Source organism: Pseudophryne corroboree, chromosome 9, assembly GCF_028390025.1.
Source record: "Pseudophryne corroboree isolate aPseCor3 chromosome 9, aPseCor3.hap2, whole genome shotgun sequence".
In the NCBI taxonomy this organism is placed as follows: Eukaryota; Metazoa; Chordata; class Amphibia; order Anura; family Myobatrachidae; genus Pseudophryne; species Pseudophryne corroboree.
In genome coordinates this window covers 289,711,044-289,783,132 of record NC_086452.1, presented here as the reverse complement: position 1 = coordinate 289,783,132, position 72,089 = coordinate 289,711,044, and the positions used below count along the sequence as shown (strand labels likewise).

Here is a 72,089-nt window from a genome sequence, read left to right as displayed (position 1 = left end):
GTACATCCCCATGGTACTAATATGGACCCCAACATCCTCTAGGACGTAAGAGAAAATAGGATTCTCTCTAACGTCCTAGTGGATGCTGGGGACTCCGTAAGGACCATGGGGAATAGCGGGCTCCGCAGGAGACTGGGCACTCTAAAGAAAGATTTAGTACTATCTGGTGTGCACTGGCTCCTCCCTCTATGCCCCTCCTCCAGACCTCAGTTAGAATCTGTGCCCGGCCGAGCTGGGTGCTCCTAGTGGGCTCTCCTGAGCTTGCTAGAAAAGAAAGTATTTTGTTAGGTTTTTTATTTTCAGAGAGCTTCTGCTGGCAACAGACTCTCTGCTACGAGGGACTGAGGGGAGAGAAGCAAACCTACTCACGGCAGCTAGGTAGCGCTTCTTAGGCTACTGGACACCATTAGCTCCAGAGGGATCGAACACAGGTACCTAACCTTGATCGTCCGTTCCCGGAGCCGCGCCGCCGTCCCCCTCGCAGAGCCAGAAGAACAGAAGCAGCAGAAGCAAGAAGACATCGAAATCGGCGGCTGAAGACTCCTGTCTTCACTTAAGGTAGCGCACAGCACTGCAGCTGTGCACCATTGCTCCCACAGCACACCGCACACTCCGGTCACTGTAGGGTGCAGGGCGGGGCGCCCTGGGCAGCAATTAAGTACCTTTTTGGCAAAAAGAGGCATATATACAGTCTGGGACTGTATATATGCCCGAGCCCCCGCCATTTTTTACACATTAAAGCGGGACAGAAGCCCGCCGCTGAGGGGGCGGGGCCTTCTTCCTCAGCACACCAGCGCCATTTTCTCTTCACAGCTCCGCTGGAAGGACGCTCCCCAGGCTCTCCCCTGCAGTTTACAGGTGCATTAAAGGGTAAAAAAGAGAGGGGGGGCACATAAATTTAGGCGCAATATATATATATTAACAGCAGCTACAGGGTAAACACTAAGGTACAGTGTAATCCCTGGGTTATATAGCGCTGGGGTGTGTGCTGGCATACTCTCTGTCTCCCCAAAAGCCTTTGTGGGGTCCTGTCCTCAGTCAGAGCATTCCCTGTGTGTGTGCTGTGTGTCGGTACGCCTGTGTTGACATGTTTGATGAGGAAGGATACGTGGAGGCAGAACAAGTGCAGCTGAGTGTGGTGTCGCCACCGACGGTGCCGACACCTGATTGGATGGATATGTGGAAGGTGTTAAACGATAATGTAAACTCCTTGCATAACAGATTGGATAAAACTGTAACCGGGGGACAGTCAGGGTCTCAACCCATGCCTGATCCTACAGCGCAGAGTCCGTCAGGGTCTCAAAAGCGCACACTATCCCAGATAGTTGACACAGATGTCGACACGGAATCTGACTCCAGTGTCGATGACGATGAGGCGAAGTTGCAGCCTAAAATGACTAAAGCCATCCGCTGCATGATTGTAGCAATGAAGGATGTATTACACATTTCTGAGGAAAATCCTGTCCCTGACAAGAGGATTTATATGTATGGGGGGAAAAAGCATGAAGTGACTTTTCCCCCTTCACATGAATTAAATGAATTATGTGAAAAAGCGTGGGATTCCCCTGACAGGAAGGTGATTTCCAAGAGATTACTTATGGCGTATCCTTTCCCGCCAACGGACAGGTTACGCTGGGAATCCTCCCCTAGGGTAGACAAGGCGTTGACACGCTTGTCCAAGAAGGTGGCCCTGCCGTCTCCGGATACGGCCGCCCTAAAGGATCCTGCGGATAGAAAGCAGGAAGCTATCCTGAAGTCTGTTTATACACATTCTGGCACACTGCTGAGTCCAGCAACTGCTTCGGCCTGGATGTGTAGTGCGGTAGCTGCATGGACGGATTCTCTGTCTGAGGAGTTAGATACCCTGGACAGGGACACTGTTCTACTGACCCTGGCGCATATCAAGGACGCGGTCCTATATATGCGGGATACCCAGAGGGACATTTGCCTGCTGGGCTCTAGAGTTAACGCAATGTCCATTTCTGCCAGAAGGGTCTTATGGACTCGGCAATGGACAGGGGATACCGACTCTAAAAAACACATGGAGGTTTTACCTTATAAGGGTGAGGAATTGTTTGGGGACGGTCTCTCGGACCTAGTTTCCACAGCTACGGCTGGGAAGTCAAATTTCTTGCCTTATGTCCCTCCACAACCTAAGACAGCACCGTATTACCAAACGCAGTCCTTTCGTTCTCAGAGGAGCAAGAAGGTCAGAGGTGCGTCCTTTCTTGCCAGAGGCAGGGGTAGAGGAAAAAAGCTGCACCATGCAGTTAGTTCCCAGGAACAAAAGTCCTCCCCGGCTTCCACTAAATCCACCGCATGACGCTGGGGCTCCACAGGCGGAGCCAGGAGCCGTGGGGGCGCGTCTCCGACTTTTCAGCCACCAGTGGGTTCGCTCACAGGTGGATCCTTGGGCTATACAAATTGTGTCTCAGGGATACAAGCTGGAATTCGAGGTGATGCCCCCTCACCGTTACCTAAAATCGGCCTTACCAACTTCCCCCATGGAAAGGGAGATAGTGTTGGAGGCAATTCACAAACTTTTTCTCCAGCAGGTGGTGGTAGAGGTCCCCCCCCTTCAACGGGGAAGGGGCTACTATTCCACTATGTTTGTGGTACCGAAACCGGACGGTTCGGTCAGACCCATTTTAAATTTAAAATCCCTGAACATTTATCTGAAGAAATTCAAGTTCAAAATGGAATCGCTCAGAGCGGTCATTGCAAGCCTGGAGGAAGGGGATTTTATGGTGTCTCTGGACATCAAGGATGCTTACTTGCACGTCCCCATTTATCCGCCTCATCAGGAGTACCTCAGGTTTGTGGTACGGGACTGTCATTACCAATTCCAGACGTTGCCGTTTGGCCTGTCCACGGCACCGAGAGTTTTTACCAAAGTGATGGCGGAAATGATGGTGCTCCTTTGGAAGCAAGGAGTTACAATTATCCAATACTTGGACGATCTCCTCATAAAGGCGAGGTCCAGGGAGCAGTTGCTGATCAGCGTAGCACACTCTCAGGAAGTGTTGCGTCAGCACGGCTGGATTCTGAACATTCCAAAGTCGCAGCTGATTCCTGCGACGCGTCTGCCCTTCCTGGGCATGATTCTGGACACAGACCAGAAGAAGGTGTTTCTCCCGGAGGAGAAGGCTCAGGAGCTTGTGACTCTGGTCAGAGACCTCCTAAAGCCAAAACAGGTGTCGGTGCATCGCTGCACGCGAGTCCTGGGAAAGATGGTGGCGTCATACGAAGCCATTCCCTTCGGCAGGTTCCATGCGAGGATCTTTCAGTGGGATCTGCTGGACAAGTGGTCCGGATCGCATCTTCAGATGCATCGGATGATCACCCTGTCCCCAAGGGCCAGGGTGTCTCTTCTGTGGTGGCTACAAGGTGCTCACCTCCTCGAGGGCCGCAGATTCGGCATACAGGACTGGGTCCTGGTGACCACGGATGCAAGCCACCGAGGGTGGGGGGCAGTCACTCAAGGAAGAAACTTCCAAGGGTTGTGGTCAAGTCAGGAGACTTGTCTGCACATCAATATCCTGGAACTAAGGGCCATATACAACGCCCTGAGTCAAGCGGAGCCTCTGCTTCGAAACCAACCAGTGCTGATTCAGTCAGACAACATCCCCGCAGTGGCCCATGTAAACCGCCAGGGCGGCACAAGAAGCAGGGTGGCAATGGCAGAAGCCACCAGGATTCTTCGGTGGGCGGAGAATCACGTACTAGCACTGTCAGCAGTGTTCATTCCGGGAGTGGACAACTGGGAAGCAGACTTCCTCAGCAGACACGACCTCCACCCGGGAGAGTGGGGACTTCATCAAGAAGTCTTCACGCAGATTGCAAATCGATGGGAACTGCCACAGGTGGACATGATGGCGTCCCGTCTCAACAAAAAGCTAAAATGATATTTCGCCAGGTCAAGGGACCCTCAGGCGATAGCTGTGGACGCACTAGTAACACCGTGGGTGTTCCAGTCGGTCTACGTGTTTCCTCCTCTTCCTCTCATACCAAAGGTGCTGAGAATTGTAAGGAAAAGAGGAGTGAGAACAATACTCATTGTTCCGGATTGGCCAAGAAGGACTTGGTACCCGGAATTGCAAGAAATGCTCACAGAGGACCCATGGCCTCTGCCTCTCAGACAGGACCTGTTGCAACAAGGGCCCTGTCTGTTCCAAGACTTACCGCGGCTGCGTTTGACGGCATGGCGGTTGAACACCGGATCCTAGCAGAAAAGGGCATTCCGGAAGCAGTTATTCCTACGCTGATAAAGGCTAGGAAGGACGTGACAGCAAAACATTATCACCGTATATGGCGAAAATATGTTGCTTGGTGTGAGGCCAGGAAGGCCCCTACAGAGGAATTCCAGCTGGGTCGATTCCTGCACTTCCTACAGTCAGGTGTGACTATGGGCCTAAAATTAGGGTCCATAAAGGTCCAGATTTCGGCCCTATCCATTTTCTTTCAAAAAGAACTGACTTCACTGCCTGAGGTTCAGACGTTTGTTAAGGGAGTGCTGCATATTCAGCCTCCTTTTGTGCCACCAGTGGCACCTTGAGATCTTAACGTGGTCTTGGCTTTCCTGAAATCCCACTGGTTTGAGCCACTTAAGACGGTGGAGCTGAAGTTTCTCACGTGGAAAGTGGTCATGCTGTTGGCCCTAGCCTCAGCTAGGCGTGTGTCAGAATTGGCGGCTTTGTCATGTAAAAGCCCCTATCTGGTTTTCCATATGGACAGGGCAGAATTGCGAACTCGTCCGCAGTTTCTGCCAAAGGTGGTGTCATCTTTTCATCTGAACCAACCCATTGTGGTGCCTGCGGCTACTCGTGACTTGGAGGATTCCAAGTTGCTTGATGTAGTCAGGGCTTTGAAGATCTATGTTGCCAGGATGGCTGGAGTCAGGAAGACTGACTCGCTGTTTATCCTGTATGCATCCAACAAGCTGGGTGCTCCTGCTTCAAAGCAAACCATTGCTCGCTGGATCTGTAACACGATTCAGCAGGCTCCTTCTGCGGCTGGATTGCCGCATCCAAAATCAGTAAAAGCCCATTCCACAAGGAAGGTGGGCTCTTCTTGGGCGGCTGCCCGAGGGGTCTCGGCATTACAGCTTTGCCGAGCTGCTACTTGGTCGGGTTCAAATACATTTGCAAAGTTCTACAAGTTTGATACCCTGGCTGAGGAGGACTTGGTGTTTGCCCATTCGGTGCTGCAGAGTCATCCGCACTCTCCCGCCCGTTTGGTAGCTTTGGTATAATCCCCATGGTCCTTACGGAGTCCCCAGCATCCACTAGGACGTTAGAGAAAATAAGAATTTACTTACCGGTAATTCTATTTCTCGTAGTCCGTAGTGGATGCTGGGCGCCCGTCCCAAGTGCGGACTTTCTGCAATACGTGTATATAGTTATTGCTTAATAAAGGGTTATGTTATGTTTTCCTGCATTGATGTTATAGTTCAGTACTGCCTGGTTCCTAGGTAAGTTCTACGTTATTTACTGTTTCAGCTGTTGCTGAGTTTATCCGGCATGTTGGCCGGATTTGCCTGTTGTGTGAGCTGGTGTGAATCTCGCCACTTTCTGTGTATTTCCTTCTCTCGAAGTATGTCGTCCCCTCGGGCACAGTTTCTAGACTGAGTCTGGTAGGAGGGGTATAGAGGGAGGAGCCAGTCCACACTGTTAAACTCTTAAAGTGCCAATGGCTCCTGTTGGACCCGTCTATACCCCATGGTACTAATATGGACCCCAGCATCCTCTACGGACTACGAGAAAAGGATTTACCGGTAGGTAGTTAAAATCCTATTTTTACTTCATATGAGTTCTGTATTATGCAGGCAGCCACAGCAGTGATGTGATTAGAGTCTTTCCTTTATTTCGATATTCTTTATGCATTAGGTTGCTTTTTACATTTAAAAAAATTGGGAAGGGTGTCACCCTGCTAAAACAGCCTGACAGGAACACTATTAATTAGAGAATATGATCCATGTCAGAAAAGAACATCAGCAAGCTTAATGGACAGATCTTAAGAGTCTTCATGTCTGCACTGTGTATATTTGTTCTGTTTCTATGTACAAATTAATTTTTTGTATGATGTGCAATGCTTTTCCCAGGACTTCAGAATTTTAGCAACTTATAAACAGTGATGGTGATGATAGTAATAATGGAAATATAAAACTATTTTGTTTATATGAAAGAATTGGTAATAGATACTTCAGGGTCCACAGTAGTATCCTCAGGATATACATTGGGTTGTAGGTGGCATCAGATCGGATACCAAACGGTTAAAGCTTTTGGGGCTCCCAGCATGCATCTGCCCAGCCACTCTATAACCCCGCCTTCTGGACAAGGGAATTCAGTTTTTTGTTTGGTGCTGCAGGATCCGGACCACTGATGAAAACAGTGTGGCTATTTTTCAGCCGCAAGCTTGTTATTTTATATAGGGTTTTCTTTTTTTTCTCATACGTCCTAGAGGATGCTGGGGTCACTTCAAGAACCATGGGGTACAGACGGGATCCGCAGGAGACATGGGCACTTTAAGACTTTCAAATGGTGTGACCTGGCTCCTCCCTCTATGCCCCTCCTCCAGACTCCAGTTTAGATCTGTGCCCAGGCAGACTGGATGCACTCTGAGGAGCTCTACTGAGTTTCTCTGAAAATACTTGATTGTTAGGTTTTTTATTTTCAGGGGGGCTGCTGGCAACAGTCTCCCTGCTTCGTGGGACTTAGGGGAGAGAAATCAGACCTACTTCTAGTGAGTTTAAAGGCTCTGCTTCTTTGGCCACAGGACACCATTAGCTCCTGAGGGTTTGGAACACTAGGTACGCCTAGGGGTTCATTCCCAGAGCCCGCCGTCACCCCCCTTGCAGAGCCAGAAGTCAGAAGACAGGTGAGTAGAAGAAGAAAAGAAGACTTCAGTGACGGCTTCTGAGGTACCGCACAGCGATCGTGCTGCGCGCCATGCTCCCACACACAGCGGCACTGTAGGGTGCAGGGGAGGGGCGTGGCTTAGCCCTCATAGCTCTCATCAGCGCCATTTTCTCTCCACAGAGTTGTAGAGACGCTGGTCCTTCCTCAAACGGGGGGGGGGGGGGGGGGGGGGCACAGTTGATTTGGTGCAATAAAAGTTAGATATAAAAGCACTACAGGTCTGATGCATTATATAAAGGTTTTCAGAACTGACATTGGGGCTAATTCTGAGTTGATTGCAGCAGGAGCTTTGTTAGCAGTTGGGCAAAACCATGTGCACTGCAGAGGAGGCAGATATAACATGGGCAGAGAGAGAGTTAGATTTGGGTGTGGTGAGTTCAATCTGCAATCTAAATTGCAGTGTAAAAATAAAGCAGCCAGTATTTACCGTGTACAGAAACAAAATAACCCACCCAAATCTAACTCTCTCTGCAAATGTTATATCTGCCCCCCCCCCCCCCCTGCAGTGCACATGGTTTTGCCCAACTGCTAAAAAAAATTCTGCTGCGATCAACTTGAAATTACCCCCATTGAGCGCTGGGTTGTGAGCTGGCAAACTATATCTGCGTCTCCCTGACAGACTTTACTGTGGGTCTGTCCCCTATATGTCCGGTGTGTCGGTGGGTGTTTGGTACACGTCTGTCGGCATGTCTGAGGCTGAGTGATCTTCCCACAAACGGCTGTGGGAGTGACCCTGTCGGCACTGCCGACTTCTGATGGGGCTTGGTACATGTGTGTCATGTCGGTGACTGAATGTTTTTTCCCAAGAGGAAAATATAGTAGGGACACAGTCGTGTGGGGGTGGCCCTGTCGGCACCACTAATATCTGACTGGGTAAAAATTGTCATGATAATGTGATGCACATCAGAAAGGATGTATGTGTGTGTATATATATATATATATATATATATATATATAGAGAGAGAGAGAGAGAGAGAAAGGTTGCAAAAATCTGTGTCCCAGACACAGACGTAGAAATATCTATGGAGGTTCATATCTATATTTCCCTCAGACCCCTGGGGGTCGCAAATAAGATTATTTTGCCCAGTTATTACTCCCTGATATTGACACGGATACTGTTTCCTATGTCGACCAAAATGTTTCCGGATTAGATCCACAAAAATAAAAAAGCATTCAGTATATGATTAGTGCAAATTAGGGACGAATTAACGCCACTGATGACCCTGCTGTTACTGACAAAATGGTCTATATGTGGGTATATATATATATATATATATATATATATATATATATATATATAACATTTATAATGAAAGCTGAGGTAACATTCCTCCTCATGTGCTGAGCGCTCTGTGTGAGAAAGTCTAGGTCAGCCCTGACAAGATGGTTTCAAATCCTCAAGTGGATTCCGATTGATTATTCTTTTCCCGCCGCGGACAGAATAAAGTGGGAGTCATCCCCTGTTCTGCACGGGGCCCTGTCACAAACAGCGGATCGTATGCAGGAAAATACATTTTCTCTGACGTCCTAGTGGATGCTGGGACTCCGTAAGGACCATGGGGATATAGCGGCTCCGCAGGAGACAGGGCACAATAATAAAAGCTTTAGGATCAGGTGGTGTGCACTGGCTCCTCCCCCTATGACCCTCCTCCAAGCCTCAGTTAGATTTTTGTGCCCGACGAGAAGGGTGCAATCTAGGTGGCTCTCCTGAGCTGCTTAAAATAAAAGTTTAAGTTAGGTTTTTTATTTTCAGTGAGTCCTGCTGGCAACAGGCTCACTGCTACGAGGGACTTAGGGGAGAGAAGTAAACTCACCTGCGTGCAGGATGGATTTGCTTCTTAGGCTACTGGACACCATTAGCTCCAGAGGGATCGAACACAGGCCCAGCCATGGAGTCCGGTCCCGGAGCCGTGCCGCCGACCCCCCTTGCAGATGCCGAAGTTGAAGAGGTTCAGAGGTCCAGAAACAGGCGGCAGAAGACTTTCAGTCTTCATAAGGTAGCGCACAGCACTGCAGCTGTGCGCCATTGTTGTCAGCACACTTCACCAACAGTCACCAACTGTCACTGAGGGTGCAGGGCGCTGGGGGGGGCGCCCTGGGCAGCAATATATAATACCTTTTTATGGCTAAAATACATCACATATAGCCCTTGAGGCTATATGGATGTATTTAACCCCTGCCAGATTTCACAAACTCCGGGAGAAGAGCCCGCCGAAAAGGGGGCGGGGCCTATTCTCCTCAGCACACGGCGCCATTTTCCTGCTCAGCTCTGCTGTGAGGAAGGCTCCCAGGCTCTCCCCTGCACTGCACTACAGAAACAGGGTTAAAACAGAGAGGGGGGGCACTTATTTGGCGATATGATTACATATATAAAAATGCTATAAGGGAAAACACTTGTATAAGGGGTTGTCCCTGTATAATTATAGCGTTTTTGGTGTGTGCTGGCAAACTCTCCCTCTGTCTCCCCAAAGGGCTAGTGGGGTCCTGTCCTCTATCAGAGCATTCCCTGTGTGTGTGCTGTGTGTCGGTACGTGTGTGTCGACATGTAGGAGGACGATGTTGGTGAGGAGGTGGAGCAAATTGCCTGTATTGGTGATGTCACTCTCTAGGGAGTCGACACTGGAATGGATGGCTTATTTAGGAATTACGTGATAATGTCAACATGCTGCAAGGTCGGTTGACGACATGAGACGGCCGGCAAACAAATTAGTACCTGTCCAGGCGTCTCAGACACCGTCAGGGGCTTGTAAAAACGCCCATTTACCTCAGTCGGTCGACACAGACACGGACACTGACTCCAGTGTCGACGGTGAAGAAACAAACGTATTTTCCTTTAGGGCCACACGTTTCATGTTAAGGGCAATGAAGGAGGTGTTACATATTTCTGATACTACAAGTACCACAAATAAGGGTATTATGTAGGGTGTGAATAAACTACTTGTAGTTTTTCCTGAATCAGATAAATTAAATGAAGTGTGTGATGATACGTGGGTTTCCTCCGATAGAAAATTATTGGCGGTATACCCTTTCCCGCCAGAAGTTAGGGCGAGTTGGGAAACACACCTTAGGGTGGATAAGGCGCTCACACGCTTATAAAAACAAGTGGCGTTACCGTCTCCAGATACGGCAGCCCTCAAGGAGCCAGCTGATAGGAAGCTGAAAAATATCCTAAAAGTATATACACACATACTGGTGTTATACTACGACCAGCAATCGCCTCAGCCTGGATGTGCAGCGCTGAGGGGGCTTGGTCGGATTTCCTGACTGAAAATATTGATACCCTTGACAGGGACAAGATTTTATTGACTATAGAGCATTTTAAGGATGCATTTCTATATATGCGAGATGCGCAGAGGGATATTTGCATTCTGGCATCAAGAGTAAATGTGATGTCCATATCTGCCAGACGAAGACACGACAGTGGTCAGGTGATGCAGATTCCAGACGGCACATGGAAGTATTGCCGTATAAAGGGGCGGTCCATCGGACCTGGTGGCCATGGCAACAGCTGAATAATCCACCTTTTGTTACCCCAAGTCACATCTCAGCAGAAAAGGACACAGTCTTTTCAGTCTCAGTTCTTTCGTCCCCATAAGGGCAGGCGGGCAAAAGGGCCAGTCATATCTGCCCAGGAGTAGAGGAAAGGGAAGAAGACTGCAGCAGGCAGCCCATTCCCAGGAACAGAAGCCCTCCACAGCTTCTGCCAAGTCCGCAGCATGACGCTGGGGCCGTACAAGCGGACTCAGGTGCGGTAGGGGGTCATCTCAAGAGTTTCAGCACGCAGTGGGCTCACTCACAAGTGGACTCCTGGATCCTACACGTAGTATCCCAGGTGTACATTGGAAATTCGAGACGTCTCCCCCTCACAAGTTCCTGAAGTCTGCTTTACCAACGTCTCCTTCCGACAGGGAGGCAGTATTGGGGAACAATTCACAGGCTGTATTCCCAGCAGGTGATAATCAAAGTACCCCTTCTACAACAAGGGAAGGGGTATTATTCCACACTATATTGTGGTACTGAAGCCAGACGGCTCGTGAGATCTGAAATATTTTGAACACTTACATACAAGCGTTCAAATCAAGATGGAGTCACTCAGAGCAGTGATAGCGAACCAGGAAGAAGGGGACGATATGGTGTCACTGGATATCAGGGACGCTTACCTACATGTCCAAATTTGCCCTTCTCACCAAGGGTACCTCAGGTTCGTGGTACAGAACTGTCACTATCAGTTCAGACGCTGCCGTTTGGATTGTCCACGGCACCCCGGGTCTTTACCAAGGTAATGGCCGAAATGATGATTCTTCTTAAAAGAAATATGGACGCTTTCCTGATAAGGGCAAGGTCCAGAGAACAGTTGGAGGTCGGAGTAGCACTATCTTAAGTAGTTCTACGACAGCACGAGTGGATTCTAAATATTCCAAAATCGCAGTTTTTTCCGACGACACGTCTACTGTTCCTAGGGATGATTCTGGACACAGTCCAGAAAAGGATGTTTTCTCCCGGAGAAGAAAGCCAGGGAGTTATCCGAGCTAGTCAGGAACCTCCTAAAACCAGGAGAAGTATCAGTGCATCATTGCACAAGGATCCTGTGAAAAATGGTGGTTTCTTACAAAGCGATCCCATTCGGTAGATTTCACGCAAGAACCTTTCCGTGGGATCTGCTGGAAAAATGGTCCGGATCGCATCTTCAGATGCATCAGCGGATAACCCTGTCTCCAAGGACAAGGGTGTTTCTTCTGCGGTGGCTGCAGAGTGCTCATCTATGAAAGGGCCGCAGATTCGGCATTCAGGACTGGGTCCTGGTGACCACGGATGCCAGCCTGAGTGGCTGGGGAGCAGTCACACAAGGAAAAAATTTCCAGAGAAGTGTGATCAAGTCTGGAGACTTCTCTCCACATAAATATACTGGAGCTAAGGGCAATTTACAATGTTCTAAGCTTAGCAAGACCTCTGCTTCAAGGTCAGCCGGTATTGATCCAGTGGGACAACATCACGGCAGTCGCCCACGTAAACAGACAGGGCGGCACAAGAAGCAGGAGGGAAATGGCAGAAACTGCAAGGATTCTTCGCTGGGCGAAAAATCATGTGATAACACTCTCAGCAGTGTTCATTCCGGGAGTGGAAAACTGGGAAGCAGACTTCCTCAGCAGGCATGACCTCCACCCGGGAGAGTGGGGACTTCATCGGGAAGTCTTCCACATGATTGTAAACCGTTGGGAAAAACCAAAGGTGGACATGATGGCGTCCCGCCTGAACAAAAAACTAGACAGATATTGGGCCAGGTCAAGGGACCCTCAGGCAATAGCGGTGGACGCTCTGGTAACACTGTGGGTGTACCAGTCAGAGTATGTGTTCCCTCCTATGCCTCTCATACCAAAAGTACTGAGAATCATAAGAGGGAGATGAGTAAGAACGATACTCGTGGTTCCGGATTGGCCAAGAAGGACTTGGTACCCGAAACTTCAAGAGATGTTCACGGAAGACCCGTAGCCTCTACCTTTAAGAAAGGACCTGCTCCAGCAGGGGCCTTGTCTGTTCCAAGACTTACCGCGGCCGCGTTTGACGGCATGGCGGTTGAACGCCGGATCCTGAAAGGGCATTCCAGATGAAGTCATCCCTACCCTGGTCGAAGACAGGAAGGATGTAACCGCAAAACATTTTCACCGCATTTGGCGAAGATATGTTGCGTGGTGTGAGGCCAAGAAGGCCCCTACAGAGGAATTCCAACTGGGTCGTTTCCTACATTTCCTGAAAACAGGACTGTCTATGGGCCTAAAATTAGGGTCCATTAAGGTTCAAATTTCGGCCCTGTCGAATTTCTTCCAGAAAGAACTGGCTTTAGTGCCTGACGTTCAGATGTTTGTAAAAGGGGTACTGCATATACAGCCTCCTTTTGTGCCCCAGTGGCACCTTGGGATCTCAATGTTGTTTTGAGTTTCCTAAAGTCACATTGGTTTGAACCACTCACCACTGTGGACTTAAAATATCTCACATGGAAGGTGACGATGCTATTAGCCCTGGCTTCAGCCAGGCGTGTGTCAGAATTGGCGGCTTTATCATATATAAAGCCCTTACTTAATTTTTCATTCTGACAGGGCAGAATTGAGGACTCGTCCTCAATTTCTCCTTAAGGTGTTTTCTGTTTTTCACATGAACCAACCTATTGTGGTACCTGCGGGTACTAGGGACTTGGAGGACTCCAAGTTACTTGACGTTGTCAGGGCCCTGAAAAATATGTTTCCAGGACGGCTGGAGTCAGAAAATCTGACTCGCTGTTTAGCCTGTATGCACCCAATAAGATGGGTGCTCCTGCTTCTAAGCAGACGATTGCTCGCTGGATTTGTAATACAATTCAGTTTACACATTCTGTGGCAGGCCTGCCACAGCCAAAATCTGTAAAAGCCCATTCCAAAAGGAAGGGGGCTCATCTTGGGCGACTGCCCGAGGGGTATCGGCTTTACAACTTTGCCGAGCAGTTACTTGGTCAGGGGCAAACACGTTTGCAAAATTCTACAAATTTGATACCCTGGCTGAGGAGGACATGGAGTTCTCTCATTCGGTGCTGCAGGGTCATCCGCACTCTCCCGCCCGTTTGGGAGCTTTGGTATAATCCCCATGGTCCTTACGGAGTCCCAGCATCCACTAGGACGTCAGAGAAAATAAGATTTTACTTACCGATAAATCTATTTCTCGTAGTCCGTAGTGGATGCTGGGCGCCCATCCCAAGTGCGGATTGTCTGCAATACTTGTACATAGTTATTGTTACAAAAATCGGGTTATTCTTGTTGTGAGCCGTCTTTTCAGAGGCTCCTTCGTTGTTATCATACTGTTAACTGGGTTCAGATCACAGGTTGTACGGTGTGATTGGTGTGGCTGGTATGAGTCTTACCCGGGATTCAATATCCTTCCTTATTATGCACGCTCGTCCGGGCACAGTATCCTAACTGAGGCTTGGAGGAGGGTCATAGGGGGAGGAGCCAGTGCACACCACCTGATCCTAAAGCTTTTATTATTGTGCCCTGTCTCCTGCGGAGCCGCTATATCCCCATGGTCCTTACGGAGTCCCAGCATCCACTACGGACTACGAGAAATAGATTTATCGGTAAGTAAAATCTTATTATTTTCTGGTTATGTGTCCACGCGTACGTTGGATAGACCTGCCATTACATGCGCATGGGGGAGTATTAGTATTCAAAAATTGGTCGGATGCCTTGTCATCCAATATAGATATCCTCCTTACGTTGGGTCATATCAAGAACACTGCAGCATACTTTCGTGCGACTGCAAGAGATATAGGTCTATTGGGTTCACAGGCCAATTCCATGGCGGTCTCGGTTAGGAGGGCGTTGTGGATTCACCAATGTAATGCTAATGCTGACTCCGAGAAGAAATAGAGTCTCTGCCCTATGAAGGTGAAGCCTGGTTTGGTGAGGGCCTAGTTAATTTGATCTCAACAGCTGCCGCTGGTAGGTCGTCTTGTCCTATGTTCCCTCACAACAGATGATGACGCATCATTGTCGGATGCAGTCATCTCGGCTCAATAGATACAGATTCCCTTTTTCTTTGCAGATAGAGGAGGGAGAATAGGGAAGAGGTCCGCAACCTCTTCATGATCACAGGAGCAGACATCATCCTCTATTCTGCCACATCCACCGCATGACGCTGGGACTCTCTTGCGGAGTCCACACCGGTGGGGCCACATCTAAAAACTCTTCAGTCAGTCCTGGAATGGACCTGGACCCGTGGGTTTTACGAATAGTGTAGGGTACATACTGGAGTTTCCAGACGTTTCCCCTCCCCAATTTTTCAAATTAAAGATTCTCCTCCGGACGGGGAGGTAGTATGCGACACAATACTAAGGTTGTATTAGGATCAGGTCATTGACCTGGTTTTCCCCTGTCACAACAGGGAGAAGGTTTTTATTCAAGCCTCTTCGTGGTCCAGACGGCTCGGTCAGACCAATCCTAAATCTGAAATCCCTCATTTTCTATTAAAGAAATTCAAATCCAAGATTGAATCTCTCAGGGCAGTGATCTCCAATCTAAAAAAAAATAAAAAATTTCCATAAAGAACCTCCGCATTAGGCTTGCCTGAGCTTTGCAATTCAGGGGTGTTATTACCAATTTCAGACGTTGCCATGGGTCTGTCCACGGCTCCAAGGATTTTCACCAGGGTGATGGTGGTAATGATGCTTCTCCGTCACTAGTAAGGAGTCACAGTTATCCCGTACTGGGACGGTCCCCTGATAACGGCGAGTTCAAGGAACCAGTTGGTGCAAAACGTTGCAGTCTCCCTAACAGTTCTTCAACAACAGGGTTAGCTCCTGAACTTGCCAGAATCACTGTTGGTCCGTACGACGCGGTTGTCTGTTTTGGGAATAAGACTAGACACAGAACTACAAGGAGTTTTGTTCTTCCAGTGGAAAAGGCTCTGGAGATCCAGAGTCTGGTCAAACAAATTCCGAGACCAGCAAGAGTGTCACTTCATCAATACATTCAGTTGCTGGAAAAGATGGTTGCGGCCTACGAGGCCACTCAATTTGGCAGGTTCAATGCCAGGGTGTTACAGAGGGACCTGTTGGACAAGGGGTCCGGTTCCCACCTACACTTACACCGGAGGATAATCCTGTCTTCCAAGACCAGAATCTCACTCCTGTGGTGGCTGCGCAGTTCTCACCTCCTAGAGGGGCGCAGGGTCGGGATCCAGGACTGGATCCTAGTGACCACGGATGCAAGCCTCCGAAGCTTGTGGGCAGTCACTCAAAAGGAAAACTTCCAAGGAAGGTGGTCAAGTTAGGAAACTGATCACCACATTAACGGTCTAGAGTTAAGGGCCGTTTACAACGATTTTCTACAATGAAAAACAGAACAGCAATGGCAGAAGCCACAAGGATTTTCTGCGGGGTGGAAAAACATACAAGCGTTTTGTCAGTAATGTTCGTTCCAGGAGTGGACGACTGGGAAGCAGACTTCCTCAGCAGACGATCTCCATCCAGGAGAGGGGATACCTCTTCCAAGTAGTCTTCGAAGACATGTCATTGGGATTTCTTCAAGTAGGAATGATGTCATCTCGTCTCAACAAGAAGCTTCAGAGTTCCAGGTCAAGGGGCCCTTAAACAGGAACAGTGAAGGCACTGGTGACACCGTGGGTGTTTTCAGTCGGTATATGTATTCCCTACGTTTTCTCTCGTTCCAAAAAGTTCTGGGTTCATAAAAAGGAAATTCGGGCGAGCCTCATGGTCCCAGACTGGCCAAGGAGAGCTTGGTATCCAGATCTCAGGAATTACTCATAGGAGATCCCTGGCCTTTTCCTTTGCGCGAGGACCTTTGGCGGCAGGGGCCATGCGTGTACTAGGACTTACCGCGGCTACGTTTGACGACATGGTGGTTGAACACCAGATCTTAGTCCGTAAGGGTAGTTCCCACACTTATTCAGATTAGAAAAGGGGTAACGTCTAAGCATTATTACCGTTTTGGGGAAAATAAGTTTCTTGGTGTGAATCCAAGAAGACGCCTACGGTAGAGTTTTCAGCAATCAAAATTGGCCTTATCGGTTTTCTTTCAGAATCAATTGGACTCCCTTTCAGAAGTTCAGACTGTCGTGAAGAGAGTGTTGCACATCCAACCTCATTTTGTGCCCCAGTGGCACCAGGGGATCTTAATGGGGTGTTGCAGTTCCTTCAATCACATTGGTTCGAACCTTTACGTAAGGCGGACTGAATCTCCTCACTGGTAAAGTGGTCATCAGGTTGGCCTTGGCATACACAAGGCGAGTGTCTGAGTTAGCGGTCTGACCTCACAAGAGACCTTATTTGATCTTCCATGAAGATAGAGCAGAGTTGGAAACTCGTCAATAATTTCTACCGAAGGTGGTTTCTTCTTTCCACATATACCAACCTATGGTGGTGCCTGTGGCTATGGACGCCTTCGCTGAATAAAGTCTCTGCATGTGGTCAGAGTTTTGAAAATTTATGGCGCCAGGACGGCTCCGTTTAGGAACACAGCCTCTGTTTGTCCTGTTTGCTCCCAGCAAGATTGGGTGTCCTGCTTCCAAGCAGACAGTTGCGCGCTGGATCTGTGGTATGATTCAGTATGCTCATCTCACGGCAGGATTGCCGTTACCGAAATAGGTGAAGGCCCATTCTACTAGAAAGGTGGGTTCGTCCGGGGCGGTTGACCGGGGAGTCTCGGCATTGCAACTTTGCCGAGCAGCTATCTAGAAAAAAAATTGGGCTATGTTTTACAGTTTTAATACCTTCGCCGAGGTTGACCTCACGTTTGGTCATTCAGGTACTGCAGAGTCGTCCGCACTCTCCCGCCCGTTCTAGCGCTTTGGTATAACCCCATGGTTCTTGAAGTGACCCCAGCATCCTCTAGGACGTATGAGAAAATAGGATTTTAATACCTACCGGTAAATCCTTTTCTCTTAGTCCGTAGAGGATGCTGGGCGCCCGTCCCAGTGCGTACTCTATCTGCAGTTATTGGTTGTGGTTACACACAGGTTGTGTTACATTTTGCATATGGCTGCAAATTCTTCATGCCGTTGGCTTGTGTTCTGTTGAATGCCACGTTCTGCGGCATGCTTGAGGTGTGAGCTGGTAAGATGCTCACCGTGGTTTAACAATAAATCCTTTCCTAGAAATGTCTGTCTCCCTGGGCACAATTCCTTAAACTGGAGTCTGGAGGAGGGGCATAGAGGGAGGAGCCAGGTCACACCATTTGAAAGTCTGAAAGTGCCCATGTCTCCTGCGGATCCCGTCTATAGCCCATGGTTCTTGAACTGACCCCAGCATCCTCTACGGACTAAGAGAAAAGGATTTACCGTTAGGTGTTAAAATCCTATTTATTTATTTTTTGTGGCTTTAATAGATATCTTAAATGCACTGACAAATTCGCTACAACAACTTCCTGCTGGTGTCGCAACAACAGTTACCTTCATGTAAACAGTGGTGTTATGGCGGGCGCCAACTGGATGTAATAGCAGATCCATACTAACAATCCACGGCTGTGGCCGGAGCATGGGGAGAAGGTAAGGCATCTGTATCCGGTTAGCGGTCGTCCACCTTGGGTGCACCAGCGCTAGACCTCAAGGATCATAGGTGCTGGGGATTAATGAGACTGCGATCCCTGGTGGGGATTTCAGCAGTAGGGAGTAAGGCGCTCCCCCAGTCACCCCTCCCCCCCAGTTCATGACCAGTTTCCCGTCATGAACTGCATTACCCGCTTCCGTCTGAGACGCATTGAGTATAAGTATAACGTGGTGCTTTTGTAGTCGCTATGCGGCTGTGTTTACTAGTGCGTCTGTTATTGATAGCCGTTTTTCAGTGGCAATATTGAATATGGAAGCCGGGTTCTAGTCTACCTGTATCCCGGTCTCCGGAGGCAGGTGATACAGCACTGATTTCCTACCTACCTCTGTGTATTGCGTAGTTGAATTACTGCCTTATGCAAATGAGAATCAGTGTACATATATTGCTGTATTATTCAATGAGCGTCTAAATACACTAGTCTCCCTGTATCCCGCTCCCTGGAGCTAGGTAATACAGTATTATGTTTCCTACCTACCTTAGGGTATTGTGTAGTTGAAAATATGCCCATTTTGCTTATATATTCTCATGCATTGTATGTGACTGTTATGCTAGTGCTGCTGTCTGACTTTAAAAACCTTTTTTTCTATCCGACTTTCTTTCTACCCTTTACTTGTTTCAGGACCCTCAATGCTGCTGCAAGCAGGGTAGGTTCTGATTGTCCTTCACTTAAAATATACATAAATGGAGGCTGTCACATTTACTGCGTATTGTTACACTGTTGTGTGAGTAATATATTTCCTCTCGAGACAAGGGTAACGATGCAATGTACGCACCCACTTTATTATCATGTCTGTCCTGTAAAGCAGGGTTAACCTCTCAGGGCTTGGTGCAGGACGGGTTGTGTGCTAACTGTTATAAGTTCATGAGTAGCCTCAAGCTTGGGAAACAGCCAGCCTTAGGCCAGGAACCTGATATAGCACAAGAACCCGGTTGGGCATCTTTTGCGCAGGTTTTAGTGAACATAGCGGATCGCTTAGCGGTTCTTGCTAGATCTCCAGGTTTGGGGTAACCACAAAACCCTTCTGAATTTATGCAACAGGCCCCATGGATGAATGTGCTGTCACACTCAGTCCAAGATTTGGCCCAGACCTCAGCTTCCTTTCAGCAATTGTTACAGGCAGACAGGCCCACGGATTTGAAACCAGACAGATGGGGGTGCCACCTTCACTAGCTACACAGTTGTCAGAATCCGAGAATACTTCAGATGAAGTTGAATCCTCTCTCCCTGAGTCTGCCTCAAGAGAAGAGGAACACCATACCTCAGTAGATATACCGGAGTTAATTTGTGCAGTAAAATCTATATTGTCAAGGGAAGATGTGGTAAAGCCTGTACTAAAGGCTAAAGCTCAAATCTTTAAACGTCCAAAAATGGTAAAAACTTAATTTCTCTGACGTCCTAGTGGATGCTGGGACTCCGTAAGGACCATGGGGATATAGCGGCTCCGCAGGAGACAGGGCACAATAATAAAAGCTTTAGGATCAGGTGGTGTGCACTGGCTCCTCCCCCTATGACCCTCCTCCAAGCCTCAGTTAGATTTTTGTGCCCGACGAGAAGGGTGCAATCTAGGTGGCTCTCCTGAGCTGCTTAGAATAAAAGTTTAAGTTAGGTTTTTTATTTTCAGTGAGTCCTGCTGGCAACAGGCTCACTGCTACGAGGGACTTAGGGGAGAGAAGTAAACTCACCTGCGTGCAGGATGGATTTGCTTCTTAGGCTACTGGACACCATTAGCTCCAGAGGGATCGAACACAGGCCCAGCCATGGAGTCCGGTCCCGGAGCCGTGCCGCCGACCCCCCTTGCAGATGCCGAAGTTGAAGAGGTCCAGAAACAGGCGGCAGAAGACTTTCAGTCTTCATAAGGTAGCGCACAGCACTGCAGCTGTGCGCCATTGTTGTCAGCACACTTCACCAACAGTCACCAACTGTCACTGAGGGTGCAGGGCGCTGGGGGGGGCGCCCTGGGCAGCAATGTATAATACCTTTTTATGGCTAAAATACATCACATATAGCCCTTGAGGCTATATGGATGTATTTAACCCCTGCCAGATCTTACAAACTCCGGGAGAAGAGCCCGCCGAAAAGGGGGCGGGGCCTATTCTCCTCAGCACACGGCGCCATTTTCCTGCTCAGCTCTGCTGTGAGGAAGGCTCCCAGGCTCTCCCCTGCACTGCACTACAGAAACAGGGCTAAAACAGAGAGGGGGGGCACTTATTTGGCGATATGATTACATATATAAAAATGCTATAAGGGAAAACACTTGTATAAGGGGTTGTCCCTGTATAATTATAGCGTTTTTGGTGTGTGCTGGCAAACTCTCCCTCTGTCTCCCCAAAGGGCTAGTGGGGTCCTGTCCTCTATCAGAGCATTCCCTGTGTGTGTGCTGTGTGTCGGTACGTGTGTGTCGACATGTAGGAGGACGATGTTGGTGAGGAGGCGGAGCAAATTGCCTGTATTGGTGATGTCACTCTCTAGGGAGTCGACACTGGAATGGATGGCTTATTTAGGAATTACGTGATAATGTCAACACGCTGCAAGGTCGGTTGACGACATGAGACGGCCGGTAAACAAATTAGTACCTGTCCAGGCGTCTCAGACACCGTCAGGGGCTTGTAAAAACGCCCATTTACCTCAGTCGGTCGACACAGACACGGACTCCAGTGTCGACGGTGAAGAAACAAACGTATTTTCCTTTAGGGCCACACGTTACATGTTAAGGGCAATGAAGGAGGTGTTACATATTTCTGATACTACAAGTACCACAAATAAGGGTATTATGTAGGGTGTGAATAAACTACCTGTAGTTTTTCCTGAATCAGATAAATTAAATGAAGTGTGTGATGATATGTGGGTTTCCTCCGATAGAAAATTATTGGCGGTATACCTTTTCCCGCCAGAAGTTAGGGCGAGTTGGGAAACACACCTTAGGGTGGATAAGGCGCTCACACGCTTATAAAAACAAGTGGCGTTACCGTCTCCAGATACGGCAGCCCTCAAGGAGCCAGCTGATAGGAAGCTGAAAAATATCCTAAAAGTATATACACACATACTGGTGTTATACTACGACAAGCAATCGCCTCAGTCTGGATGTGCAGCGCTGAGGGGGCTTGGTCGGATTTCCTGACTGAAAATATTGATACCCTTGACAGGGACAAGATTTTATTTACTATAGAGCATTTTAAGGATGCATTTCTATATATGCGAGATGCGCAGAGGGATATTTGCATTCTGGCATCAAGAGTAAATGTGATGTCCATATCTGCCAGACGAAGACACGACAGTGGTCAGGTGATGCAGATTCCAGACGGCACATGGAAGTATTGCCGTATAAAGGGGCGGTCCATCGGACCTGGTGGCCATGGCAACAGCTGAAAAATCCACCTTTTGTTACCCCAAGTCACATCTCAGCAGAAAAGGACACAGTCTTTTCAGTCTCAGTCCTTTCGTTCCCATAAGGGCAGGCGGGCAAAAGGGCCAGTCATATCTGCCCAGGGTAGAGGAAAGGGAAGAAGACTGCAGCAGGCAGCCCATTCCCAGGAACAGAAGCCCTCCACAGCTTCTGCCAAGTCCGCAGCATGACGCTGGGGCCGTACAAGCGGACTCAGGTGCGGTAGGGGGTCATCTCAAGAGTTTCAGCACGCAGTGGGCTCACTCACAAGTGGACTCCTGGATCCTACACGTAGTATCCCAGGTGTACATTGGAAATTCGAGACGTCTCCCCCTCACAAGTTCCTGAAGTCTGCTTTACCAACGTCTCCCTCCGACAGGGAGGCAGTATTGGGAACAATTCACAGGCTGTATTCCCAGCAGGTGATAATCAAAGTACCCCTTCTACAACAAGGGAAGGGGTATTATTCCACACTATATTGTGGTACTGAAGCCAGACGGCTCGGTGAGATCTGAAATATTTGAACACTTACATACAAGCGTTCAAATCAAGATGGAGTCACTCAGAGCAGTGATAGCGAACCAGGAAGAAGGGGACGATATGGTGTCACTGGATATCAGGGACGCTTACCTACATGTCCAAATTTGCCCTTCTCACCAAGGGTACCTCATGTTCGTGGTACAGAACTGTCACTATCAGTTCAGACGCTGCCGTTTGGATTGTCCACGGCACCCCGGGTCTTTACCAAGGTAATGGCCGAAATGATGATTCTTCTTAAAAGAAATATGGACGCTTTCCTGATAAGGGCAAGGTCCAGAGAACAGTTGGAGGTCGGAGTAGCACTATCTTAAGTAGTTCTACGACAGCACGAGTGGATTCTAAATATTCCAAAATCGCAGTTTTTTTCCGACGACACGTCTACTGTTCCTAGGGATGATTCTGGACACAGTCCAGAAAAGGATGTTTTCTCCCGGAGAAGAAAGCCAGGGAGTTATCCGAGCTAGTCAGGAACCTCCTAAAACCAGGAAAAGTATCAGTGCATCATTGCACAAGGATCCTGTGAAAAGTGGTGGTTTCTTACAAAGCGATCCCATTCGGTAGATTTCACGCAAGAACCTTTCCGTGGGATCTGCTGGAAAAATGGTCCGGATCGCATCTTCAGATGCATCAGCGGATAACCCTGTCTCCAAGGACAAGGGTGTTTCTTCTGCGGTGGCTGCAGAGTGCTCATCTATGAAAGGGCCGCAGATTCGGCATTCAGGACTGGGTCCTGGTGACCACGGATGCCAGCCTGAGTGGCTGGGGAGCAGTCACACAAGGAAAAAATTTCCAGAGAGTGTGATCAAGTCTGGAGACTTCTCTCCACATAAATATACTGGAGCTAAGGGCAATTTACAATGCTCTAAGCTTAGCAAGACCTCTGCTTCAAGGTCAGCCGGTATTGATCCAGTGGGACAACATCACGGCAGTCGCCCACGTAAACAGACAGGGCGGCACAAGAAGCAGGAGGGAAATGGCAGAAATTGCAAGGATTCTTCGCTGGGCGAAAAATCATGTGATAACACTCTCAGCAGTGTTCATTCCGGGAGTGGAAAACTGGGAAGCAGACTTCCTCAGCAGGCATGACCTCCACCCGGGAGAGTGGGGACTTCATCGGGAAGTCTTCCACATGATTGTAAACCGTTGGGAAAAACCAAAGGTGGACATGATGGCGTCCCGCCTGAACAAAAAACTAGACAGATATTGCGCCAGGTCAAGGGACCCTCAGGCAATAGCGGTGGACGCTCTGGTAACACTGTGGGTGTACCAGTCAGAGTATGTGTTCCCTCCTATGCCTCTCATACCAAAAGTACTGAGAATCATAAGAGGGAGATGAGTAAGAACGATACTCGTGGTTCCGGATTGGCCAAGAAGGACTTGGTACCCGAAACTTCAAGAGATGTTCACGGAAGACCCGTGGCCTCTACCTTTAAGAAAGGACCTGCTCCAGCAGGGGCCTTGTCTGTTCCAAGACTTACCGCGGCCGCGTTTGACGGCATGGCGGTTGAACGCCGGATCCTGAAAGGGCAATCCAGATGAAGTCATCCCTACCCTGGTCGAAGACAGGAAGGATGTAACCGCAAAACATTTTCACCGCATTTGGCGAAGATATGTTGCGTGGTGTGAGGCCAAGAAGGCCCCTACAGAGGAATTCCAACTGGGTCGTTTCCTACATTTCCTGAAAACAGGACTGTCTATGGGCCTAAAATTAGGGTCCATTAAGGTTCAAATTTCGGCCCTGTCGAATTTCTTCCAGAAAGAACTGGCTTTAGTGCCTGACGTTCAGATGTTTGTAAAAGGGGTACTGCATATACAGCCTCCTTTTGTGCCCCAGTGGCACCTTGGGATCTCAATGTTGTTTTGAGTTTCCTAAAGTCACATTGGTTTGAACCACTCACCACTGTGGACTTAGCATCGTCACCTTCCATGTGAGATATTTTATTAGCCCTGGCTTCAGCCAGGCGTGTGTCAGAATTGGCGGCTTTATCATATATAAAGCCCTTACTTAATTTTTCATTCTGACAGGGCAGAATTGAGGACTCGTCCTCAATTTCTCCTTAAGGTGTTTTCTGTTTTTCACATGAACCAACCTATTGTGGTACCTGCGGGTACTAGGGACTTGGAGGACTCCAAGTTACTTGACGTTGTAAGGGCCCTGAAAAATATGTTTCCAGGACGGCTGGAGTCAGAAAATCTGACTCGCTGTTTAGCCTGTATGCACCCAACAAGATGGGTGCTCCTGCTTCTAAGCAGACGATTGCTCGCGGGATTTGTAATGCAATTCAGTTTATACATTCTGTGGCAGGCCTGCCACAGCCAAAATCTGTAAAAGCCCATTCCAAAAGGAAGGGGGCTCATCTTGGGCGACTGCCCGAGGGGTCTCGGCTTTACAACTTTGCCGAGCAGTTACTTGGTCAGGGGCAAACACGTTTGCAAAATTCTACAAATTTGATACCCTGGCTGAGGAGGACATGGAGTTCTCTCATTCGGTGCTGCAGGGTCATCCGCACTCTCCCGCCCGTTTGGGAGCTTTGGTATAATCCCCATGGTCCTTACGGAGTCCCAGCATCCACTAGGACGTCAGAGAAAATAAGATTTTACTTACCGATAAATCTATTTCTCGTAGTCCGTAGTGGATGCTGGGCGCCCATCCCAAGTGCGGATTGTCTGCAATACTTGTACATAGTTATTGTTACAAAAATCGGGTTATTCTTGTTGTGAGCCGTCTTTTCAGAGGCTCCTTCGTTGTTATCATACTGTTAACTGGGTTCAGATCACAGGTTGTACGGTGTGATTGGTGTAGCTGGTATGAGTCTTACCCGGGTTTCAATATCCTTCCTTATTATGCACGCTCGTCCGGGCACAGTATCCTAACTGAGGCTTGGAGGAGGGTCATAGGGGGAGGAGCCAGTGCACACCACCTGATCCTAAAGCTTTTATTATTGTGCCCTGTCTCCTGCGGAGCCGCTATATCCCCATGGTCCTTACGGAGTCCCAGCATCCACTACGGACTACGAGAAATAGATTTATCGGTAAGTAAAATCTTATTTTATCAACACGGATCAGCTGACGGAAATTATACAAGAGGCATACACCCAGTAAGAAGTTTAAAATACCAAAGAAATTGTTTTTTTACTATCCTCACCGACCTGTGGACTATGTTAAAAGGGAAGTCCCTCCCAAGGTAGATGCTCGCATAGTGCGACTGGTGCGCAAATCTACACTACCTCTCTGCCTTCAACATCGTTAAATTATACGATTGACAGATTGATAGTTCTCTTAAGACGGTATTCTCCCTAACAGTGGCAAGTACAAGACCAGTAATCGCCACAGCATGGGTGGCAAAACCTGTAATAGGCTGGGCAGAAGCCCTGGAAAGTGATATCTCTATGCATGGAACGAGAGAACAGTTATCCCATATAGCTAATAATAAGCATGCAGCTGCATAGATGGAAGAAACAGCCCTAGACATGGGTAAGTTAGCTTCTCAAGCTTCAGCTTCCCCAGTAGCAGCTCGTAGAGCAGTATGGCTACTTTCGTGGAAGGCTGATACGGAATCCAAATAGGTATTGGAGTCCTTACCTTTGGAAATATTCTGTTTTGAACAGTGTTGGACAATATCCTAATGTCTGAAACAAACGCAAAAAAACTGGGTTTCCATCGACATCTAAAATCAAAACCTAAATTTCCTGCTTTTTGGACCTTTCTGCCACAAGGTAAAGCAAAAGGAAAGGCATATATCAAAGAGTCTCAAACAAGTAAAGCTGTCAAGTCCAGAGCCAAACAGGCTTGGTAGGCTAGGCGCCCGACTTCGAAACCAGAAGACAAGTCTTCTCCCTGACGGCACGGGCCTCCACCCGGGGAATCCTAGGGTGGGAGTCCGACTTCTTCTTCTTTAATTTGGACAGGTCTGGCAGCAGTCCACCACAAATACCTGGGTGCAAGATGCAGTGTATCACGGGTACGCTTTTTCCTTCAAAAAACGCCCCCCCCCCCAAAAAAAAACAAAAACAAAACACAATTATTTTGTACCAGTCCACCGCCAGGTACAACAAAGACAACAAAGGACAGGGCTTTACTAGAGGCAGTTCAGAAGTTGCTACACTCAGGAGTGATAATACCAGTTCCTTCAGCGGTGTTCCTGGTTCAGAAACCAAATGGGTCTCACCGACCCATTCTCAATCTCTGAACAAACCTATTTGGGTGCCTCTATTTGCATATGGAAGCATTACGAACCGTTATCCTGGCTATGGAGCCGAGGGATTTCATGGTGTCATCCAAGGTGCATATCTACCTGTACCAATAGCACCTGCTCATCAGTGCTATCTCAGGTTCGCAATCCTCCAACAGCATTTTCACTTTTAGGCTCTACCCTTTGGGCTTGCCACAGCTCCAAGGGTAGTTAACAAAATTATGGTGGCGATGGCAGCACACCTACGTCTAAAATATAGGGGGTAATTCTGAGTTGATTGCAGCAGGAACTTTGTTAGCAGTTGGGCAAAACCATGTGCACTGCAGGGGAGGCAGATATAACATGTGCAGAGAGAGTTAGATTTGGGTGGATTATTTTGTTTCTGTGCAGGGTAAATACTGTCTGCTTTATTTTTACCCTGCAATTTAGATTGCAGATTGAACACCCCCCACCCAAATCTAACTCTCTCTGCACATGTTATATCTGCCTCCCCTGCAGTGCACATGGTCTTGCCCAACTGCTAACAAAGTTCCTGCTGCGATCAACTCAGAATTACCCCCCATAGTCCCCTGACAAAATTTAAAATAAACTGTTAAATATCAGTATAAAGTTGAGCGGCAGTGATAGTGGGAGTAGTAATCCTGTATTAAAGTCCTATACTAGTCGGTAATGGTATGATCTAGTGGCACCTACGTGTGTTAGCTTACTTAACCTGAATGGTCTGTGCACTAGCATTACAGCATTCTATTTAATGATTATGGTCCTTGTCCGAAAGGGGGTATCACATAGAATGATACAAGGGATGGCCAGTCACAGGATACAGATAAGAGTGACAGGATGAATCTGCTGTCATTGTTACACCGGAGTGTCTCCAAAGCTCCGACCTACTACACTGGATATTCCCAGGTGGTCTCCCGCCTGGTACTGACTCGGCCCTAATACTGTATAGCTTCCAAGATCGGACGAGATTGGGCACATGCAGTATGGTGTGGTAGTAGGTCAAGGAGTCCCTAATAAACTTTTTTCTCCAGAATCATTGATGAGATTTCATAGAAAGTATATGGAAGGTATAAAGTGGGATCTGCTGTTGTGTTAGACAGTAAACTGTGCCTACCAGTTGAAAAACTGCCGTAGGTGGAGAGTATACTGAATCACCAATGAGAGTCCCTGAAGGGTAGGCAAGGGGATGGATATAGGGAGACGAGGCTTGTAGGTAATAGGAGATATCTTATTGCAATTCTGACCACTTCTAAGCCTGTATTGATTTAGCTGTGTTTTGTTAATTTGGACAGAGACAATCCGTTCAGTATTTCTGTACCGCTGTTGTACCAGTTAAATGATAAAGTAGGGCTATGTGGCCTGGTCAAGAGGTGGCCAAAAAGCTGGTTACAGTCACAAGACTATGAGCTGTACAGGCAGAAGCCTATAATCATAAAAATGGTAACAGGTTGGTAGAAGCCTGCTATCAGCTCTGCTCTTGAGAGATCCAGGACAAAGTGGTTAAGAAGGCTGGTTGCCAGATGTTAATTTGTTACTAGGATAGTAAGAAGCTGTCATGTAGAGATACAATAACAATATCAATCGGATACATTTCTCCAACAGAGTACTGCATAAGCAACATATGGCTATTCACACAAAGAAACACATGTATAATCATGCCACAGCACCCATTACACAGTCCTATTAATTACTCAGATGATACATGAGTCAAAGGAGTCAGGAAGGGGTTAATAGTCATATTGAATGATATACCTACAAGCTTTATACTGATATCAGTATATTTTAATTTTCTAAGGGGACTATATTTTAAATGCATTGAATAAAAGTGAAGTTTTATATCACAACAATAATACAGACTATACATGTCTTTCCCTTAAGAGTGCACCAACAAAAAGTCTTCTTTTTTCTCCTTTGTTGTATCACTAGTTGTACATTGACTTTTGGTGTACCACCAGCTGCATAAATAGTGGCTAATAAGTCACACAATTTAGCGAATGCTGGTCTTTTTCCTATCCAATTTATTCAGACTGGTGTGGAGTCACACCTACTTTTTATGAGCTCGCCTACGTCATCAGGGATTAAGAATTTTCCCACATCTAGACGACCTGCTAATTCTGGCACAATCCCAGGAAACTTTTCACTGCATCTACAAGTGACAGTACCCTGCCTACAGGCCAGGGAAGTGCAGTCAGGGGAGGCAGTGCCTCCCCTGTCATTACTGATTAAAATAATTTCTCTGACGTCCTAGTGGATGCTGGGAACTCCGTAAGGACCATGGGGAATAGCGGGCTCCGAAGGAGACTGGGCACTCTAAGAAAGAATTAGAACTACCTGGTGTGCACTGGCTCCTCCCTCTATGCCCCTCCTCCAGACCTCAGTTAGAATCTGTGCCCGGCTCGAGCTGGATGCACACTAGGGGCTCTCCTGAGCTTCTAGAAAAGAAAGTATATTTAGGTTTTTTATTTTCAGAGAGATCTGCTGGCAACAGACTCACTGCTACGAGGGACTTAGGGGAGAGAAGCGAACCTACCTGCTTGCAGCTAGCTTGGGCTTCTAGGCTACTGGACACCATTAGCTCCAGAGGGATCGAACACAGGCCCAGCCTCGGTCGTCCGGAGCCGCGCCGCCGTCCCCCTTGCAGAGCCAGAAGCAAGAAGAACGTCCAGGAAATCGGCGGCTGAAGACTCCGGTCTTCATTAAGGTAGCGCACAGCACTGCAGCTGTGCGCCATTGCTCCCCATGCACACCTCACACTCCGGTCACTGATGGGTGCAGGGCGCTGGGGGGGGGGGCGCCCTGGGCTGCAATAAGATTACCTTACATTGGCAAAAAATACACATAATATAGTCATTAAGACTATATATGTGTAAAATCCCCTGCCATATATCCATAAAAAAAGCGGGAGAAGTCCGCCGTGAAGGGGGCGGGGCTATCTCCCTCAGCACACTGGCGCCATTTCCTCTCACAGCTCCGCTGGAAGGACGCTCCCCAGGCTCTCCCCTGCAGTTTCCAGGCTCAATAGGGTAAAAAAGAGAGGGGGGGCACTAAATTTAGGCGCAAATACTATATATATAGCTGCTATAGATTAATTAAGTGCAGTCTAGCAAGGAGAATGATTGACTCAATGAAGCTTGACCTTTTTTATAAAGAAAAATATTTTATAAAACAGTTAATGACACAGAGCAAAGTATATAAGACAAACAGTACATATATATAACAGTATAAAAACCGGAGGTTTTCACCTCTTGCAAGTGTAAACAGAAACACTGTATCTAACTTTTATGAACGTGCTGTTTAAACAGCATACAATGTATCTAAAATGCAGATCAGATATCTTAAGTGAAGGAGGCTCTTTACAGAGAGCAAGAATTGATTCTGACACTGGCGTCCCAGTGTGGAATCATATAAAATGTCCACAGATGGCTCCACAATATAAAATTATTAGAAGCAAAGCAAACAGTAATAATTACCCCCGTGCTGATTCCTGAGATGTAATGCAGAGTCCTGTATGCATTTGCACGAGGAGAATGTAAAGATTTGTAGTTGCTGCCACAATGGTAATTAGAGGACAGACTTGCTGGAATACTTATTCTCCGTTGTAATAGCCGTCAGTTGACCATCAAATGATGACATATAGGGAGTTTCCCAGCAAGGGACGTGATCCGTATGGCTATCGGTAACAGCATGAAACGGCAAAGCCGTTGATGGCTGGCGCCGCACTGGTCTCACAGCGGAGATCCGTCTATATCCAGCTGATCGCAGCGGGATTCTGATGTAGAAATGCCATTAGCAACTGGACTCCCCTTTCTACGAGTTCAGTGCAGTGGATATCTGTTACTCCACAGACGGGCTCCTACCATCTCGGTCCTGATACTCCGGTTCCGTCCACATCTAAGCCAAGTGACCTACAGGAATCATACCTCCGCAGTGAGGTTAAAGGGAGTCCAGTTGCTAACGGCATTTCTACATCAGAATCCCGCTGCGATCAGCTGGATATAGACGGATCTCCGCTGTGAGACCAGTGCGGCGCCAGCCATCAGCGGCTTTGCCGTTTCATGCTGTTACCGATAGCCATACGGATCACGTCCCTTGCTGGGAAACTCCCTATATGTCATCATCTGATGGTCAACTGACGGCTATTACAACGGAGAATAAGTATTCCAGCAAGTCTGTCCTCTAATTACCATTGTGGCAGCAACTACAAATCTTTACATTCTCCTCGTGCAAATGCATACAGGACTCTGCATTACATCTCAGGAATCAGCACGGGGGTAATTATTACTGTTTGCTTTGCTTCTAATAATTTTATATTGTGGAGCCATCTGTGGACATTTTATATGATTCCACACTGGGACGCCAGTGTCAGAATCAATTGTTGCTCTCTGTAAAGAGCCTCCTTCACTTAAGATATCTGATCTGCATTTTAGATACATTGTATGCTGTTTAAACAGCACGTTCATAAAAGTTAGATACAGTGTTTCTGTTTACACTTGCAAGAGGTGAAAACCTCCGGTTTTTATACTGTTATATATATGTACTGTTTGTCTTATATACTTTGTTCTGTGTCATTAACTGTTTTATAAAATATTTTTCTTTATAAAAAAGGTCAAGCTTCATTGAGTTAATCATTCTCCTTGCTAGACTGCACTTAATTAATCAATTAATTAATTCCAAGTGATTTTTGGTGCGCAGAGCATTTCTTCCTTCTTTGTACTTCAATTAGTTGTTCAGCCTAACCAGCTGTTTTGCTCAGCAGCCCTAAAGGTCACGATTTTTACTGATCACCATCTGGTAAATTATTACCATACATTGCATTTCAGCGCCAGATATATATACAGTTTGAGATTTATCTCTAGCTGTATGTACATATAGCTGCTATAGGGTTAAATCACTCATTATAGTGTACATCCCTGTGATTTATAGCGCTGTGGTGTGTGCTGGCATACTCTCTCTCTGTCTCCCCAAAGGACTTTGTGGGGTCCTGTCCTCAGTCAGAGCATTCCCTGTGTGTGTGTGCGGAGTGTCGATACGGCTGTGTCGACATGTTTGATGAGGAGGCTTATGTGGAGGCGAAGCAGGTGCCGATAAATGTGATGTCACCCCCTGTGGGGTCGACACCTGAGTGGATGGATATGTGGAAGGAATTACGTGACAGTGTCAACTCCTTACATAAGAGGTTTGATGACATAGCAGATGTGGGACAGCCGGCTTCTCAGTCCGTGCCTGCCCAGGCGTCTCAAAAGCCATCAGAGGCTCAAAAACGCCCGCTACCTCAGATGGCAGACAGAGATGTCGACACGGATACTGACTCCAGTGTCGACGACGATGAGACTAGTGTACATTCCAATAGGGCCATCCGTTACATGATTACGGCAATGAAAAATGTGTTGCACATTTCTGACATTAACCCTGGTACCACAAAAAAGGGTATTATGTTTGGGGAGAAAAAGCAACCTGTGGTTTTTCCCCCTTCTGAAGAGTTAAATGAAGTGTGCGATGAAGCGTGGGTTTCCCCCGATAAGAAACTGGTAATTTCCAAAAAGTTACTAAGGGCGTACCCTTTCCCGCCAGAGGATAGGATACGCTGGGAGACATCCCCTAGGGTGGATAAAGCGCTCACACGCTTGTCAAAGAAGGTGGCACTACCGTCTCCGGATACGGCCGCCCTAAAGGTGCCTGCGGATAGAAAGCAGGAGGCTATCCTGAAGTCTGTATATACACACTCAGGTATTATACTGAGACCGGCTATTGCTTCAGCATGGATGTGCAGTGCTGCAGCTGCGTGGTCAGATTCCCTGTCTGATAACATTAATACCCTTGACAGGGACACTATATTGCTAACTGTAGAGCATATAAAAGACGTAGTCTTATACATGAGAGATGCACAGAGGGATATTTGCCAACTGGCATCTAGAATAAATGCAATGTCCATTTCTGCCAGGAGAGTATTGTGGACTCGGCAGTGGACAGGTGATGCAGATTCTAAAAGGCACATGGAGGTTTTGCCTTACAAGGGTGAGGAATTGTTTGGGGATGGTCTCTCGGACCTCGTTTCCACAGCGACGGCTGGGAAGTCGACATTTTTACCCCATGTTCCCTCACAGCTTAAGAAAGCACCGTATTATCAGGTACAGTCCTTTCGGCCCCAGAAAGGCAAGCGGGTTAAAGGCGCGTCCTTTCTGCCCGAAGGCAGAGGTAGGGGGAAAAAGCTGCACCAAACAGCAAGTTCCCAGGAACGAAAGTCCTCTCCCGCTTCCTCTAAGTCCACCGCATGACGCTGGGGCTCCACAGGTGGAGCCAGGTGCGGTGGGGGCCCGTCTCCGGAACTTCAGCGACCAGTGGGTTCGCTCACGGGTGGATCCCTGGATTCTACAAGTGGTATCTCAGGGGTACAAGCTGGAATTCGAGACGTCTCCCCCTCGCCGTTTCCTCAAATCAGCCTTGCCAACTACTCCCCCAGACAGGGAGGCGGTGCTGGAGGAGATTCACAAGCTGTACTCCCAGCAGGTGATAACCAAAGTACCCCTCCTTCAACAGGGACGGGGTTACTATTCCACAATGTTTGTGGTACCGAAACCGGACGGTTCGGTGAGACCCATTTTAAATTTGAAATCCTTGAACACTTATATAAGAAGGTTCAAGTTCAAAATGGAGTCACTCAGGGCGGTTAGTGCAAGCCTGGACGAAGGGGATTACATAGTATCACTGGACATCAAGGATGCTTACCTGCATGTCCCCATTTACCCTCCTCAACAGGAGTACCTCAGATTTGTGGTACAGGACTGTCATTACCAATTCCAGACGTTGCCGTTTGGTCTGTCCACGGCACCGAGGGTATTTACCAAGGTAATGGCCGAAATGATGATACTCCTTCGAAAAAAGGGAGTTATAATTATCCCGTACTTGGACGATCTCCTTATAAAGGCGAGGTCCAGGGAACAGTTGTTGATCGGAGTAGCACTAGCTCGGGAAGTGCTACAACAGCACGGCTGGATCCTGAATATTCCAAAGTCGCAGCTGGTTCCTACAACGCGTCTACTGTTCCTGGGGATGGTTCTGGACACAGAACAGAAAAAGGTGTTTCTCCCGGAGGAGAAGGCCAAGGAGTTGTCATCTCTAGTCAGAGACCTCCTAAAACCAAAACAGGTGTCGGTGCACCACTGCACACGAGTCCTGGGAAAGATGGTAGCTTCTTACGAAGCAATTCCATTCGGAAGGTTCCATGCAAGGATCTTTCAGTGGGATCTGTTGGACAAGTGGTCCGGATCGCATCTTCAGATGCATCGGCTGATAACCCTGTCTCCAAGGACCAGGGTGTCGCTGTTGTGGTGGCTGCAGAGTGCTCATCTTCTAGAGGGCCGCAGATTCGGCATACAGGACTGGGTCCTGGTGACCACGGATGCCAGCCTTCGAGGTTGGGGGGCAGTCACACAGGGAAGAAACTTCCAAGGACTATGGACGAGTCAGGAGACATCCCTACACATAAATATTCTGGAACTAAGGGCCATTTACAATGCCCTAAGTCAGGCAAGACCCCTGCTTCAACACCAGCCGGTGCTGATCCAGACACCGTGGGTGTACCAGTCGGTTTATGTGTTCCCTCCTCTGCCTCTCATACCCAAGGTACTGAGAATAATAAGAAGGAGAGGAGTAAGAACTATACTTGTGGTTCCGGATTGGCCAAGAAGAGCTTGGTACCCAGAACTTCAAGAAACGATCTCAGAGGACCCATGGCCTCTGCCGCTCAGACAGGACCTGCTACAGCAAGGGCCCTGTCTGTTCCAAGACTTACCGCGGCTGCGTTTGACGGCATGGCGGTTGAACACCGGATCCTAAAAGAAAAGGGCATTCCGGAGGAAGTCATTCCTACGCTGATTAAAGCTAGGAAAGATGTGACCGTAAGACATTATCACCGCATATGGCGAAAATATGTTTCTTGGTGTGAGGCCAGGAAGGCCCCAATGGAGGAATTTCAGCTTGGTCGATTTCTGCACTTCCTACAGTCAGGAGTGACTATGGGCCTAAAATTGGGTTCCATTAAGGTCCAGATCTCGGCTCTGTCGATTTTCTTCCAAAAAGAACTGGCTTCACTGCCTGAAGTTCAGACTTTTGTTAAAGGAGTGCTGCATATTCATCCCCCTTTTGTGCCTCCAGTGGCACCGTGGGATCTCAACGTGGTGTTGGATTTCCTAAAGTCGCATTGGTTTGAGCCACTTAAAACCGTGGAGCTAAAATACCTCACGTGGAAAGTGGTCATGCTGTTGGCCTTGGCGTCGGCCAGGCGTGTATCAGAATTGGCGGCTTTGTCATGTGAAAGCCCTTATCTGATTTTTCATATGGATAGGGCGGAATTGAGGACTCGTTCCCAATTCCTTCCTAAGGTGGTTTCAGCTTTTCATGTGAACCAACCTATTGTGGTGCCTGCGGCTACTCGGGACTTGGAGGATTCCAAGTTACTGGACGTAGTCAGGGCCCTGAAAATATATGTTTCCAGGATGGCTGGAGTCAGGAAAACTGACTCGCTATTTATCCTGTATGCACCCAACAAGCTGGGTGCTCCTGCTTCTAAGCAGACTATTGCTCGCTGGATCTGTAGCACGATTCAACTTGCACATTCTGCGGCTGGACTGCCGCATCCTAAATCTGTAAAAGCCCATTCCACGAGGAAAGTGGGCTCTTCTTGGGCGGCTGCCCGAGGGGTCTCGGCTTTACAACTTTGCCGAGCTGCTACTTGGTCGGGTTCAAACACATTTGCAAAATTCTACAAGTTTGATACCCTGGCTGAGGAGGACCTTGAGTTTGCTCATTCGGTGCTGCAGAGTCATCCGCACTCTCCCGCCCGTTTGGGAGCTTTGGTATAATCCCCATGGTCCTTACGGAGTTCCCAGCATCCACTAGGACGTCAGAGAAAATAAGAATTTACTCACCGGTAATTCTATTTCTCGTAGTCCGTAGTGGATGCTGGGCGCCCATCCCATGTGCGGATTGTCTGCAATACTTGTATATAGTTATTGCCTAACTAAAGGGTTATTGTTATGAGCCATCTGTTCGTGAGGCTCAGTTGTTGTTCATACTGTTAACTGGGTATAGTATCACGAGTTGTACGGTGTGATTGGTGTGGCTGGTATGAGTCTTACCCGGGATTCCAAATCCCTTCCTTATTGTGTCAGCTCTTCCGGGCACAGTTTCCCTAACTGAGGTCTGGAGGAGGGGCATAGAGGGAGGAGCCAGTGCACACCAGGTAGTCCTAATTCTTTCGTAGAGTGCCCAGTCTCCTTCGGAGCCCGCTATTCCCCATGGTCCTTACGGAGTTCCCAGCATCCACTACGGACTACGAGAAATAGAATTACCGGTGAGTAAATTCTTATTATAAAGAAGATACTTATGACACATATTCTGTGTCATAAGTATTTGCTTTATATTATCCTAATCATCCGAGTCCTGTGTAAAAGTGTTTGGGCGGCACCGATCGTGGTGCCTCCCTGTCAGATAGGGAAAGGTATGGGGAGCGGGGGGCGGGCATGGGCGGGGCCTAGCAATGGGCATTAAAAGCCCATTGAAAAATAATGGGAAAGAGGCACCATTAGTGGTGCCGCTTTCACACAGGGACGTGCTTTCAACCCATGAAAGCACGTCCCTGTCAGTGGGGCCACAGTGATTGGCCAGCGGATCCGTCACTGGATCCTATGTCAATCACTGTTGTGGGCGCGGCGGAGGTGCTGGCGGCGTGGGTGCGGGCGGCGTGAGTGCGGGCGGCGGTGCAGAGTTTGAGCAGCGGAGCGGTAACCCATTTCAAAAATGGCGCCTCAGCGTCATTTTTTAAATTGAAGATGGCCGCCGCGAGCCAATCACGGCTCGCCGCGTCATCGCTCCGCCCCCTCTGGCTGACTTATATAAGTCAGCGCGAGGGAGCAGCTGTCAGTCCGACGGCGGAGGAGGAGCGGAGAAGAGCTCCTGAAGGTTAAAGACGCCGGAAGTCCTGGATGGGCGGCGGCTATGCAAAAGAGCTTTAAGGCCGCCGCCTCCCAGGTGAAGACGTCAGAGGAATACGCTGGAAGCCCTGGGGAGGTGGCGCCCCCCCAGGTGGAGACGCCTGAAGCCCTGGGGAAGCGGCGGCCATGCAAAAGAGCTTAAAGGCCGCCGCCCTCAGGTGAAGACCCTGTGCAATAAAACTTATTTTTTAAGAATGTGTGGTGTTTTTATTTTAATATTTTCTTTAGAGGTGGACTACAGGTGCCAGCGGGCCCATTATGTCCGGGCATGCTGGCACTTGTGGTTCTCCAAGTGCCAGCATGCTGGGGCAGGCTTGCTGGGATCTGTAGGCCACCTGTAAAGAACAATTTTAACAATGAACCCCGCACCCACCGCCACCAGGGGTGCGGGGCATAGCACTGGGCTATCAGCCCAGTGCTGGTTATTGCTTGGGAGGGGGACCCCATGTTTATTTTTTGGGGTCCCCACTTCCGAGGAATTCCATCCTTGGGCTGACTAGCTTGGGGGGGGGGGGGGGGTAGGTAATGCTATGGCAGGGGGACCCCATACCGAGTGGCTCCCCTGCGAGGGCATTACCCCCCCCCCCCCCCCGGCTGGTTCTGCCTGGTGCTGGTTTTACGAATAGGGGGGGGGGGCTACGCTTCCGCCCCCTCTATGGGGGGGGGGGGAATGTTAGCTGATTGTGCCTCCCCAGCCACTGACCTCACCGCACGCCACTGGTCCACATAACCTGTTCTCAAATTGTGCAAAGTTTAATTTGGTGTGCCGTGAAAAATATGACAAAGAGGCACTGTGTGTGGTTTTTTGCTTAATATTTTACTCAATTTGCTTCTTTTTCACACTAAAAATAATGGCTGGCCCTGACCAAATAGGTTCCCAAGGCAATAATTTTTGGGTGCCCCCACTATGTCCTCAGGCCTACCAACTGAGCCTACTGCCCAAAACCTAGAAGGTTTATGGTGGTAATGAGTAAAAGGCCATACATCCCTAGCTCTGCCAACATTGGTGGTACCCTTTGTGCTTGCCCTTCACCACAGTGCTTCATATCTCCCAACATTTGCAGATGCCCAGGAGAGACTCAATGGCACGCCTGGCCAAAAAAGGGGCATGGTCTATGTAAATGGGGGGGGGGCTTCACAGGAGTTTTTCATCACTATGGAGGCATGGCCAGAGCTCTGTGCTGGCATGACCTCAGTACCTCTGACTCCCGTGAATAGACACTGTGCGCATGCGAGTGACAAAGCCTCCTAACTGCCCCCCCACTGCGGGACACTGCGGCCCATGGGTGGGACAGTCCCAAAAAAGGGACTGTTCCGCGAAAATTGGGACAGTTGGGAGGTATGGTGCTTAACTTTGCTCCTCAGCTTGCCAAGTGAGGGATCCTCTCTTGATTCTCGGTGCTGACTTGTAGGTGTAGCTTGTCTATCCGAGTATGATGAGAGGTTCAGCATCTGTGTATGCAACCACTTTCACTGACATGCCCGTGGCATTCCCATAACATGTTCAAAAGACAGACCACCTCTGTGTGTGACCCAACATCTCCCACCCACCTCCAAGGAGCACCTACTACATTTTCAAAACAGCTCTCCATGCATGAGTCTGAAATTGCAACTGCTACTCTGTATGGACACAATTGGGCACCATGAATCTTATAAGACTTAGGGGTCTATTTACGAAGCCTTGAAGAGAGATAAAGTACCAACCAACCAGATCCTAACTGTCATTTTTCAAACACAGCCTGTGACATGGCAGTTAGGACCTGATTGGCTGGTACTTTATCTCCAGCCACTTTATCTCCATCCAAGGCCTAGCAAATAGACCCCTTAATCTTATAGACTGTAGTTGATAAATGTTATCTCAATGCTGATTGGTTGCCATGGGAACTCCTCCACTGGACCACTTCTCCACTCTTTTCACTGCTTCATACGTCTACCCCACAGTACTTTAACATCTATACTCTTCTTGTTTTTGGGTCATATGATATATTAGGGTGCATAAGGGGCATGCGAAAGACTTGTCTAATAGTGTGGGAGGTGTGAATGTCATGTGAAATAATTTTGGAGCAAAATGCAATGGTGGAACTCAGGTACTTTTGATGATAGCCCTGCATTTCTTGATTTAAAAAAGGTGCTTTGGCATTTTATGTCCTGTTCTATTAATGGTATTGGAAATAATGTAAAACAAATTGAATTTAATGTCTTGCTGCTTAAGAAACTATTAAAGTTGGGGCCTCAGAAATTAATCCCTGACTGATACGAAAGGGCCCATTTATCATTGAAAAACACCTGTTTTAAGGGGTTAACTGCAAAAATTTGTATTCCACTAATTGCATCAATGAGGGACTGCAGTAGGTGTCTTCGATACCTCCAGTGATCCATCCATTCCCACAGACCGCTGCAACCTCCGTAGGCTTCTATGGGGGTTGTGATGCTGCCAGATTTACCGACTTCGCTGCAGCTACCACCATCTGAAGATGGCGGTAGCCCATCACAATTTGCATAGTTAGCTGGTAGAAAGGCTCTGGTAGTGGCCTCCATGCATGTGCAGTCAATGGGATCATGCATGCGCAGTAGCCCTGGCATCACCCAGAGCACATCACAACGTCATCCCTAAGGGTACTCTTTAATACATCCCGCCATTAGAATCACTAATATTGTGCCCAGATTGCATTGCATATACCATTCTTGATAAATGGACCCCTAGGCCCCAATTTACATACCTTTTATATTGTATTCATTTCACCCTATTGTATCCCTTATTAATAAAAATAATAATATTAAAATGTAGCATTATAAGTCTGGCATTATGGTAACAGTGCTGAGATAAATCATGTTCTCATGTACATGCAGCATTTATCATACCTCCCAATATGACCCTCTCCAGGAGGGACAGAATGCTCTGCTCCTGCATACCTCCCAACTGTCCCGATTTCAGCGGGACAGTCCCGCTATTCGGACACTGTCCCTCCCTGCACGCGCACAGCATCTATTCAATGCAGGGAGGGGAGCAGGTGAAAAATGTTCGCAGCACAGCGATTAAGTGAAAAAGCGGCACTTCTGCTCATGCGTATGCGGCGCAGTGCGCACGTGTGACGTACTTTCACAACGACCAATGTATTTTTACACAAGGTCTAGCAAAGCTTTTCAGTCGCAATGGCAGATGCAGAGTGATTGGCAGGAAAGGGTATCAACTGACTGTTTTCAGGGAGTGTTAAAAAAAACACAGGCGTGCCAGAAAAAACGCAGGCGGGGCTGGGCGAATGCAGGGCATGTTTGTGACGTCAAATCCGGAACTGAATGGTCTGAAGTGATCGCAAGCGCTGAGTAGGTCTGGAGCTACTCTAAAACTGCACAATTATTGTTTGTAGTCGCTCTGCGATCCTTTCATTCGCACTTCTGCTAAGCTAAAATACACTCCCAGAGGGTGGCAGCTTAGCGTTTGCACGATTGCTAAAAACTGCTAGCGAGCGATCAACTCGGAATGACCCCCTCTGTTTGCAATTTATATATCATGCTTATATTATATTTAAACATTGGTGGGCAGTGGTGCCAGTAATATATACAATGCTGGCCTGTGCCAGCAATGTATATATTACTGGCTAAAATAAAAAGCAATCAACAAACATTGGTGGCCAGTGGTATATACAATGTATATAACCTAGGGGAACACAGCGACTCACTGATATCGCTGCTTTGAAGATCCGTGCTGCTCTGCGTCTGGAGGGAGCACTGAGCAGGAGGTAGAAGCGGGACCGCGACGCGGCGTCTAGCAGGTGGGGCTTGGGGTGAGTACAGGGCGGGTCCGCCGGACAGATTATGGTTCTTCTTCCAGCCATCATCGCTCGCCGCTGTACACACTGAGCAATGATGGCTGGAAAAGCAATCATCATCTTCAAACATGCTGGAAAAAACAGCCGACGGCCCACCTCGCTGGCGATGATACGGGGGCGCCACTAGCCCATACACACTGGTAGACTTTGACCTCAAAATCATTCAAAACGGCCAAAATGAATGATTTTGAGGTCAAAATCGCCCAGTGTGTATGGGCCTTAAGGGAAAAGTCCAGAAGCAGAGCATACGGCCCTCCTTGAGAGGGTCATGTTGGGAGGTTTGTTTTATAATGGTTAAAGCAAGGGGTTAAATTATCATTATTATAATTATACATTAATATGTTATACACTATATGATAATTAAAATTATCATCATTATTATACATTACATAACAGTAAATAATATGTCAGTTAGCATTATACCTCTGAAGCAATTATTGTCTCAAAGGGTAGAGGGGTAAACATCAGCTGTACATATCAATCTCATAAAACGTGGCAGGAAGGAGTAGTGGGGATAAAAAAACTACAGAAGAAAACAAGAAAATGTGGATTCAAAAGTATAACAGTTTGATCTGGAGTGAACAAGCTAGTGCTATAGCTTTGCTGGCTGACTCCAGTTTCCGGGATTTCTATGTAGCTCATAAGTGAAGCTGAAAAACTGCAGCAAACTTGTTGGGAGTGTGGAAACAACAACACAGGCAGCCGGGGAGAGAATATAGGAAAAACAGACGGGAGGAACTCCGGTGTACAAGACCAGGTGAGATTCACTGGCCTGTCAATGCAACTTGGACACAGAGTACTTTTGTACCTTATTATTCTCAACATGTTATGTTGCTTCACTTACCTTTAAATAATAAAGCTTATTTCTATAAACATACTCAAGAAAAATACATATTTAAAAAAAATGCTAATTCATTAAAATGTTTCTTAAATAAGATCATAGATCTGCATACATCCCAACGTGACCCTCTCCAGGAGGGACACAATGTTTTGCTCCTGGACTTTTCTCTTAATGTATGATTGCCATCACATGTGCTGAAACACCTTTCTTATCCATTAACCTGTTCAAAACAGGGGCCGGCAATCATACATTAAGAGAAAAGTCCAGAAGCAGCGCATCCAATTTAGCACAGCTACAATCATTCACACTGACATGCGGGGGGGGACAGTGCTGCCCCCCCCTGCAGAAGTGATGCCTTTGCACTTCAAGAGTAGCTCCCGACCATCGCAGCTTTAGCGTGCTGGCCGGGAGCAACTCATTGCTCCCCGGCCCGCAGCCCGTTGGGTCCGGCCACGCCTGCTTTGGCCGGACCGCGCCCACGAAACGGCGGCCAAAAGCCGCCGTCCCGCCCAGCGACCGCTTCTGCCTGCCAATCAGGCAAAGGCGATCGTCGCGGCCCTGCAACGCCGACGCATGTGCAGATCTGACCCGATCGCTCCGCTGCGATAAACTGCAGCGTGCGATCGGGTCAGAATGACCCCCTCTGGCCCTCCTGGAGAGGGTCATGTTGGGAGGTATGGCTCTATATGTGTTTAATCACTTGTTATTTTAGTGTTTAATGTATCTGTATAGTCTGTCTGCAATGTCATTGATTTCTTTTTGTATTGTATATTAAGGGGGAGATGTACTAAACAGTGAAAAGGGTGGAGAAGTGAGACTGTGGAGAAGTTGCCCATGGCAACCAATTAGCATTAAAGTAACATTTATAATTTGCATTCTATAAAATGATACAGAGCGGCTGATTGGATGCCATGGGAAACTTCTCCACTGGCTCATATCTCCACTCTTTTCACTGCTTAGTCATACCTCCCAACTCTCCCGATTTTCACTGGACAGTCTCATTTTTGGGGGAGTGTCCCACAGTGGGGGGCAGTTGGGAGGCTTCTGTCACTCGCTGCTCTGCAGCGGATACGCACAGCGTTTATTTACGGAGCAGTGACGTAAAATGGGGACGTGGTTCACGATCGCGGCATTGACACGTAGCTGCACCCCTCCAGAGATTGTGAATCTAAACTCCATGGAGAAGTGGAAAGCTGAGTTTTCCGTTCCTTCATGAATCGCACTCACCATATTAAAGTATGGTGACGTGATTAAGCCGCAGAGCGGAGGTGGCGATGGAGAAGTCAGAAACTTCTTCATGGTAACCCGCTCTGTGAATAGCCAAAAAACAGGGCTTTTCTCTGCTACATGAATAGACCAGTGACATGTGGTGAGGTGAGGCAGAGCCAGAGTTTTGACTATATAAAGCAGGCATGTCCAACCTGCGGCCCTCCAGCTGTTGAGAAACTACACATCCCAGCATGCCCTGACACAGCTTTAGCATTCTCTGACAGCAAAACAGTGTCAGGGCATGCTGGGATATGTAGTTTCACAACAGCTGGAGGGCCGCAGGTTGGACATGCCTGATATAAAGTATATGAAAAATACAAAGAATATATTCAAAATATATTCTTTGTATTATTCTGATCATTTTTTTTGTGTGAAAATTCTACAGTAAAAAGTCTCTGACAGGTGAGGCAGTGCCTCTTTTCTGCACATCTCTGATCAAACCTCACCATATTTTCCAGCAGTATATACTGCGGCACCTGTGCATACCTCCCAACTGTCCCGATTTTGGCGGGACAGTCCCGATTTTCACGGTCTGTCCCGCTGTCCCACCCGCGGGCCGCAGTGCCCCGCGGTGGGGGGCAGTTGGGAGATCCCCCCTGTCACTCGCTGCTTTGAGCAGAGCAGCAGTGAAAAGATGATGTGCGCATGTGCACAGTGTCTATTCCCGGCAGAGAGGGACAGGGGGCATGGCCAGCAGCTCTCTCAGCGCTGTTCATGCCCCCATAGTGACGAAAACGGAGGCATGGCTTGCAGTAGCAGCACTTGCCGTGAGGCATTGTCCCCTTTCCGATAGGCCACGCCCCCTAATTTCGGGTGCGCGCGATGGTATCCCTCCCTGCTTCAAAGCAAAGTTGGGAGGTATGCCTGTGTATAATGCACACATGAAACCTTTGACTCATATATTGTGTGTAAATCTGGCTCTGGTACTAGCCAGTGCCTTCTGTGTAGGGAGGCCAATCCCGGGATCGGCGGGATCCCGGGATTTGGGCCCAAAAATGCCGGGATTCACGGGATTAAAGTGTGCATGCGCAGTTTTGCTGGACAGCGCTGAGCACTATAGCACAGCGCTGCCCGGCTGTCAGCGAGGTAGTTACAGCAGCTATGGAGACACACACACACTGACCGCGCTGGCGGCATTTCAAATGTAGCGCCGGCCGCCAGCCAATCAGCGCTGGCAGACCAGCAGCCAATCAGGGAAGCAGCAGCAGCTGCGGCTCCTGATTGGCTGCCGGACTGCCAGTTCTGACTGACTGGCGGCCAGCGCTACATTTGAAATGTGGCCAGCGCGGTCAGTGTATGTGTGTGTCTATGGCTGCAGCCCGCGGCCCGCCTAATTAGTAAGTGATATCGCTACCTACACCCACACTCCCTCACTGCTCCAGACATCCTCCCTCTCTCCCTTCCTGTTCCTTACATGCTCCCTACACCCAGTCTCCCGCTGCTCCCTACACCCACCCTCCCTTCCTGTTCCTTACATGCTCCCTACACCCAGTCTCCTGCTGCTCCCTACACCCACCTTCCATTCCTGTTCCTTACATGCTCCCTACACCCAGTCTCCTGCTGCTCCCTACACCCACCTTCCCTTCCTGTTCCTTACATGCTCCCTACACCCAGTCTCCTGCTGCTCCCTACACCCACCCTCCCTTCCTGTTCCTTACATGCTCCCTACACCCAGTCTCCTGCTGCTCCCTACACCCACCTTCCCTTCCTGTTCCTTACATGCTCCCTACACCCAGTCTCTGGCTGCTCCCTACACCCACCCTCCCTTCCTGCTCCTTACATGCTCCCTACACCCACCCTCCCTTGCTGCCCTCCACATATACTCTCCCTGCTCCCTACACTGATCCCTACTGCATACCCTCCCAACATGACCCGCCCCACTAGGTACAAAATGCTCTGTTTCTGGACTTCCCTCTTAATTTATTATTGCCATCACCTGTGAAGAAACAGATTTCTTATCATTTAACTAGTTCAACACAGGTGATGGAAATCATAAATTAAGAGGGAAGTCCAGGAACAGAGCATTTTGTACCTAGTGGGGCGGGTCATGTTGGAGGGTCTGCTACTGCAATCCCGGGATTTAGCATTTTTCAATCCCGAATTGAAAAAATGCCCCAGGATTGGCCTCCCTACTTCTGAGCCATCTACCTCACTGCACGTCCCTGGAATACACCCCTATGTGTGAAGACGGTTCCTCTGTGCAGAAACACATTGGAATAGCTACTACAGTCACACTCCACTTTTTTCTTCAGAATCACTAGCAGCAACAGAAACATTCAAGACAAGTTAGAGCGCACCACAGCAGAGAGTGGGGAACCCTTTATTTATCCAAGGTAATGAAATCTCTTTGCAGTCAGATAGTATTTCCATATATTACAGATCCAGCTGGCGATTAACCTAGACCAGTGGTTCCCAAACTTTTTTTAATCACGGCGCCCTAGAATATCAGAATTTTTTTCACGGCACCCCTAGACCAAAAATTTCTTATTGAGAAATTTAGAAAGAAATATTATATTAAGTAGATCGCGTTTACATGTCATCCTTAGGGTCAGTTGTGTGGTGAGGGACAAGATTTGCTTCTGTTTGGCCACATATTTTATGACTGGCAGCCACCAGCACTGGTTTTGCCTATTATATGGACCATGAATAATTTGAATTGGTCCTGGACCACCAACCCAGGGCACCCCTGCAAGTGTCCCGAGGCACCCCAGGGAGCCACGGCATACAGTTTGGGAACCTCTGACCTAGACACACCATTTAGTTAATAAAATATATTTTAATAAAAATTGGGAACAACAATATATTCACATAAAATACAGATCATACACTTATATCTCTATATATCCACATGTGGGTATAGTTTTTTCTTTGCGCTTATGCTTGAATAAATAACCTGAAAATGTTACCATCCATTGGTGTAGATTGATAAATGTTGTGCAATATTAATGTTAATAGCAGAGACACTCAGTTGTCACAGTCTATCTTAACGCTAAACTGATTAAACGCCTCCCAATCGGTAAATATGAAGATTGAACAGCGGAGACACTCAGTTGTCACAGTCTATCTCTACGCTGGATCAGTGTAATTTGCAGTAAATGTCCTTATGCCGTTTATATGTAATAAGATGGGAGGTTTGTCCAGGGCGAGGTAGTGGGGGCTGGGTGTACACCAGGCACTAACCAGTGCAAAGAGCGTTAAGCTCTTACCTGCCACAATGTGTCCCGTCACAGCTCACCTCGCTCTCCCAATCAGCGCGGTATAGGTCATTTCCAGCCCGTTGGTGTAGGGCGTGATGCTGCGGTAAGTATAAAACCGGGTAGGCTGACTCTTCTCTGTACACAGATGGTATTGTAGATTAGATGTCCAGCAAGTAAAGCGCAATCCACCTTATGGAATTCTAGTGTGTGGGGAATATGCTCTGTATCCTTGGCCTGATTCGTAGTTGTACATCTGACTGCACAGTGCATGTGGCAGTTCATTACTGTAATTGTTCACAGCGAGGATTCATTCACAAAGTGACTGACAGAAAGGGACCATTTGGGGTTGGCAAAAATGCAGGCATGTCATGGCTGTTCTCGTGGCATAATACTACCTGCATCTGTGATCCTATAAGCACTAAAGATGGCTCCAATGACTCAGTACAATCAGCCATTCTGAGTGACCATAGGCATACTCAGATGGCCAATTATCAAAGGATCTACAATCAGATGCTGAAAAAGCAAATCCACCGATGGGCATCTCAATACACATCCTGCCAGCAGAGTTATTTGCATATGTTTGCACAGTATCTTTGTATGGGGGATGTAGATATTACAGATGTGCACCGGACACTTTTCGGGTTTTGTGTTTTGGTTTTAGATCTGAATCTCCTTTTCGTGTTTTGGATATGGATTGGTATTGCCAAAACAAACCTTTCGGGTTTTAGTTTTGGATCGGTATTTTTTTTAAAACAAACAAACAAACATAAAAACAGCTAAAAATCACAGAATTTGGGGTTATTTTGTTCTTAAAGTATAATTAACCTCAATAACATTCATTTCCACTCATTTCCGGTCTATTCTGAATACCTCACAATATTGTTTTTAGTATAGATGTGCGGCGGGCACTTTTCGTGTTTTGGTTCTAATTCCCCGCTTGTGTTTTGGTTCTAATTCCCCGCCTGTGTTTTGGTTTTGGATTGGTTTTGCCAAAACCACCCTTTCATGTTTTGGATCTGGATGATTTAAAAAAAAAACATAAAAACAGCTAAAATTTGCTCCTATGGTATTATTAACCTCAATAACATTATGGTATTATTAACCTCAATAACATTAATTTCCACTCATTTCCAGTCTATTCTGAACACCTCACACCTCACACCTCACAATATTGTTTTTAGGCCAAAAGGTTGCACCGAGGTGGCTGTATGACTAAGCTAAGCGACACAAGTGTGCGGCACAAACACCTGGCCCATCTAGCAGTGGCACTGCAGTTGCAGACAGGATGGCACTTAAAAAAACTAAGCCCCAAACAGCACGTGATGCAAAGAAGAAAAAGAGGTGCAAGATGGAATTGTCCTTGGGCCCTCCCACCCACCCCTATGTTGTATAAGCAAGGGTGGGTGGAAGGGCCCAACACTCTTTCGGAGTACACACTGGAGGGTTGGGGGGGTGGGGGGAACTTAGGTAAAATAAAGCCAGTTTGTGCAAGGGCATCCAAATTGCCTCTTTTTCCTGCCAGTATACGTACGTACTGTCTGACATGCCTCCTTGGATGCTGTCACTCATATAATCCTCCACCATTTTTTTCAATGGTGACAGAATCATATGCAGTGACAGTAGACATATCAGTAATCATTGGCAGGTCCTTCAGCACTCGCTCCTGACTGCCCTGCATCACTGTCAGCGGGTTGGCTAGGAAATCTTATCCTTTGACTTGCAGCCCCAGTTGGGGGAGAAAGTGAAGGAGGAGCTGTTGATGGGTCACGTTCCGCTTGAGTTGACAATTTTCTCACCAGCAGGTCTTCGAACCTTTGCAGACTTGTGTCTGCCGGAAATAGAGATACAACGTAGGCTTTAAACCTAGAATCCAGCACGGTGGCCAAAATGTAGTGCCCTCATTTCAACAAATTGACCACCCTTGAATCCTGGCAAAGAAAATGAAGGGCTCCATCCACAAGTCCCACATACTTTGCGGAATCGCTCCATCTTAGCTCTTTCAATTTCTCCAGCTGCTTCTGCAAAAGCCTGATGAGAGGAATGGCAGTGTCTGAACTGACTTCACATGTGGCAAGTTCGAAGGACTGGAGAACCTTGCACAAGACAGAAATCATTCTCAACTGCGCTTGAGTCAGTTGCATTCCCCCTCCTTTGTCTATATCATAGGTGGATGCATAGGCTTGAATGGCCTTTTGTTGCTCCTCCATCCTCTGAAGCATATAGTGTGTTGAATTCCACCTCGTTTCTACTTCTTGCTTCAGGTGATGACAGGACAGGTTCAGAAGTGTTTGATGGCGCTCCAGTCTTTGGCACGCGGTGGCTGCATGCTGAAAGTGGCCCACAATTTCTCTAACGTCCTAGTGGATGCTGGGGACTCCGTAAGGACCATGGGGAATAGACGGGCTCCGCAGGAGACAGGGCACTTTAAGAAAGAATTTGGATACTGGTGTGCTCTGGCTCCTCCCTCTATGTCCCTCCTCCAGACCTCAGTTTGAATCTGTGCCCGGACGAGCTGGGTGCTACTTAGTGAGCTCTCCTGAGCTTGCTATAAAAGAAAGTATTTTGTTAGGTTTTTTTATTTTCAGAGAGATCTGCTGGCAACAGACTCTCTGCTACGTGGGACTGAGGGGAGAGAAGCAGCCCTACTCACTGAAGATAGGTCCTGCTTCTTAGGCTACTGGACACCATTAGCTCCAGAGGGATCGTACACAGGATCTCACCCTTTGTCGTCCGATCCCGGAGCCGCGCCGCCGTCCCCCTCGCAGAGACGGAAGACAGAAGCCGGTGAAAGAAGCAAGAAGACTTCGAAATCGGCGGCAGAAGACTCCAGTCTTCATACTGAGGTAGCGCACAGCACTGCAGCTGTGCGCCATTGCTCCCACACTACACCCACATACTCCGGTCACTGTAGGGTGCAGGGCGCAGGGGGGGGGGGGCGCCCTGGGCAGTAATTAGAGACCTCTTGGCAAAAGTGGGCATATATACAGTTGGGCACTGTATATATGCATGGGCTCCCGCCATATTTTTACACAGAAACGCGGGACAGAAGCCCGCCGCTGAGGGGGCGGGGCTTCTTCATCAGCACTCACCAGCACCATTTTCTCTCCACAGCTCCGCTGAGAGGAAGCTCCCCAGGCTCTCCCCTGCAGAAACACGGTAGAAGAGGGTAAAAAGAGAGGGGGGGCACATAAATTAGGCGCAAAAACAGTATATACAGCAGCTACTGGGTTAACACTAAGTTACTGTGTGATTCCTGGGACATATAGCGCTGGGGTGTGTGCTGGCATACTCTCTGTCTCTCCAAAAGGCCTTGTGGGGGAACTGTCTTCAAAAAGAGCATCCCCTGTGTGTGTGGTGTCGGTACGCTTGTGTCGGCATGTTTGACGAGGAAGGCTATGTGGAAGCGGAGCGGGAACAAATGAATGTGGGGTCGCCGCCGACGGCGCCGACACCCGATTGGATGGATATGTGGAAGGTTTTAAATGATAATGTTACTTCCTTGCATAAAAGGTTGGATAAAGCTGAAGCCTTAGGACAGCCGGGGTCTCAGCCCATGCCTGATCCTATGTCGCAGAGGCCGTCAGGGTCTTAGAAGCGCCCACTATCCCGAATTGTTGACACAGATATCGACACGGATTCTGACTCCAGTGTCAATGGCGATGATGCAAAGTTACAGCCTAAACTGGCTAAAGCCATCCGTTATATGATTATAGCAATTAAGGATGTGTTGCACATCACAGAGGAAACCCCAGTCCCTGACAAGAGGATTTATATGTATGGGGAAAAAAGGCAAGAGGTGACCTTTCCCCCTTCACATGAGCTAAATGAGTTATGTGAAAAGGCTTGGGAATCTCCAGATAAAAAAATGCAGATTTCCAAACGGATGCTTATGGCGTATCCTTTCCCGCCAACGGACAGGTTACGCTGGTAATCCTCCCCTAGGGTAGACAAAGCTTTAACACGCTTATCCAAGAGGGTAGCCCTGCCGTCACAGGATACGGCCACCCTAAAAGATGCTGCGGATAGAAAGCAGGAGGGTACCCTGAAGTCCATTTATACACATTCAGGTACCTTACTAAGGCCGGCGATTGCGTCGGCCTGGATGTGTTGTGCTGTAGCAGCATGGACGGATACCTTATCTGAGGAACTTGATACCTTGGACAAGGATACTATATTACTGACCCTGGGGCATATTAAAGACGCTGTCCTATATATGAGAGATGCTCAAAGAGACATTAGCCTACTGGGCTCTAGAATAAATGCAATGTCGATTTCTGCCAGAAGGGTCCTGTGGACTCGGCAATGGACAGGCGATGCCGACTCAAAAAGGCACATGGAGGTTTTACCTTACAAGGGTGAGGAGTTGTTTTGGGAGGGTCTCTCGGACCTGGTCTCCACAGCTATGGCTGGAAAGTCAAATTTTTTGCCATATGTTCCCTCACAACCTAAGATAGCACCGTATTACCAAATGCAGTCCTTTCGATCACAAAAAGGCAAGAAAGTCCGAGGTGCGTCCTTTCTTGCCAGAGGCAGGGGTAGAGGAAAGAAGCTGCACAATACAGCTAGTTCCCAGGAACAGAAGTCCTCCCCGGCTTCCACTAAATCCACCGCATGACGCTGGGGCTCCACAGGCGGAGCTAGGCCCGGTGGGGGCGCATCTCCGAAATTTCAGCCACAAATGGGTTCACTCCCATGTGGATCCCTGGGCTATAGAGATTGTGTCTCAGGGATACAAGCTGGAATTCGAAGAGATGCCCCCTCACCGTTACCTCAAATCGGCCCTGCCAGCTTCCCCCTTAGAGAGGGAAATAGTGTTGGCTGCAATTCACAAATTGTATCTTCAGCAGGTGGTGGTCAAGGTTCCCCTCCTTCAACAAGGAAAGGGTTACTATTCGACCATGTTTGTGGTACCGAAACCGGACGGTTCGGTCAGATCCATATTGAATTTAAAATCCCTGAACATATACCTGAAAAGGTTCAAGTTCAAGATGGAATCGCTCAGAGCGGTCATCGCAAGCCTGGAAGGGGGGGATTTTATGGTGTCTCTGGACATAAAGGATGCTTACCTTCATGTCCCCATTTATCCACCTCATCAGGAGTACCTCAGATTTGTGGTACAGGATTGTCATTACCAATTCCAGACGTAGCCGTTTGGTCTCTCCACGGCACCGAGAATATTTACCAAGGTAATGGCGGAAATGATGGTGCTCCTGCGACGGCAAGGAGTCGCAATTATCCCATACTTGGACGATCTCCTCATAAAGGCGAGGTCCAGAGAGCAGTTGCTGATCAGCGTAGCACGCTCTCGGGAAGTGTTACAACAGCACGGCTGGATTCTAAATATTCCAAAGTCGCAGTTGATTCCTACGACTCGTCTGCCCTTCCTGGGCATGATTCTGGACACAGGCCAGAAGAGGGTTTATCTCCCGATGGAGAAGGCTCAGGAGCTCATGACACTGGTCAGAGACCTATTAAAACCAAAACAGGTGTCGGTGCATCACTGCACGCGAGTCCTGGGAAAGATGGTGGCATCATATGAGGCCATTCCCTTCGGCAGGTTCCATGCGAGGACCTTACAATGGGATCTGTTGGACAAGTGGTCCGGATCACATCTACAAATGCATCGGCTGATCACCCTATCCCCCAGGGCCAGGGTGTCTCTCCTGTGGTGGCTGCAGAGTGCTCACCTTCTCGAGGGCCGCAGATTCGGCATTCAAGACTGGGTCCTGGTGACCACGGACGCAAGCCTACGAGGGTGGGGAGCAGTCACACAGGGAAGAAATTTCCAAGGTCTGTGGTCAAGTCAGGAGACTTGCCTTCACATCAATATCCTGGAACTAAGGGCCATATACAACGCCCTACGTCAAGCGGAGACCCTGCTTTGCGACCAATCGGTGCTGATTTAGTCAGACAACATCACCGCAGTGGCTCATGTAAACCGCCAAGGCGGCACAAGGAGCAGGATGGCGATGACGGAAGCCACCAGAATTATTCGCTGGGCGGAGAATCGCGTAAGTGCACTGTCAGCAGTGTTCATTCCGGGAGTGGACAACTGGGAAGCAGACTTCCTCAGCAGGCACGACCTCCACCCGGGAGAGTGGGGACTTCATCAAGAAGTCTTCACGCTGATTGCGAGTCGGTGGGAACTGCCACAAGTAGACATGATGGCATCCCGCCTCAACAAAAAGCTACAGAGGTATTGCGCCAGGTTTAGAGACCCTCAGGCGATAGCTGTAGACGCACTAGTGACCCCGTGGGTGTTCCAGTCGGTTTATGTATTTCCTCCTCTTCCTCTCATACCCAAGGTGCTGAGAATCATAAGAAGAAGAGGAGTGAGAACAATACTCATTGTTCCGGATTGGCCAAGAAGGACTTGGTATCCAGAGCTGCAAGAAATGCTCACAGAGGACCCATGGCCTCTGCCTCTAAGACAGGACTTGTTGCAACAGGGGCCCTGTCTGTTCCAAGACTTACCGTGGCTGCGTTTGACGGCATGGCGGTTGAACGCCGGATCCTAGCAGAAAAAGGCATTCCGGATGAGGTTATTCCTACGCTGATAAAGGCTAGGAAGGACGTGACGGCTAAATATTATCACCGTATATGGCGAAAATATGTTGCTTGGTGTGAGGCCAGGAATGCCCCTACGGAGGAATTCCAGCTCGGCCGTTTCCTTCACTTCCTACAGTCGGGAGTGACTTTGGGCCTAAAATTGGGTACCATTAAGGTCCAGATTTCGGCCCTATCCATTTTCTTTAAAAAAGAATTGGCTTCTCTACCTGAAGCTCAGACGTTTGTTAAGGGAGTGCTGCATATTCAGCCCCCTTTTGTGCCTCCAGTGGCACCTTGGGATCTTAACGTGGTGTTGAGTTTCCTGAAGTCACACTGGTTTGAGCCACTTAAAACCGTGGAGTTAAAATTTCTCACGTGGAAGGTGGTCATGCTATTAGCCTTGGCTTCAGCTAGGCGTGTGTCAGAATTAGCGGCTTTGTCACATAAAACCCCTATCTGGTTTTCCATATGGACAGGGCAGAATTGCGGACCCGTCCGCAATTTCTGCCAAAAGTGGTGTCATCTTTTCATATGAACCAACCTATTGTGGTGCCTGTGGATACTCGTGACTTGGAGGATTCCGAGTTACTAGATGTGGTCAGGGCTTTGAAGGTTTATGTAGCCAGAATGGCTAGAGTCAGGAAAACTGAGTCGCTGTTTATCCTGTATGCATCCAACAAGTTGGGTGCTCCTGCTTCAAAGCAAACTATTGCCCGCTGGATCTGTAACACGATTCATCAGGCTCATTCTGCGGCTGGATTGCCGCTGCCAAAATCAGTAAAAGCCCATTCCACAAGGAAGGTGGGCTCTTCTTGGGCGGCTGCCCGAGGGGTCTCGGCATTACAGCTTTGCCGAGCAGCTACTTGGTCGGGTTCAAACACTTTTGCAAAGTTCTACAAGTTTGATACCCTGGCTGAGGAGGACCTTGTGTTTGCTCATTCGGTGCTGCAGAGTCATCCGCACTCTCCCGCCCGCTTGGGAGCTTTGGTATAATCCCCATGGTCCTTACGGAGTCCCCAGCATCCACTAGGACGTAGCATCCACTACGGACTACGAGAAACAGATTTACCGGTAAGTAAAATCTTATTTTTTTTCATGCCACCGAAAGAGTCTCCTGCACGCCCCTGTCATTTTTCAAAAAAATTCTGCACCACCAAATGAATTGTATGTGCAAAACATGAGACGTGCTGGAATTTGCCCAGATGTAATGCACACACAATATTGGTGGCATTGTCCGATATTACAAATCCCCAGGAGAGCCTATTTGGGGTAAGCCATTGTGCAGTGATGTCCCTCAGTTTCCATAAGAGGTTGTCAGCGGTGTGCCTCTTACGGAAAGCGGTGATACATATCGTAGCCTGCCTAGGAATGAGTTGGCGTTTGCGAGATGCTGCTACTGGTGCCGCTGCTGTTGTTGTTGCGGGAGACCATATCTACCCAGTGGGCTGTCAGTCATATAGTCCTTAGTCTGCCCTGTTCCACTTGTCCACATGGCTGTGGTTAAGTGGACAGTGGATACAACTGCATTTTTTTAGGACACTGAGGACGTCTCTGTACATTCTCGGTATCGCCTGCCTAGTGAAGTGGAACCTAGATGGGATTTGATACCGGGGACACAGTACCTCAAACAATTCTCTAAGTCCCACTGAACTAATGGCAGATACCGGACGCACGTTTAACACCAACATATCTGTCAAGGCCTCAGTTATCCGCTTTGCAAAAGGATGACTGCTGTCATATTTCACCTTCCTCACAAAGGACTGTTGAACAGTCAATTGCTTAGTTGAAGTAGTACAAGTGGTCTTCCGACTTCCCCTTTTGGATGATAATCGACTCCCAGCAGCAACAACAGCAGTGGCAGCAACAGCAGGCGTACCACTCAAGGATCCTACGGAGGAATCCTGGTTAGGAGAAGACTCCTTAGTCTTGCCAGTGACATGGCCTGCAGGACTACTGATGTTCCTGACTGAATAGGAAGTTGACACTGAGGGAGTTGGTGGTGTGGCTTGCAGGAGCTTGGGTACAAGACGATGAAGGGATTTAAGTGTCAGTGGACTGCTTATGCTCTTACCCAATGTTTCACAACTTGACACTGACTTCTGATGAATGCACTGCAGGTGACGTATAAGGGAGGATGTTCCTAGATGGTTAACGTCCCTACCTCTACTTATTTCAGATTGACAGAGGCAACACACAGCTTGACACCTGTTGTCCGGATTTGTGGAGAAATAATTCCACACTGAAGAGGTGGCTTTTTTGGTATTTTGCCCAGGCATCACAATGGCTTATTCATCCCACGGACAACAAGTGTCTCCCCCGGTGCCTGATTTAAATAAACCACATAAGAATCCTCATCGTTAACTTCCTCAGTGCCAGCAACACCCATATCCTCATCCTGGTGTACTTCTTTTTTTATCCAAATTGTGTTTTATTAATAAAGAGATAACAGTACACAGCTCAAAAGCATTGCATGTAACACAAGCATTAGTGTAACAAGTGCTGTCATTTCAATCGCAGACTAAAAATACAAAAAATAAGACATAAGACGAAAGCAATGTATGAAATCGTTAGCCCACGTAACTTAAGACAATACACTGCGTTATCTTCAAGTAGCAATAACAAGAAAAAAATAGTACACACAGTAAGCAGAGAAGATTGGAAAAGGGAAAGACAGAGAAAAAAAAAAGAGAAAGAGGAAAGAACCGCTATCACCATCGCAACCCTAAGATGTCGTAGGGCGGGGAGAGTCGTAAAAAGGTTTTTTATTCCTGCGTCTCTTTGAATTCCAGCCAATCCAATCAGACAGCTGCAAATCGAGACGCAGACTGTCCAGAAGAAGACGTCAGGTCTTCCATTACCATATAGTAATTGATTCTTTGGAACCACTTAGTAATAGGAGGCTGTGTCTGAGATCTCCAGAAACACGGAATGGTCGCCCTAGCAGCATTCATTAAATGTCGCAATAGAGAATTTTTAAACTGGGATAGTGGAAGGTCAATTGAATTAAGTAGCCAAAACTCAGGTGTCTCTGGTATAGGGAGTCCCGTGATACGCCTGGTGATAGAGTGAACATGTTGCCAGAATGAAGCCAGTCCCGGGCACCGCCACCAAATATGGCAAGTAGTGCCGCGAGACCGGCCACACCTCCAGCAGACATCCGGAACATTCAGAAACATGTGGTGGACCCGGTCTGGGCATCTATACCATCTCGATATCACTTTGTATTGTGTCTCCAAAACTTGAAGTGAAGATGAACTAGCAAATGTGTACTGAAAAATGCGAGACTCCCTTCCAAATCCTCATGCCAAGCTGTAACGAATGCCAAGGGTTGAGCAGGAGTGCTCGCCAGGCATAGTCTGTACAATAAAGATATTAGGTGTCGTGGCAGATTCTCAGAGAGACACAAGGATTCGAAAACCGTCGGCCCCCATCCCACCACACGAGCCGGTATTGCAGCAATACAATGCCGAATTTGTAGATAAGCCCAAAAAGAATTAGGCGGTAGACTACAAGATCGTTGCAAGTCTGCGAAGGGGTGGAAACCCGCCGGACCAATCAGGTGACTCAACTGAGAGATGCCAGCTGTAGCCCATACTGATGTCGGAGACAGGGAGAGAGGATTCGCGGGTAGGTCTGGATTAAATAATAAAGGCGTCGGCAAGGAGGGGCTCGGGCTAAAAGAGTCTTTGTAACTAAATTTCTTCCATATCTTAAGGGTTGGGTCTAGGGTGGGATGTTTAGTGCGTGGAATTTTTTTAAGCCAGGGGAGAATAAATAAAGGGGTCCCCGCGGTCGCTTCAGCTATTAGTGGCCACTGCTTAGTATAGGGGGAAGCTGGTCATATCAAGAACTCTGGACGGATGCACAGCGTAATAATAGCTAATAAAATGAGGTAATTGTAGACCACCGTCCTTACGAGTACGTGTCAGTGTGAATTGGGAGAGTCGGTGCCCTCTCTGCCCCCAAATAAAACGACCGACAGATGACTGCAAAGTAGTGAAAAAGGAAGTAGGCACTGTTATGGGCAACGTTTGCAGTAAATACAAAACTTTAGGGAGAATTGTCATCTTCACCGTGTTAATCCTCCCCAGCCAAGTAAATTGGAGTGTAGACCATTTATGAAGGTCCGTAGTAATCTTATGCTGTAGGGGAAGAAAATTACGCGGTATAAATCAGTAAGGTCTTTAGTCAAGAGAACTACCAGATACTTTAGCTGAGTAGGATGCCACTGAAACGGGAACAAGTCTCGAATTCCCTCAAGTACCCGTGTGGGCGTTGAAATATTCAAGGCCACAGACTTAGTGAAATTTACCTTGAAATTGGAAAGCAAGTTGAACTTATCGAATTCTTGCATAAGGGCTGGGAGTGAAGTCACCGGGTCCGTCAGAGTGGCTAAAAGGTCATCTGCATACAGTGCCAGTTTGTGCTCCCGCTTTCCAGCCCATACACCGTGAATGTTCGGGTTAGCCCGAATTGCTCTCGCGAGTGCCTCCATGCAGAGAACAAATATGAGCGGGGCCAAGAGGCAGCCTTGTCTCGTTCCGTTCCGTATCAAAAAGGGAGCAGAGAGGGCACCATTCACTCAGACCCTAGCTGACGGTAACTTATAAAGAGCTAATATACGACTAAGACAGGTCGGACCCAGACCCATGTGCTCAAGCAAACCAACCATGAACTGCCAATCAATTCTGTCAAAGGCCAACATTTAGTCATTCCCAATTTGGTTTTATCCCATAAAAATGTATTAAGGGCTTGACGGGCCTTAGTTAGTTCCAGAAAAACCCCTTCATCAAGGGAGGACTGGCGCGAGGCCTCTAAAGTCGCTATTCCCTCAATGAGCTGTAGCCTCCGTGCCATTCGCTCCTTCAGTTGAGAGCCAAGCTGTATACTTCTACCTCGAATTACACATTTGTGTGCTTCCCAAATCGTGACTGCACTAAAATCTGGAGTGTCATTTGTCGCAATATACTCTGAAATGGCGGAGGTAAGCTTAGCCTTTAAACAAGGATCCTGAGTCAATGAACTGTTAAACCTCCACGACCATTGTGTGGGGGAGGTGGATGAAAGCGCAACAGAACTGTACACTGGAGCATGATCCGACCATGTAATGTGCCCGAGTGCTTGAGGGAAATAGGTGTAGAAATCTATGTTCAACTAAGAAGTAGTCAGGGCGTGAGGAGAAGAAAAGAAAGTGTCATCTTTCCCAGTCGGATCCTGAGTTCTCCATAAGTCCATCAACTGAAACTCATGAAGAAGGCGGCACACACGACGGTGATCGCATGTCAACCGTCTAGTCAAGGGAGGAAAACAATCCAACCCAGGATCCAAGGACCAGTTAAAGTCACCCCCCATAATTAGACACCCTTCTTTAATGGGTTCTATCTGTCGCAGTATTTTAGTAAGGAACTGTCTCTGGCGTTGATTAGGAGCATATATATTAACAAGAGTTTAAACCTGGTTATATATTGTGCATTTAACAACTTGGCATCGACCTTCTTCCAGAATTAGGTGGGAGACATCTGAAATCGGGACCCGACGTGCCAATAGAATCGCCACCCCTAAAGATTTATTGACGGAATTATTGTTACAAAAACCTGCGAGTAATAATAATTTCCTAACTTAGGGGAGGCTTGACTTTTAAAATGGGTCTCCTGAAGGAAAGCAACGTCTATGCGCTCTGCCCACAAATCCCGTAGCAAAGTAGACCTCTTTTCGGGGATATTAAGTCCCTTCACGTTGAAGGAACATAGCCTAAGGTCAGAAGGCATGCAAAAGACTGGGTTTGATTTCTATAAAGAGTAAGAAAGGTAACATAGACTTACCGAAGATGCGGGGAAGGCACGGTGTCCAGCCACATTGGGTACATCCAGCTGCAATGGTGACAAGCGGAGAAACCAAGAGAAGAAAGGAAAGGAAAGAGAGCAAGAAAAAGAAGAACATAAGAAGAAAAAGCAATACAGAGAACATATAACCATATGACAATAGCAATACGTCCTGTAAAGTGGCAATTTCACCGCTGTTAAGTCGTAGGGAGGTCATACTCACGACTTAAGAGCCAAAACAGGCAGGTGGCCTGACCCAACTGGGGCGCAGTAGAAACGACACAACCCAGGGACAGTAATAGAACAGTACATGACGAAGGAGACTCAAGAAAAGATCACCTGACTGTAGTATTATTTAAAACACAGTCCCCCCATATTGTAGTAAATGCAACGGGAACAAATATCTTTACATGAACAAATTAATATAAACTTGTAGAAAGCCGTGGAATACAACAATTCCAAACAGGAAGATTATCGGGGGAAGGGGAGGGGTGCAAGCATAAAAAGGCAATATCACTAAGTGACTAAACTTTAAAGCAGAATCTCTGGTGCGTAGGAGGAGCAATGGCCTAGCGTGGAACTCCAGGATTGGCTCAACCAGACATCTAACGACCGGACAGTGCCAATCAGTACCAGACTTCATCCGGCAACTCCATATCAAAGAAAAAGAAAATATCATAAATCAGGTCCCAACTTCTTCGTGATTCGGAGATGACCGAGTCAATCCCCGTTTCCTGTTGCTGACCAGGGTCCAAGATGGCCGTGAGGCTGGAGGAGTCGGAGGGTCGAAACGATGATAAGATTGGATCAACTCCGTCAAGGCTGGTTTAGGTATAAACCGTGCAGAGCAAAAATTGTCCAAGTCGTCTGGCGTGTGCAAGATAACCTGTCTTCCCTCAAAGGTGGCTTGTATATTTAAGGGGAAGCCCCAGCGGAATCGTATACCCTTCTCTTTAAGAGCCTCTGTCAGGGGCTTGAGAGATCTACGTTGCTGGAGTGTATACCATGACAAGTCCGGGAAGATCTGGATCACAGAATTATCAAATTCCAATCGGTCCAATTTGCGGCCTTTATTAAGTACATGATAATAGTACTCCTCTACATGATCCTCTAAAGTACTCCTTTACATGATAATAGTGAAGACGACATATCACGTTTCTGGGAGCTTCAGAAGAAAGACCTTTTTCGGGCGCAATGCTCTGTGGGCCCTATCAAACAGTATGGTGTTGTCCGGTTTCGCATCCATGATCTCATTGGACCTCCTACTGCAGCACCCACTCACTGGCCGCTGCTACCTTCATCCAGCACATGCACCCGACTCCTGGACTTCTGTCCTGCACGTGTACTCAGCACCTTCATCCAGCCCCTATATCCTGCAACACCCTCCTGGTCCTTGCTCCCGGCTCCCAGCAGATGCACTCTTGCAGTTGCACTTCTGGGACTGGGGGGGGGGGGGATCAGGGTCTTGCTCCCGGCACCTCCACACCACTGTCCTGCTCCTTTCACCCCCGTCCGGCTCCCGGAACCTCAGTCTGATTCCCAGCACCTCTGTCCTCCCCCGCTCCTCCGACCAGCTCCCGGTACCTCTGTTCTTCTCCCCCACTCCTCCGACCGGCTCCCTGCACCCTCCATCCTGCTCTCGGTACCTCCGCTTGTGCACGTGCACCCATCACGTCCGGTTCCGGGTCAGCAGCAGGGTGTCTTCTCAAGCAGCGTGCCTCCTCAAGCAGCATACCAGCCTACAAGCAGGGTACCAGCCCACAAGCAGCATACCAGCCATAAATTCAAATTTGAATAAACTCCCCCCTAAGGGGATTAAAAGGGGTTGACATATTGACGTCATCAGAACCGGATTAAGGGGGGACCCTGGGGGTAAGTACCCCGGGGCCCACTTTTTGAAAGGGCCTCCACAGCCCCGCCACCCACCACAGATTGGATCGCCAGCATCGGCATTTTGATGATGCAGAGGGGAGCCGTGAGAGCGGCTGGCAGTGCACTGGGGAGGCGGGAGCACAGTACCGCAGATCAGATCTCTGATATATGTTTATATATTATAGATCTTATGGCCCCCTGTCTTAAGTACCCCAGGCCCCCTAAAGCCTTACTCCAGCTCTGCACGTCATTACCGATGCATGCCTTGCGTTGAGTGAACAATAACGCCCCAAACAGACAGTCGGAGCAAACTTTGAATTGCACCTGCAGTGTGTAGAACTTAATAACCTACAAATATGCGATGGCCCTCACTCACTCACTCACTCACTCACTCACTCATTCACTGACTGACTAACTCATCACTAATTTTCTTCCTGATAGGTAAGGAAGCTGAAATTTAACATAGGTATTCTTCAGGTGGAAAATAGGGAAACCATTTAATTCGAATTTTAATAAACCCACCTATTGGAATGAAAAGGGGTTTGACATAATGACATCATTACCAATGCGTAGATTACGTTGCATGAACAATAATGCCCAAACGGACATCGGTTGAAAATTTGGATTGCACCTCCAGTGTGTAGAATTTAATAAACTACAAAAATACAAAAGCCCTCACTCACCCACTAACTGACTCATCACTAATTCTCTTTCAGCTCCCTAACATATCGGAGAGTAGTTTAGCATATGTATTCTGCAGGTAGGAAATAGGAAAACTACATAATTAGAAAATAAATAAACCTCCCCTAAGGAGATGAAAAGGGTGTTGACATAATGACGTAATTACCGATGCGTGTCTTCCCGATATGTTAGGAAGCTGAAATTTAATGTTGGTATTACGCAGGAGGGAAATAGGAAAACTACGTAATTAGAATTTTAATAAACCTTTCCTAAGTGGATGAAAATGGAGTTGACATAATGACGTTATTACTGATGCATGTCTTGCATTGCGTGAATGATAATACCCAAACGGGCAATCAGATCAAAATTTGGATTGCACCTCCAGCGTGTAGAATTTAATAAACTACAAAAATGCAAAAGCCTTCCTGCCCTCCGTCCCTCCCTCCCTCATTCACTGACTCATCACTAATTCTCTTACTCTCCGATATGTTAGGGAGCTGAAATTTAGCATATGTATTCTGCAGGTAGGAAATAGGAAAACAACATAATTAGAAAATAAGTAAACCTCCCCTAAGGAGATGAAAAGGGTGTTGACATAATTACGTAATTACCGATGCGTGTTTTGCGCTGAACAATAACGCCCAGACAATCAGAGCAAAATTTGGATTGCACCAGCAGTGTGTAGAATTTAATAAACAACAAAAATGCAAAAGCCTTTCCTCCCTCCCTCCCCCCTCCCTCCCTCACGCAATGACTCATCACTAAATTTCTTCCCGATATGTTAGGAAGCTGAAATTTAATGTTGGTATTACGTAGGAGGGAAATAGGAAAACTATGTAATTAGAATTTTAATAAACCTTTCCTAAGTGGATGAAAACGGCGTTGACATAATGACGTTATTACTGATGCATGTCTTGCATTGCGTGAATGATAACGCCCAAACGGGTAATCAGATCAAAATTTGGATTGCACCTCCAGCGTGTAGAATTTAATAAACTACAAAAATGCAAAAACCTTCCCTCCCTCCCTCATTCAGTGACTCACTCACTCACTCACTTACTCATCATTAATTCTCTTCCCGATATGTAAGGAAGCTGAAATTTAACATAGGTATTCTGCAGGTGGGAAAAAGGAAAACGGTGTAATTAGAATTTTCATAAACCCCCCCTAAGGGGATGAAAAGGGGGTTGACATAATGATGTAATTACCGATGCATGGATTGCGTTGCGTGAACGATAACTCCCAAACGGACAATCGGATCAAAATTTGGAAAGCACCTTTAGTGTGTAGAATTTAATAAACTATAAAAATGTGAAAGCCTTCACTCACTGACTCATCACTAATTCTCTTACTTCCCGATATATTAGGAAGCTGAAATTTAACATTGGTATACTGCAGGTGGGAAATTGGAAAACTACGTAAATTAGAATTTTAATAAATTCCCATTAAGGGGATGAAAAGAGGGTTTCACATAATGACATCATTACTGATTCGTGTCTTGTGTTGCGTGAATGATAACGCCCAAATGGACAATCAGATCAAAATTTGGATTGTACCTCAAGGGTGTAGAATTTAATAAACTAAAAAACTGTGAAATCCCTCCCAATGCGTGGATTGTATTGCGTGAACGATAACATTGAAATGGACAATCAGATCAGAATTTGGATTGCACCTTCAGTGTGTAGAATTGAATAAACCACGAAAATGTTAAAACACTCACTCACTCACTCACTCACTGACTCATCACTAATTCTGCTACTTCCCGATATGTTAGGAAGCTGAAATTTAACGTTGGTATTATGCAGGAGTGAAATAGGAAAGCTATGTAATTAGAATTTTAATAAACCTTTCCTAAGTGGATGAAAAGGGTGTTGACACAATGACATTATTACCGATGCATGTCTTGCATTGCGTGAATGAGAACGCCCAAAAGGGTAATCAGATCAAAATTTGGATTGCACCTCCAGCATGTAGAATTTAATAAACTACAAAAATGCAAAAGTCTTCCCTCCCTCCCTTCCTCATTCACTGACTCACTCACTGACTCATCACTAATTCTCTTCCCAATATGTAAGGAAGCTGAAATTTAACATAGGTATTCTGCAGGTGGGAAAAAGGAAAACGGTGTAATTAGAATTTTAATAAACCCCCCCTAAGGAGATGAAAACGGGGTTGACATAATGACATCATTACCGATGCATGGATTGCGTTGCGTGTACGATAATGCCCAAATGGACAATCGGATCAAAAATTGTGTAGAATGAAATAAACTAGTGTTAAATAAACCAAATTAAATTAACCAGTGTGTAGAATTATATAAACTACAAAAATGTGAAAGCCCTCACTCAGCCCTCACTGACTTACTGACTCATAACTAATTCTCTTACTCTCCAATATGTTAGATAGCAGAAATTTAACATAGGTATTCCATAGGTAATAAATAGAAAAACTACGTAACTAGAATAATAATAAATCTCCCCTAAGGGGACGAAAATGGTGTTGACATATTTACTGTACATCATTACAGATGCGTGTCTTGCATTGTGTGAATGATAACACCCAAACAGACAACCAAAAGCAAAATTTGGATTGCACCTCCAGTGTGTAGAATTTAATAACCTACAAAAATGCGGATTTAACATAGGTTTTCTGCAGGTAGTAAATGGGAAAACTACGTAATTAGAATTTCAATAAACCACCCCAAGAGGATGAAAAGAGGGTGTTGACATAATGACCTAATTACCGATGCGTGTCTGTGTTGTATGAACGATAACGCCCAAATGGACAATTGGATCAAAATTTAGATTGCACTTCCAGTGTGTAGAATTTAATAAACTACAAAAATGCAAAAGCCCTCACTCACTTATCACGAATTCTGTTACTTCCCGATATGCTAGGATGCTGACATTTTACATAGGTATTCTGCAGGTGGAAATAGTAAAACTACATAAATAGAATTTTAATAAACCTCTCCTAAGGGGGTGAAAAGAGGGTTTGACATAATGACGTCATTACCGATGAACTATAACGCCCAAACGAACAATCGGATCAATATTTGGATTACACCTCCAGTGTGTAAAATTTAATAAATTACAAAAATTGTCCTGTCACTTTGACCGTGTCTGCTACTGGTGCTCCTAAGGTAATGCCAAGAACCGTGGAATAATATTTACTTAAATTAAGACATCTCAAATTTACATCCATATAGACTTAACAAATTTTTAACACTCATTTATATTTACAACCGTGAAAATCAGAGACTCCTGTGCGAAGAACAGGCAGAACAGCTAGTATGTGTGTGTGACCTTGCACCACAGATGTTTGCTGGTTTGGAGTGCTGTCTCGTATACCACTACATGATTGAGATATAGATTGATATATATCAATCTCAAATTATTCCATAGACAACAGACCTTATGGCTTCACATGTCCTATTTAGGCTTCTTTCACATGAAACCCTCTGGTTAACTGCAGATGTCAGTGCTCTCATGGAGTGAGATTGCTTGCACTCACAAAGCGGTTCAGTTGCTAGTCCACAGAGTTGTGTGCTGTCTGAAATACACACATGCACTCCCTACCAGTGCCGTAACTAGGCATTTTAGCGCTGTGTGCAAGAAACGATAGTGGCGCCCCCCCCCAATGTAAGATAGGGGCGTGACTTAATGGGGAAGGGGCGTGGCCACAAAATAATAGCAATTCATACTACGGTGCACAGTAGTCTACATTATTCAAATTACGCTGCACAGTAGCGCGACTACACCAGGTAGAGCCCCTTTTATACATTACAATAGACAGCGTCCCCCTTTTTACACATTACAGCAGCCAGTCCCCCTTTTTACACATTGCGGCAGCCAGTCACCCTTTTTACACATTGCGGCATCCAGGCCCCCTTTTTACACATTACGGCAGCCAGTCCCCCTTTTTACACATTGCGGCAGCCAGTCCCCCTCTTTACACATTGCGGCATCCAGTCCCCCTTTTTACACATTGCGGCAGCCAGTCCCCATTTTTACACATTGCGGCATCCAGGACCCCTTTTTACACATTGCGGCAGCCAGGCCCCCTCTTTACACATTACGGCAGCCAGTCCTCCTTTTTACACATTGCGGCATCCAGTCCCCCTTTTTACACATTGCGGCAGCCAGTCCCCATTTTTACACATTGCGGCATCCAGTCCCCCTTTTTACACATTGCGGCAGCCAGTCCCCATTTTTACACATTGCGGCATCCAGTCCCCCTTTTTACACATTGCGGCAGCCAGTCCCCATTTTTACACATTGCGGCATCCAGGACCCCTTTTTACACATTGCGGCAGCCAGGCCTCCTTTTTACACATTGCGGCAGCCGGGACCCCATTTTACACATTGCGGCAGCCGGGACCCCTTTTTACACATTGCGGCAGCCGGGACCCCATTTTACACATTGCGGCAGCCGGGACCCCTTTTTACACATTGCGGCAGCTGGGACCCCATTTTACACATTGCGTCAGACGAGACCCCATTTTACACATTGCGGCAGACGAGACCCCATTTTACACATTGCGGCAGACGAGACCCCATTTTACACATTGCGGCAGACGGTGAGAGAGAGAGAGAGAGGGAGGGAGGATATACTTACCTTCTCCCCGCTGACAGGCTCCTCGTGCAGCTTCCTCTCGGTGCAGGCTGTGTGAGGTGAGAAGGAGGAGGAGGGAGGGGGAGCAGTGAGCCGCAGCAGCGCTATTTGATTGGTAGTAAGCGCCGCTGCAGCATCCCCCTCTCCTCCTGTATTGGTTGCCTGGCGCTGCTGTGGATGCTGGGGAACCGCATCCCAGCATCCTTAGCAGCGCCGGGCAGCCAATACAGGAGGAGAGGGGGATGCTGCAGCGGCGCTTACTACCAATCAAATAGCGCTGCTGCGGCTCACTGCTCCCCCTCCCTCCTTCTCCTTCTCTCCGCTGCCCGGCGCTGGTCCTCTTCTCCCTACACAGCGGGGCGCACGGCGCAGACTTCGGCGGCATGTAATGAGTCAATTTGACTCATTACATGCCGCTGGCCGTTGTGCCCTCAGGGCAACTGCGCTGTGTGCCAAGCCCCCTTGGCACACACGTAGTTACGGCCCTGCTCCCTACATCCAACTCATTCAGTATCCATACTCCGCCAACCTCAGTCTTCATACCCAGTCTAAGGGCAGTATGGAAGTAGTAATCATTAGCATGACTTCCTCACAGTACTGAGGTCATGGGTTTGATTCCCACCATGGCCCTAACTGTGTGTTTGCATGGATTCCCTCCAGGTGCTCTGGTTTACTCCCACAATACAAAAATATACTAGTAGGTTAATTTGTTCCTGACAAAAAATAAAATAAAAATAAATAACCCTAGTGTGTAAGTGTATGCATGTACATCTGTTTAAGGCAGAATAGATGGGCCAAGTGGTTCTTATATGCAATCAAATTCTACATTTCTATATAGGAGTATAGAGATTTATTTTAGAATTATTCTCATTCAAACTCTATTAAAGGGTGAATCTAAAAGTCTCCTACCCTCCCGCTCACACTTTCTTGTCTTTGTACTTTCATATTGTAAAGAGAACCATAACAATTATGGTAATACGTTGTTTACAATAAAATACTACTGAATGAGAATGACTTGTGTTTTTAACGTTTACTTTTTTATAGGATGACTTGGTTTTCAATTGTGTTGCTGTTCTCTGTTTCACAGATTATCCTCTCCAACCATTGAGCATGAAACTAAATGAGAAAAATATGGTACATTATGCAATGTGTGATTCTCCAGCAGACCACACTGGATACCTTTACAAGAAAAGAGAGTGCCACACTAACTACAAGAAGCAATGGTTTGTCCTAAAGGGAAACCTTCTCTTTTATTTTGAGGATCGGGAAAGCAGAGAGCCTTCAGGGTTGGTTGTCTTAGAAGGGTGCACTGTGGAACTGTGTCAGTCAAATGAAAAATATGGTTTCACAGTCAGATTTAATGGTTCTGGCTCCCAATCTTACATCCTAGCAGCAGACAGTCAAGAGGCGATGGAATGTTGGGTGAAGGCTCTAACCAGAGCTAACTTTGCTTATATGAAACTGGTTGTGAAAGATTTAGAGAGAAGGCTGGAATCAATGCAAAAGAACAGTGTACACAGGAAAAATAATCAACATAAAGTTAAATGTTGCTCTGTTGCCAAAGTGAGGCGGGCAAATTACAGGTCCGCAAAAATAGTTACACATTCATCCCATATAGGAGATACGAACATGGAGAAACATTTACAGGATATTTCAACGCCTTTTGCCCCTCATCAACATGGTGCATATTGGATCAATACATCTCCCTCAGTGACACCTTTAAAATCACTGAAAAACACAGTATGTCCTGGTACAACATGTTTCTCCAAATTACATGAGTGGTATGGTAAAGATATTGAGGAATTAAAGATACTGTGGAAAGAGAAACACATAAACCAGGAGGACTCAGCTAAATTGTGATCTAGTGACATGTAATAAATAAATCATTTTACCTACTTATCTACTTAAAGACCCAGGGTGTCACCCATAATTTCTATTTCTAACTGTCTAAATACCTATTTATCTATTTCTCTCTCTCTCTCTCTCTCTCTCTCTATATATATATATATAGATTGTGTTTAAAGTGGTCCCAGAGAGGCGGTGGAACCCCCCCACCCCATGGATGCCAAACCTCCATCTTATCCCATCCAACAGATACCACATCCCCAGCCCCACCCCTTTAGTTATGTTTATTGTTTTTGCATTTGCTGTTGGCCTGGGTAGTACTTACCCCTCCCCTTTTCTTTGTGCCCCTGTCCAAAAGACATTCATATCTCTATTGGTGCACTGTGCATAAGCATAAATAAATATCACACATAATGGCCACATGTATATACTGCTGCACTTGTGTATAATACCCACATGTATATACTGCTGCACCTGTGTATAATGCCCACATGTACATACTGCTGCACCTGCATATAAGGCCCACATGTACATACCGCTGCACCTGTGTATAATGCCTACATGTATATACTGCTACACCTGTGTATAATGCCCACATGGTCTCTTTGGCTCATATATTGTGTGTAAATCTGGCTCAGGTACTAGCCAGTACCTCCTGAACCATTAACCTCACTGCACATCCCTGACTGATGGGACACCAAAACTATTCCATGTGACATTTTTGTGTATTTGACATTTTTTATTTATACAGCGGGGTACACTGTGATTCCACAGGGAATTACATCGGGGTGTAGAGTTGGATCTTGATCCGAGGCACCAACAGGCTAAAAGCTTTGACTGTTCCCAGGATGCATAGTGCTGCCTCCTCTATATCCCCTCCTCCAGGCACTGGAGCTCAGTTTTGTAAGTTGGTGCCTGCAGTGCAGGCAGCTAACAGGTAGCGCAGCCCTGAAAAGATCTTTTTGATGAAAGACTTCAAGGTCTGCAGCACAGGCACTTAGAAGTGCTATATGTCAGTCTGACATATCGTGCTGTGACTCCCTCACCTCCCCCAGCGGTGCTGTATACTCCCGCGCCCTGGTTGCTGGGTACTTACAGCAGAGGGCTCCGGTCTCATCAGGCACACACTCGCCGCTGCTGTCCTGGATCGCGTGGCCGCATCTACAGGGAGGAGGTAAGAGGGTCCCCCAGGCGGGACCCGATGAAATTGCGATCCGGCGCGGTCTCTAGGAGACGGACCGTGCGCGCTGGCGTGGACACTGTGGCCGTACAGGGACCCCACTAGATCAAAAGCGCAAGGGGCACAGGTTGGATTTATTAAAATCTGTTTCAAATAGGCCCCGCAGTACCCAGTGGTGAAGTCCAGAAAGGGGATAAGGCTCTGACCTGTAGCCCCTCCCCCAGCCCCAGGCGCCATTTACTGCAAATGTTCCCGCCCTGGAGCTGCATATCTCTCTCTCCCTCACTCCCTGTCAGCGTTTGGGCACCATTACACACAAGCTGAGCTGATTCTGGGACTGCTGGGAAATGTCTCCTCTGTAAAGCCACCTGCATCATCAGCGCTGTGCATTTACAGGACACTTAAGTATTCTACATATCATTTAGACAGTGTTTGTTAAGAAAAAGTGCATAACTTCAGGGTTATTTAGTACAAGTACCCTGTGATATACATCAAGTCTTTATTGTGCATTGTTATATCTGTATAAGTATACATAGCTTTACTTAGTAGTCCAGTTACTTAGTATTGCTAGTCCAGTGCAGTTTTATTGTTTGTAATAATTTCTGCATTGTACATGTGACTGTGTGTGCCAATAGCTGCTGTGTGGTCTATATTCCGTGTATCTCATACATATTGCTATCCCTATAGTCTTTACCCTGAAGGGGGCTAAGTGCATCAGGGTTCTCATTTGATATAGTGTCTCACAGGATATACTACTTTGCTATTTTTCTCTGTGTGTTTCAGTCACCATATACCACTTAGATTCTCTGTTTGTGCTCTGCTTTGCAGTCACACTATACAGGGAGTTTTTGTCAGGTATTACACATAATTTCTGCTAAACAGGGTGGTAGATCCATGGCTGATCCTGCACTGTGCAGTGCTGACGCCACGGATTGCTCAGAGGAAAACATTGCAGCTGAGGGTTCAGGTACTGGGGGTTCTATACCCCTCAGTCAGTCTGCAGCACCGGGGGCACACCAATACCCACCTTGGGCTGCCTTTTCTAATTTACTGACAACGCTAGTAACTAGACTTCCACCCCCTGTGGGAACTCCTGTGTCATTACAGCCACATATTGTCCCTGCAGTTAATCCGCCATGGGCAGATAAACTGTCCTCTCAGTTACAGCAATTAAATCAGTCTTTGGCAAAACAAAAACCTAACCCTCACCCGCCTAAGACCAAGGGGTCCTCTAAGCGGGCCATTACTTCCTCTCAATCCACACATGTTTCGGATACTTCATCCGATGAAGATGGCGCATATAGTGACCCCTCAGATACTGATGCAGATGCTTCTGATGGGGAATCTATTACACAGGTGGATGTTCCTGACCTCTTGGAGGCTATCAGACTGATCTTTCAAATTGATGATGAAGTAGAGCCTCCAGATACCTCTAAGAAACCTGATAAATTCAAGCGTCAGAAAGTTACTAAATTAGTTTTACCCCATTCTGACCATTTGGTTGACATACGTCAGAAATCCTGGGAGTATCCAGGAAAGAAATTCTCTCTGTCTAAGAAGATGCTAGCTCGTTATCCCCTCGCTGCAGAGTTAAGTAAAAATTGAGAAACACAGCCGCCGGTGGACTCACACGTCGCACGTCTGGTGGTGTCATCTGCTCTGCCTGTCCCTACCGTCACCTCTGAAGGAACCGACGGATAAGCGTGTGAAGGGTTGCTTGAAGTCTATTTACATTCTTGCAGGAGCTGTGCATAGGCCCACTATTGTGGCTTCTTGGGCTGCAAAAGCTATTGAAGCCTGGGTTCAGGAAGTTTAAGCAGAACTATCGTATGATTTTCCTGATAATGCTAGACATTGTCTTTCATATATTATTAAAGCTTCTCATTATATTCAGGAGGCGGCATCTGATCCTGGTGTCCTGGCGGCCAAAGCGTCTACTACAGTATGTCCACTCTGGCTCGCCGGATTCTCTGGTTGCTGCCCTGGTCTGTAGATCTGGACTCTAAAAAGACCTTGGAGGTGATCCTCTTTAAGGGAAACATCCTTTTTGGGGAGGATCTCGACAAGATTGTTGCTAACTTAGCATCCACTAAGACTGCCTGTCTGCCTAGTACTAATTCTTTGGCTCTGAAGGCTAAAAGTACTTCCTTTCGCTCCTCTCCAACTCTAAGTAAAGCAAAGGGTCAGGCGTAGCCAAAACAAGCTCGCACTTCAAAATCCACTAAGCCCAAACCTAAACATTCCTGGGCTGCCCGTCAGCCTGCTTCCAAAACAGACAAGTCTGCTGCATGACGGGGCGGGACTCCTCCTGGGGGTCCCCTGGGTGGGAGGCCAGCTTTTGCGGTTTGCTCAGGTATGGTTACAGACCACTTTAGACGCCTGGGTACAGAAGTCGTCACTCACGGATGTGCCATCTCTTTCAAGAAACGTCCCCCTCACCAGTTTTGCTCAACGAACATCCCTTTGGATCCAGTAAAAGCAAAAACTCCATTTGGTGGTACATTCCCTCCTAGACACAGGGGTGATAGTGAGCCTCTGGCTCAGAGAGGCAGGGGGCACTATTCAACGTTGTTCCTAGTTCCAAAACCGAATGGATCATCCCGGCCCATTCTCAACCTCAAGTCATTGAACAAATTTGTGAAAGTTTCCAAGTTCCATATTGAAACTCTTCGCTCTATTGTTCTGGCTTTGGAGCCCATGGACTATATGGTATCCCTTGACATACAGGATGCTTACCTGCATATTCCTATTCCCATGTAGCATCAGCAATACCTGCGGTTTGCTATTGACAACCTACATTTTCAATTCCAGGCCTTACATTTTGGTCTGACCACAGCACCCAGGATCATCACCAAGGTCATAGCGGTCATGACGGCTATGCTCCGCCGTCAGAGTATCAGGATCCTGCCAGATGTGGACGACTTGTTGATCATGGTGAACTGAGGTTCTCTTTCGTCATCTGGGACTGATGGTTCAATTCCTGCAAGCCCACAGGTGGCTCATCAACTGGAAGAAATCCTCACTGGTCCCTGCTGAGAGCATGGTGCACCTGGGGGCATTATTGGACACCCACAACCAACGGTTGTTCTTGTCTCCAGAGAAAGTTCTGAAACTTCAGGAAAAGATGAGACGCTTCCTATCTCGCCCACGTATGTCGATACACTTGGGATGTCCTTAAGAAAGACTATAGGGACTTAGGCAAGAAACTTAAGGCAAGGACATGTAAGGTAATATTCTCCAAATTATTACCCGTGCCACGCGCTAGCCCAGGTAGACAGAGGGAGATTAGGGAGGTAAATGTGTGTCTTAGGGATTGGTGCAGAAAAGAAGGGTTTGTGTTCCTAAAACACTGGCTATCTTCTCAGTCAGGCGCCATCTTTTTTGTTGTGATGGATTGCACCTGAATGAGGAGGGGGCAGCGGTGCTGGGGGGGAAGGATGGTTAGAAGGTTGGAGGAGATTTTAAACAAGGTGCCTGGGGGGAAGGGTTTAGCAAGAAATTACGGGTCATTCAGTAAGAATAGCAGGGGTGGCATTAGCGAACAAAGCGGGGGAGGAGTAGGGGAAGGAATAGAGCAGACGGCAAGGGTAGTAACTTGGGAACTAAAAAGGGTTTTAGAATAACAGTAACTAATGACGATTACGGGTCATCTTTGCTGCATAAGAAATATGATGTCCCTACCGTAAGGAGAAATACATATCTCAATTGTATGTATGTATGTATGTATGTATGTAAATGCTAGAAGCCTTACAGGTAAAAAGGGGGAACTAGAAATCCTCGCAGCAAGCAAGGAATATGATATTATAGGCATTACTGAAACTTGGTGGGACGAATCTCGCGATTGGACAGTCAATCTAGACGGTTATACGCTGTACAGGAAAGACAGACTAAATAAACAGGGTGGAGGGGTATGTCTTTACGTAAATCCGTTTCTAAAACCTGTTCTACAGGAAGATATTCAAGAAGGAATTGTAAATACTATTGAGACATTATGGGTAGAAATTGCATGCGGGGGTAAAGGAATAAAGAAGTTATTATTGAGGTTATGCTACAGGCCGCCTGGTATTAATGTGTCTCATGAGAAATTGTTACTGAATCAAGTTGAAAGAGCAGCAGGAGTAGGAGACATAGTAGTGATGGGAGACTTTAACTATCCAAAGATAAACTGGAAAATCAATTCATGTGATACGGCTAGGGGCAATATGTTTTTAAACACGCTAAGTGATAATTACTTAGTTCAATTAATCGAGGAACCATGCAATCTTAGACTTGGTAA

The 72,089-nt window shown here is 47.3% G+C and overlaps 1 protein-coding gene and 1 pseudogene across 1 annotated transcript; one reads left to right on the top strand and one right to left on the bottom strand.

The window, feature by feature from the left end:
* Positions 1 to 27,002: 27,002 nt before the first annotated feature.
* Positions 27,003 to 27,121, bottom strand: LOC134964862 (5S ribosomal RNA; annotated as a pseudogene).
* A 13,462-nt stretch (positions 27,122 to 40,583) lies between these two features.
* On the top strand, positions 40,584 to 66,697 carry PHETA2 (PH domain containing endocytic trafficking adaptor 2). The gene is made up of 2 exons (XM_063940347.1): positions 40,584 to 40,700; positions 65,876 to 66,697. The coding sequence occupies exon 2, from the start codon at positions 65,899 to 65,901 to the stop codon at positions 66,646 to 66,648; it is 750 nt and encodes a 249-aa protein (XP_063796417.1). The 5' UTR covers positions 40,584 to 40,700; positions 65,876 to 65,898; the 3' UTR covers positions 66,649 to 66,697.
* Positions 66,698 to 72,089: the final 5,392 nt, after the last annotated feature.

What these genes read in the sequence shown, in the direction of transcription:
- PHETA2 (XM_063940347.1), top strand. Translation starts at nt 65,899, where the DNA reads ATGAAACTAAATGAGAAAAATATGGTACATTATGCAATGTGTGATTCT.